General features: G+C 40.9%; 1 long non-coding RNA gene across 1 annotated transcript; it reads right to left on the bottom strand.

Moving 5' to 3' along the window:
• Positions 1 to 45190: 45190 nt before the first annotated feature.
• LOC145955274 (uncharacterized) lies at positions 45191 to 48528 on the bottom strand. Its single transcript, XR_014431905.1, has 3 exons — positions 46660 to 48528; positions 45885 to 46573; positions 45191 to 45789 (listed from the first exon to the last, which is right to left on the bottom strand). It is a non-coding gene; the product is annotated as an uncharacterized LOC145955274 (long non-coding RNA).
• Between the last annotated feature and the right edge of the window lie 23561 nt (positions 48529 to 72089).

Here is a 72089-nt window from a genome sequence, read left to right as displayed (position 1 = left end):
ACAGAGCATATTGAGTCAAATGTACCTTAGTGTATTTTTCTCTGTAGGAATAAGGTAGTGAAAACTTAGAGAGTGTAAATCATATATGTATCCTCTCTATAAGAGTAATCCAAACCCAAACACTCAAACCTGATTACACGTCTATCATATGTAAAGCCTGAAGAGGTTAGGTAAAGAATACTTGTAAAGGCTGGAGAGGCTAGTCAAAGAATACTCACTGCTAGCCAAAAGTGGCTAATAAGAATATACTAGCATCGACGAGTGAAGTCGACGGGCCAGGAGTGATGGTGTAGGTTAAAGAAGTGGATGAACTATCTTCCTTAGCCTTCACCGAACAACAAGGATCTCCTTCCTTGAGCTTGAACCGATTGAAAGAATGGAGATAAGGTACTTGAATCAAGAAGGGGATGATATTAAGCTACGGATGGAAGCATCCAAGCAAAAGAATCAAAGGATTGCTCACTCTCAAGTTTAGGAAAAGAAGAATTTCCTAGAACTAAGGCTAAGCAATTTCTGTGACTTTTGGGAGAGAATTTAGCTGAATTAAATACAGAATTCTCATATATGCAAAAGTGAATACAAGAATGAAGGGAACAAGCATATATAGGCTTGGCTAGCAAGCAAATTGGCGCCTAGGTCAAGCATCACATTTGGCGCCTACATTTGAATTCAAATTCAAAATTTGAATTCAAATCTCCACTCCCATGTGCATTATCGTGAACCTAGGTGCTAACATGCATCTAAATTCAATTTAAGAAGCATTGAGGGTTGATTTGAAGTAGCACATGTTCAGCCACAAGTGGCGCCATCCATGTGACTCAAATGCAACCTAAATGCATTCCAAATTAAATCTAGTTTATCCTAATTATCCTAGTTAAGTAATCCTCCAATATTCCTATTATAATGACCTAAATACAATGGTCAATCAAATACAATGGAAAGGAAAAATTACAAGAATGAAAATGAGCCCAATATTGGGTATCAAAAGCCCAAAGGCCCATGAAGCCCAAAACTAGGCCCAATAAGCCTAAAGCCCAAAAATCCTAAACTAAGGTCCATAATACAACACCAAAAAAATATGAATTCCTACACTACAAACATGCAATAAAGAGGTGGTCATCCATGTAAAGCCCAAGTGAAGAGTACCCTAGACCCACCAAGCCCATTGGGACCACTAAGCTCTAAAGCAGTCAAATCTTCAAGTACTCTTTTAGCCATAGCTCTAGTGGTTGGACCCTTGGTCCATGCTCTTCCATCATCCCGTCCCTCTTGAAAAGGATTCGTCCTCGAATCTAAAGGCTCATCCTCATCATCAGTAGCACCTACAATAGGTTTCAAATCACTCACATTAAAAGTAGGGCTAACTGATGGAGGACCATCCTTGAAGACACATGTGGGCCCCATCACTAGGTCCATGGCTAGGAGAGTTGAAGAGGAGGAGGGAGTTCACACACCAAGGGACACTCTCCTCATGATCATAGAGTATTAGTGCTCTCCTAAGCCTCATTAATTTAGGATTTATTTTATTTTCCATTTTTACCCTTGTATTTTGGGGTATTTTAGTCATAGGATTTATTTCTTTGTATTTCCCATTTTACCCTTGTATTATGGGGTGCTTTAGGTGATTAGGTTTTTAATTTGGGCTAGGGTATCACATTAGGAGGTGACGCCTATTTTTGGTGAAGCATTGGATGTATTTTTGGTGATAGAAAGGCTTAGGCCCAAGTGGAGGGCAAAGGTTGCATGGTCTTATCATGCACCTAGATATAGCCAATCTAAACCCATAGATTCCATCCTTGGCCACCAAGTTGCATCTAGGGTTTATTTACATTTCATTTGGAGTGCATTAGCCATATGAATTTCGGCCATGCACATCTCAAATGAAACCCTAGATGCCTCCCCTCCTATAAATACCCAACACCCCACCACTTGTAAATACTTTGGATTATATGAATTTGAGAGAGCATTTTCTTGCCTCAAATCCTATCCTTAGTCCCTAGGTTAGTTTCGGCTAGCTTCCTTCATTCTCCACCCTTGGAGAGTGAAACCCTAGAGTGGCCTCCACCTACACTTGGAGTGAGCCAACTTGAGCAACCATACACCACCACCCTAAAACACTTCCGCCACCCTAAACATACTTCACGCCTATCTTCCTTTTCCTATCATAAGTCACCTTTTGTCTACCCTTTGGTGAGCCTAGATCAAGGGCAAGCTCTTCCCCTTCATACTCTACATCAATCATGGAAGGAGGAAGCCATCAAGTGGTATCTAGAGCCAAGGATCATCAAGGGTAAAAACATTGTCTTCCTAGTCTTTTGTCATTTTTTCTTTGCATTCGGTTTTGCCTTGTTTTCTTTGCCTTTCTTTGTTTGGCCGAATGCTTTGGGTTCATATTCTTGCTCCTTGTGAACCTTCCTTGAACACTTTAAGTTTCCATTATTAGGTGTTGCCATGCTTTTCATTTTTCTTGAGTCTCACATGAACATGAAGAACATGCTATGAACATGCTTTTGATTTTTAAATCTACCTAAGTTTTGTCATCTTATGTTTCCTATATTTTGTCTACAAAAATTCCATGTATGTGCCAAACACTTTGCATGATTACATGAACAAAAAAATATGCCATATTGCATGACATAGTGGGCGTGACATATAGCTTTCTTTTTAGGAGTCATTCATGCATGCTACCTAGTCCTAGCATGTTCTATGTGATTTTTGTTTTCCATGTGTAAACATCTCCTTGCACATGCATAACCGCCCACTTTTTCCTTGCATTCTCACTTGATTTAGTCAATTTTCTATGCCTAAAGAAACCCTAAAATAATCTAAGAGGTGTGCTGAAAATTTTGTGCAAACAACTTGTACTAGATAGTACAAATCATTTTCCACTCAAAAGATACCCTAAACACCTCTAAAATCACGCCACTTATCTTCATCTCTTCTCCTAAAATTTGACCTAATTTTCACCACCCACAAGTGCAAAACCTAAGCAACAATGGGCTGAACATTAAAGAAAAGAAATTGGACCCAAGAAGCCTAAAAGAAATTGACGTGAAAAATAGAAAAAAAAAAGTATCAAAAAAAAAAATTGGACCAAAAAGGACTTGTTGCTAGACTTGTGGACTTGGACCCTTTACCTAAGCATTTGGGAGTTGGACTTGTGACATTTTGACCTTATTTTGGGACCTTAATATTGGCTGGACCTGTAGACCCCTAAAATTGTCCGGGTCGGTGTAGACCCCTAAAATTGTCCGGGTCGGAAATAAGACTCGAAGACTCTCAAAGATCGAAGGAAAGTCAGCCAGAAGGACTCCCAGAAGACCATAGGATGACTATCTTTAGGTTTAGAGGTCTTAGAGTAGCCAAAAATAAGAAAGTGGGAGGTTTGGAGCTCAATACGGCCTCCTTGGAGTTCAGTACGGCCGTACTGCACATTTCGAACTACAATACGGCCGCACTGAACTCAATACGGCCGTATTGAAGTTTCTGAACTTCAATACGGCTGCATTGAATTCAATACGGCTGCACTGAACTTCAATACGGCTGCATTGAATTCAATACGGCTGCACTGAACTTCAATACGACTGCACTGAACTTCAATACGGCCGTATTGAGGTTTTTTGAACTTCAATACGGCCGTATTGAATTTAATACGGCCGTATTGTAGTTCAAAACTTCAATACGGACCGTATTGACCCCCAGAGACCGTATTGAGCCTCATCCCTATAAATATGACGTCAATGGGACGTCATTCTACACTTTTGGACTGAGTTTTAACCCTCTTCTTGAGTATTCTGGGTTTTTTTGAGCAGTGCTCTGCCTAGAAATTACTCGGAGAGTTGATCCGACGAAGTTCTTGAGCCACGAGCCATTTGCTTGAGTCTCGAACCTAGTCGAAGGGAAATCCTCCGGATTTCCATAGTTAAAATTTTATAGGAGGGAGCGAGCGGTCTTGTAGAGGGAGGGAACGCCAAAACGCTTCCCAATTTCTGTCAAGATATATAAGAAAGCACGCTTCAAAGGTTTATCTCTTTAAAGTCCCTTCTTTTACCGCTTTCTGTGTGTACATATTTAAACTGTCATCATGTAGATAGTTAATTCATAATTGCTTAGAATAAATAGGGGTAATTTAGTAATTTCGCACTATTATTTTTAAATAATCTGTCATAGGGAACCCGAAAGGGGCGCTGTGGGGTGCTAACACCTTCCCCACGCGTAACCGACTCCCTTGCCCGACTCTGGTTGTAATGATCGAAGTCGATTTTTGAATCGATTGCCTTAAACCTCTTTTTCCAATGTTTTGAGTAAAACATTGGTGGCGACTCCATGAACCCTTCCTTTTTATGAAAACCGCTAATCCATGGAGGGTCCCGCTTGGGATTAACATGGATTGGTGAGCCTTTTAATAAAATTGCTCGTTTGACGAGGTCTCAGTTTGAGAATAAGTCATTCTAGCAATCCATATTTTTAAACAAATAAAAGAGTCCAACCATCCTTCGCGAATGCCGAAAGCCCGTTTCGGGCCGGTGGCGACAGATGGAGACTCCACTGGGGAAGCCTCGAGAGTCAGTCCCATTTAGTGACAGATTATTTTTAACAAATAATAGTTAAAATTACTTCATTACCCCTTGCTTGTATAATAACATGTTTTACCTATTTGGCTTTAAATAACTGTTGTGTGTTTAAATTTTCGCAATTGTTTGGAATACAAACTGCACACAAACCTTTGCACACAACAGTTCCCTCTATACCCGGGGGCATGAGTGGTAAACCATAGGGAGTGGATGTTAGTACGGCCGGTTGTCGAATGGGTCTATAGGTGCCCGTAGACCGTTGTCGGAAAAGCATCACTCAAGGTGATAACCATGAACTCAAGTCCGACAGTGCGTTGGAGCTTTCCATCGACTTACGACGAGAGGAATTGGGTCCCTATAATGGGGGCACCTTGGGGGCCTCAGACCGATGAGAACAGTTAGAACTACCTTGAATATGCACTTTTCTGGAGGATACCCCTACCTCGTGATTCGCTCGTGACTGTTCGTGGATGAGTGAATTGTTTGTGCATTTTTATGTGACATTGTATGAGCATACATTGCACCTTTTAAACATACAACATTCCTTTTTAAATAAAAAGAATAAATAGAAATAAAGATCTTCTAGTACATGGTGTTAACATCTACCTTCATTGCATTCATATAGGTAGTTTCCCTTTTCACCCAAAAAATACAAAAAGATACAAAATATCCAAAAGAAAAAATATGTATTTATCCAAACCAAGCAATATCATGCATCATCTTAGGAAAATCCCAAAACATGATAATGCTTAGTTGAATAAAAACTATGCATGCATATTCATCTCCATCATCTCATATCATGCATTGTATTGTAGAATATGGAGAGGTCTAAGGAGATGCATGGGCAGTTGAAGAAAGTAGACTTCTTGTTATACCATGCTGAGAGGTTGGATCACCTCTGTACTTTGATGCCAAGAGAGGCTCGCGTCAAGTTTGAGAAATCATATGGACGAGTCCTCGACTTGATGAAGATCTGTGTGGATCCAGCATTTCTGAGAGCACTGGTTCACTTCTGGAGTCTCGATTTGCACTGCTTCGAGTTCCCCCAGTTTGACCTAGTTCCTACTCTTGAGGAGTACGAGCTCATGTTACGATGGCCCAAATCAGCCGGGGTCTATATCTTTCATGACAACCATGTGGCCGTGGAGAGAGTTGCCACTCAGGTCAAATTACCATCACGATCAGCTGCCTTAGTGGGGAACGACAGTATTAAAGGTTGGAAGCTTGCTATGATTGAGGACCACCTTTCTTCCTTGGCTGGTGAGGGAGATTGGTTAGCTTTCAACAAGACTCTAGCGTTAGCTGTGTTTGGGATGATCCTATTCTCCTTTCACGCTAACACAGTGGACCATGCTGCGATGGACGCTTTCTTCGCTTGGGACGTACACATGAAGAGTCCCGTGCCTGCTATTCTTGCTGACACCTTGCTCTCTGTTCATCTGTCTCAACAGAAGCAAGGAAAAATCATCCGATGCTGCACCTCCTTACTGTATGTGTGGAGCATCACTCATTTCTATGCCTCTAGTCATATGGGGACCTTGCCCGACCCTTTGAGGAGTTTTTCGAAAATTCCCGTACGCCGTCGATATGCTTCTGAGTGGAAGGAAGAGATGGAACAGTGGAGTATCGAGCACTTCACGTGGGTTTGCCCTTGGTTCCGTCCAAGCCATGTATTGATGAGATGCGGCAGTTATCCAAGCATACCATTGATGGGCCTCAGAGGTTGCATAGCCTACTCACCTAGATTGGTTATGAGGCAACTGATGAGGACTCAGACCATTCCTACTATAGAGGAGCTTGGAGGGTTGTGTTTCTCCTTCGATTCCGAGCATCAGAAGGACATGCACGCTGTCATGAGAGCGTGGGAGAGACCAACCTATGAGGGAGATCTCGAGCTTGGAAAGCCTCGGGTATCCGTCTCCATTGATTATGAGGAATGGAGGAGCGAGAGGGGGGTGCCTCAACCATCCATTTCTTGTGCAACCACAGCAACAAGGAAGGTGTTGCAAGAGCAAGTCGACGCCTTGACCAAAAAACTGGAAATCATGGGAGCTCAGATGAGAGTTCTTGAAGAGAAAAATGAAGAATCCAGTTTTACTATTGATGGTCTTCAAAGGCAATGCAAGAAGAAAGACCACGAGATAGAGCGGCTCAAGGATGATTGTGCTAACCTCAATGAGGAGGCTACTCGGGCACCCAAAATGCCAAAGGTTGAACCGAGTAGTCAACTCCAAGAAGTCAACATGAAGATAGCACACCTTGAGGCCGAATATTCAAAACAGGCACAGTTGATCAAGGATATGCAAGACGATCTGCTTTTGACTCGATCCGATGCGCAACAATGGCGGGAAGTTGTTCAACGACAAGCCGCAAACCTTTCCGACTTCCGCAAAAAGGAAAGGGAAGGATTGGCACAAATGGCCAAACTCCAAGAGGAGAAGGATCGGGCCGAGGATGAGCTTAATGAGCTGCAGGCCATGATCAACTATCATATACAAAAAGCGAAAGATGCTCAGAAAATCAGTGATGATATGAGCCAAGCGGTCCATACTCAGATTGAAGCAATGGGCCGCCATGTGGAGGAAGCCGAAGATGAATGGCAAAGACATATGAACCCGCCTGTGGGTTTTTACCGGCTTTTCTCTTTTTGTAAAAAGTTGCTTCAAAGCATTGTATAAAAGTTGTACACTTTCTTCAATTAAAAAAAATTGTATTTTTGAGATTTATTGCCTTTGCATCTCATTAGTCATTCATTTGCATTTATCTCTCCCGGTAATTTAATAATAAATATTAATAAAAAGAAAGAATTAATCGATGCGTATGTTCAGAATGGATCGCACGCCATTGGTAATTAAATGCAAACCAACAACTGCACCAAGCAAGCACACGGCAACTCCGTTGTTGGTAATCAAGACAGACAAAAGGAAAGGTCCGACACCGTTAAGGATCATCGCTCCAAGGCCTTTCCCCTACGAATCAAATAAGGCTGTGCCATGGATATACGACATCCATTCTTCTGCCGACAGCGATATTTCCAACATCGCTGGACTTGGGGGCATGACTAGGAGTGGAAGGATCTACACTCCCGAAGATCTGCACGACAAAGCTCCCAAGAATAAAGGAAAAGAAAAGGAGAAAACCGAGGAAGATAGAGAATCCGAGGAGGAGACTGATGAGCTGTTAAAAATCATCAAACAAAGCGAGTATTCCATTGTGGATCAACTTCACAAGACACCAGCAAAGATCACTTTGTTGTCGTTGATCCTAAGCTCCGAACCGCATCGGCAAGCTCTGTTGAAAGTCTTGAACGAGGCATATGTGTCGCATACTATCTCCCAAGACAAATTTGAGGGGATTGTTAGTCACATCACGGCTAATGATCACCTCTCTTTCACCGATGAAGAGATCCCCGCTGAGGGACCGAACCACAACAAGCCCTTGCACATCTCTGTAAAGTGCAAGGAGTATCACATCGCAAAAGTCTTGGTGGATAATGGATCTTCCTTGAACGTAATGCCAAAGAGAACGTTCGACCAAATGACAATCAAGGGAGTCCAAATGCGCTCGAGCAACATGATTGTTCGAGCTTTCGACGGATCTAAAAGAGAAGTAGTGGGAGAAATCAATCTTCCAATCCAAATTGGGCCCACTATCTTTAATGTCGAATTCCAAGTAATGGATATTACTCCTGCATACAGCTGTCTCCTCGGCCGACCTTGGATTCATGATGCGAAAGCTGTACCCTCTACGCTCCACCAGAAAGTCAAGTTCATAGTGGGTGACAAACTGGTGACCGTACAAGCTGAAGATGACATACTCATCAGCAAGCCATCCACCATACCTTATGTGGATGCAGCAGAGGAAGCTTTGGAAACCGCCTTCCAAGCATTGGAAATTGCCAATGTTGAGACGTTTCCCCGAGAAATGAAGAAAGTAGCCCATATGCTCACTAAGAACGGATACTTGCCAGGACAAGGATTAGGCAAGGGCTCCCAAGGAATCCCGGAGCTACCCATCATCAAGGATAATCCGGGGAAACAAGGGTTAGGATACAACCCTGTTAAAGATCAAAGAACGAAGAGGAATCAAGATCCTTCTCGACGTTCTTTAAGCCAGATCTTTAGGAAGGCCGGTTCACAAGCATCAAGGCCGGTCGTCGTCATCAAGTGCTCTCCTCCTTCCGATAGGGATGTGTAAACCTGATGACTATTAGAGATTACTCCTCGGGGACAGCCCGACCCCCGAGCCTCGATAGGGCACATGTTTCCACTATGATTATAATAAAATCATTCATTATTATTTCTTATTGCTTCTTTTCTTGCTTGCAATAAAATTCTAAACCACATTATTTAACCCTGTTTGAATGAACATAAGTGAGGTTAAAATCGTCTTAATAATCAATAAACCCGCATCATTTTTATGTGGAAGTGTGTGTGACAACTTGGAGCACCTTTCCTTGGCCTCAATAAGTGCCGTCATGGATAAAAAGAAATCCATTCAGGACAAAAATCCTAAAAAACAAAAAGCTCGGCAGGAAACCCAAAAAGGGGACTGCGCAAAAATAAGAGCAAAAGACCCGCTAGGAATCCCACAAAAGGGTGACCTAGGCAAAAATTAGGGTTACAAAATAATGAACAAAAACAAAAGCCCGCTAAAACTCCACAAATGGGTGTTTTAGGCAAAAGTTAGGGCAATCGAAAAACAGAATAAATCCATGATGGTACCACCAACTGAATTCAACAAAGGGGCTCAAGAAAAGCTATCCAAGTTGTTAAATCACAAATGTTAATAACCAAGACGTGCTTAACTTCATAAGTGTTTAATCAAACAAGCCTAAACACTTAAGCCTACCATTGGCCAAACCATTCTTACAAAATCCATTTTTCAAAAAATAAATAATCCCTTCTAAAACACAAACTTTCGAAAAAAATATCCTTTCCTTCTTTTCTCTCTTGTCCCAAACGATTTTTGAATAATCTAGTGGAAACATGGAGATATAGTAGTCAATAGGAGGGTTGACACATCTTCTAAAGGAAAGGAAAATCATTTGGTTGATGACACCAAATCTCAATATAACATGCATCATTCCTCGGTTACAGAAATCGGCAGCACACAGCCCGTCTAGAGGAATGGCAAAATCCAAACAAAGAAACGCATCGGTTAATTCTTTTGAAAAGTGAATCAAATAGAATTAGGTGCATCATACTGCATACATGCATACAGATGATAGGTGTAATGGAAGATCACTTATTCTCTGTTTATTGAAAAAAAAAAAACAAACAAAAAAATATAAACTTCAGAAAAACAATACGCCCGTATCATGTTCAGTACGCCCGTACCAAAATTAGGGTTATGAACAAATTTTCAATTCAATACGGGCATGCTGAAATGGATACGGCCGTATTGGCCATAAAGAAATTTTCAAAGACCTCTTCATGAGGCAATTGCATAAAATAGAAAAATAGGAAAAATTGCTTGTGTATGGCAGCGGTCAACAGAAAAAGCCGCAAATCAACAGAAAAGGCAAAAATACAGAAAAAGCCAAAAAATGACAAAAAAGGCAAAAAATACAGAAAAAGCCAAAAACGACAAAAAAGGCAAAAGATTTAGAAAATCAATCGCCTCGTACAGAATAATTGAGCCTGGAGAGGCTTGCCGAAACAATACTCTCTCAGAATAACTGAGCCTGGAGAGGCTTGCCGAAATAATACTCTCTCAGAATAACTGAGCCTGGAGAGGCTTGCTGAAATAATACTCCCACAGAATAATTAAGCCTGGAGAGGCTTGCCGAAATAATACTCTCCAAAAGACGTCTCAGCTTGCATTCTCGGGCTGAACAAAAAACCAATTCATCATACAGAATAATTGAGCCTGGAGAGGCTTGCCGAAATAATACTCCCACAGAATAATTGAGCCTGGAGAGGCTTGCCGAAATAATACTCTCTCAAAATAATTGAGCCTGGAGAGGCTTGCCGAAATAATACTCATACAGAATAATTGAGCCTGGAGAGGCTTGCCGAAATAATACTCGTACAGAATAATTGAGCCTGGAGAGGCTCGCAGAAATAATACTCCCCAGAGAAACCCCAACTCAAGCACACGAAACAAATCCCCAGCGAGAGCTATCAAAGCAAGATCGACAAAATTCCCAATGGAAGCACGATCGCCCAAGCAGTATATCTAGTCAAAGGACTTAAAACTTCCTCAGTGGAAGATAGCTCTCCAACTCAGGCGTTGAGTGAGTCTAAGCCTGTAGAGGCTTCCTAAATAATACTCTGGGATACATAAGATCCCCAAATCCCCAGTCGCCTACTCAAGAGGCATTCCTACAAAAAGGAAAAAAATCAAAAGATCAATAATCATTCCCCAAGTGGAATCCGGCTCTTGGCCAAACATCAAGCGTCAAGATGATCTGCTTAACAGAAGAGGCTAATCACAATCAATGACAAAATCCCCCAGCGGATAACAGCCTACACAGAGGCAACAAAACCAGAAAAACAAAAAGAGTCACCCGAATAAGGATAACCGGGATACTCCACCAACGTCGAAAGGACGTCAGCCAATCATAAGGCACCGCTCATCTCAGAAAGAGCATCTTCGTGTCTACACCCCAAGGAAACAGAAAATCCTCAATGGGTACCAACTACACAATGGAAAGTTGGGACACAAGAACCTATGAGTAACTGCACATCCCCTAGACGGATCCCTGCGTTATCCAGCCCTCAGCGGCACCAAAATCAAAAACAAATCGTCAAAGCAGCATCGTGGACTGTGGAGACAAAACCATCATAGATCCCTGGAGAGGGCAAACTCACATTGCCAACGTCGTCAAGAACACGGAGGCAGACCCTGGGGAGGGCAAACCGCAGACCCTGGAGAGGGCAAACTCAACTGCCTAGGTTGTCAGAAACACCAAAGCAGAGCCTGGAGAGGCGGTACTCACGCTACCAAAGTGTACAGAAGCACGGAGGTATGCAGCTTCCGGCTCGGGCGGCGAGCGAAGCAAAGCCTGGAGAGGCGGTACTCACAACTTCCAGCTCGGGCGTCGAGTGAAGTTGAGCCTGGAGAGGCGGTACTCACAGCTTCCAGCTTGGGCGGCAAGCGAAGCTAACCCTGGAGAGGGCAAACTCAACTGCCTAGGATGTCAGAAGCACCGAAGCAGAGCCTGGAGAGGCGGTACTCACAGCTTCCAGCTTGGGCGGCAAGCGAAGCTAACCCTGGAGAGGGCAAACTCAACTGCCTAGGATGTCAGAAGCACCGAAGCAGAGCCTGGAGAGGCGGTACTCACAGCTTCCAGCTTGGGCGGTAAACGAAGCAAAGCCTGGAGAGGCGGTACTCACAACTTCCAGCTCGGGCGTCGAGTGAAGTTGAGCCTGGAGAGGCGGTACTCACGCTACCAGAGTGTTCAGAAGCACGGAGGTATGCAGCTTCCGGCTCGGGCGACGAGCGAAGCAAAACCTGGAGAGGCTACTCAGCAAATTTTCCACCGGAAGACACTACAAGTCCGAAGGATGGCCTTATTCCCCGGACAATTGGGTCAACTCCTTTACTTATCAACCGGTACACTAAAAGGCCGATTGACTAAGTAAAGGGGGGGGCAGCTGTAGACCCCTAAAATTGTCCGGGTCGGAAATAAGACTCGAAGACTCTCAAAGATCGAAGGAAAGTCAGCCAGAAGGACTCCCAGAAGACCATAGGATGACTATCTTTAGGTTTAGAGGTCTTAGAGTAGCCAAAAATAAGAAAGTGGGAGGTTTGGAGCTCAATACGGCCTCCTTGGAGTTCAGTACGGCCGTACTGCACATTTCGAACTACAATACGGCCGCACTGAACTCAATACGGCCGTATTGAAGTTTCTGAACTTCAATACGGCTGCACTGAACTTCAATACGGCTGCATTGAATTCAATACGGCTGCACTGAACTTCAATACGACTGCACTGAACTTCAATACGGCCGTATTGAGGTTTGTTGAACTTCAATACGGCTGTATTGTAGTTCAAAACTTCAATACGGACCGTATTGACCCCCAGAGACCGTATTGAGCCTCATCCCTATAAATATGGCGTCAATGGGACGTCATTCTACACTTTTGGACTGAGTTTTAACCCTCTTCTTGAGTATTCTGGGTTTTTTTGAGCAGTGCTCTGCCTAGAAATCACTCGGAGAGTTGATCCGACGAAGTTCTTGAGCCACGAGCCATTTGCTTGAGTCTCGAACCTAGTCGAAGGGAAATCCTCCGGATTTCCATAGTTAAAATTTTATAGGAGGGAGCGAGCGGTCTTGTAGAGGGAGGGAACGCCAAAACGCTTCCCAATTTCTGTCAAGATATATAAGAAAGCACGCTTCAAAGGTTTATCTCTTTAAAGTCCCTTCTTTTACCGCTTTCTGTGTGTACATATTTAAACTGTCATCATGTAGATAGTTAATTCATAATTGCTTAGAATAAATAGGGGTAATTTAGTAATTTTGCACTATTATTTTTAAATAATCTGTCATAGGGAACCCGAAAGGGGCGCTGTGGGGTGCTAACACCTTCCCCACGCGTAACCGACTCCCTTGCCCGACTCTGGTTGTAATGACCGAAGTCGATTTTTGAATCGATTGCCTTAAACCTCTTTTTCCAATGTTTTGAGTAAAACATTGGTGGCGACTCCATGAACCCTTCCTTTTTATGAAAACTGCTAATCCATGGAGGGTCCCGCTTGGGATTAACATGGTTTGGTGAGCCTTTTAATAAAATTGCTCGTTTGACGAGGTCTCAGTTTGAGAATAAGTCATTCTAGCAATCCATATTTTTAAACAAATAAAAGAGTCCAACCATCCTTCGCGAATGCCGAAAGCCCGTTTCGGGCCGGTGGCGACAGTCGGAAATAAGACTCGAAGACTCTCGAAGACCGAAGGAAAGTCAGCCGAAAGGACTCATGGAAGACCCTGGAAGACCCTAGGATGATTCTTCATAGGTTTAGAAGTCTTAGAGTAGCTTAAAATAAGGATGTGGGAGGATTGGAGCTCAATACCGCCTCCTAGAAGTTCAGTACGGCCGTACTGAACAATTTGAACTACAATACGGACGTACTGAAACCAATACGGCCGTACTGAAACCAATACGGCCGTACTGAAGTTTTTGAACTTCAGTACGGCCGTACTGAATTCAATTCGGCCGTACTGTAGTTCAAAACTTCAGTACGGGCCGTATTGATGTCAGAGGCCGTACTGCGCCTCACTCCTATATATAGGACGTCATTTGGACACATTTCCACACATTTGGACACCTTTTGGACTCTCTTGTTGAGTAATTCTGGGGTTTTTGAGCAGTGTTCTGCCCTAGAAGTCTCTCCGAGAGCCGATCCGACGAAGTTCTTGAGTTCTGAGCATTTTGCTTGAGGATTCGAACTAGTCGAAGGGAAATCTCTCTGATTTCCATAGTAAAAATTAATTTTTAGGGAAGGAGCGAGCAAGCGTGTAGTGGGAAGGAGTGCCAAAAAGCCTCCTATTATTTGAATATATAAAAGCACGCTTCAAAGGTTTCTTCTTCAAAATCCTTCCTTTTACTGCTTTCTGATTGTTGCATCGCATGTTTAAATTATTCATCATGTAGATATCTTGTTCATAGTTGTTTCTAATAAATAGGGGTAATTTAGTAATTTTACACTGTTATTTATGAAATAATCCGTCATAGGGAACCCGAAAGGGGCGTTGTGGGGTGCTAACACCTTCCCCGCACGTAACCGACTCCCTTACCCAACTCTGGTTGTAATGGCCAAGGTTGATTTGCGTAAATCAATTGCCTTATCCCTTTTTCCAATGTTTTGAGTAAAACATTGGTGGTGACTCCAAGAACCCTTCTTTTTGCGAAAACCACTAATCCATGGAGGGTCCCACTTGGGATTAACATGGATTGGTGAATCATTTAATAAAATTGTTAGTTCGATGAGGTCTCAGTTTGAGAATAAGTCGTTCTAACAATCCATCATTTTTCAAAACTTAAAAAGAGTCCAACCATCGTCGCAAATGCCAAGGTCCGTTTCGGCGGGTGGCGACAGATGGCGACTCCGCTGGGGAAGCCTCGAGAGTCAGTCCCATTTAGTGATGGATTATTTCTAAAATAATAGTTTTAAAATTACTTCATTACCCCTCGCTTGTATGATAATATATTTTATCTAATTGGCTTTAATAACTGTTGGATGTTTAAATTTTCGCAATTGTTTGAAATATAAACTGCACACAAACCTTTGCACACAACAGTTCCCTCTATACCCGGGGGCATGAGTGGAAAGCCATAGGGAGTGGATGTTAGTACGGCCGGTTGTCGAATGGGTCTAGGTGCCCGTAGACCGTTGTCGAAAAACATCACTCAATGTGATAACCATGAACTCGAGTCCGACAGTGCGTTGTAGCTTTCCATCGAATGGGGGCACCTTGGGGGCCTCAGACCGGTGAGAACAGTTAGAACCTCCTTGAATATGCACTTTTCTGCAGGATACCCCTACCTCGTGATTCGCTCGTGACTGTTCGCGGATGAGTGAATTGTTTATGCATTGTTTATGTGACATTGTTTGAGCATACATTGCATTCTTTAAACATACAACATTTCTTTTTAAAATAAGAATAAATAGGAATAAGAATCTTCCATTACATGGTGTTAACATCTACCTTCATCACATTCATATAGGTAGTTTCCCTTTTCACCAAAAAACCAAAAAAAAAAAAAAATATATATATATATATATATATATATATATATATATATATATATATACAAAACAAAATACCCAAAGAAAAAAGAAAAATGATATTTATCCGAAACCAAGCAATATCATGCATCATCTTAGGGACATCCCGAAAACATGATAATGCTTAGTTGAATAAACACAATGCATGCATATTCAACCCCATCATCTCATATCATGCATTTTTATTGTAGATCATGGAGGGATCTAGGGAGATGCAAGGGCATTTGAAGAAAGTGGATTTCTTATTATACCGTGCTGAGAGGTTGGATCACCTCTGTTCTTTGATGCCACGTGAGGCTCGGGTTGAATTTGAGAAATCTTATGGACGAGTCCTCGACTTGATGAAGATATGTGTGGATCCAGCTTTTCTGAGAGCATTGGTTCACTTCTGGAGTCTCGATCTGCATTGTTTCGAGTTCCCTCAGTTTGACTTAGTTCCTACTCTCGAGGAGTACGAGCTCATGCTACGATGGCCCAAATCAGCAGGGGTCTATGTCTTTCATGGCAATCATGTGGCCGTGGAGAGGGTCGCTACCCAAGTCAAACTGCCATCACGATCATCTGCCTTAGTGGGGAACGACAGTATCAAGGGTTGGAAGCTCGCCATGATTGAAGACCACCTTTCTTCCTTAGCTGGTGAGGGAGATTGGTTAACTTTCAACAAGACTCTAGCGTTAGCCGTGTTTGGGACGATCCTATTCCCCTTTCACGCTAACACAGTGGACCATGCTGCTATGGACGCTTTCTTCGCATGGGACGTACACATGAAGAGTCCCGTGCCTGCCATTCTTGCCGACACCTTGCTTTCTGTCCACCTATCTCAGCAGAAGCAAGGGAAGATTATCCGATGCTGCACCTCCTTGTTATATGTGTGGGGCATCACACATTTCTATGCCTCTAGTCACATGGGGACTTTGCCCGATCCGTTGAGGAGCTTTTCGAAGATCCCCGTACGCCGCCGCTATGCTTCCGAATGGAAGGAGGAGATGGAACAGTGGAGCATTGAGCACTTCACATGGGTTTGTCCTTGGTTCCGTCCGAGCAATATATTGATGAGATGCGGCAGCTATCCAAGCATACCTTTGATGGGCCTCAGAGGTTGCATAGCCTACTCACCTAGATTGGCTATGAGACAACTTATGAGGACTCAGATTGTTCCTACTAAAGAGGAGCTTGGAGGATTGTGTTTCTCTTTTGATTCCGAGCATCAGAGGGACATGCACGCTGTCATTAAAGCGTGGGAGAGACCAATCTATGAGGGAGATCGAGAGCTTGGAAAGCCTCGGGTATCCGTTTCCACCGACTATGAGATTTGGAGGAGCGAGAGGGGCGTACCCCAACCATCCACCTCTTGCGCAACCGCAGTCGCAAGGAAGTTGCAGCAAGAACAAGTCGACGCCTTGACCAAGAAACTGGAAATCATGGAAGCTCAGATGAGAGTTCTTGAAGAGAAAAATGAAGAATCCAGTTTCGTCATTGATGGTCTACAAAGGCAATGTAAGAAAAAAGACCACGAGATAGAACGGCTCAAGGATGAGTGTGCTAACCTCAATGAGAAGGCTATTCGGGCATCCAAAATGCCAAAGGTTGAACCGAGTAGTCAACTCCGAGATGTTGACGCAAAGATAGCACACCTTGAAGCCGAGTATGCAAGGCAGGCACAGTTGATCAAGGACATGCAAGACGATCTGCTCTTGACTCGATCCGATGCGCAGCAATGGCAGGAAGTTGCCCAACAACAAACCGCAAGCCTTTCCGATTTCCGCAAGAAGGAAAGGGAAGGACTAGCACACATGGCTAAACTCCGAGAGGAGAAGGATCGAGCCGAAGACGAGCTTAATGAGATGCAAGCCATGATCAACTACCACATTCAAAAGGCGAAGGACGCTCAAAAGACTAGCGATGATATGAGCCAAGCAGTCCATACGCAAGTCGAAGCAATGGCCCGCCATGTAGAGGAAGCCGAAGATGAATGGAGAAGAAACATGAACCCACCCGTGGGTTTCTATCGGCTTTTCTCATTTTGTAAAAAATTGCTTCAAAGCATTGTATAACAAGTTGTACACTTTCCTTGATTAAATAAATCGAATTTTTGAGATCTATGAAATCTTTCAATTGCCTTTGCATTTCATAGTCATTCATTCGCATACATCCCTCCTAGTAATTTATTAATAACATTAATAAAAAGAAAGGATTAATCGATGCGTCGCACGCCGTTCGTTATCAAATGTAAGACAACAACCGCGCCAAGCGAACGCACATCAACTCCATTGTTGGTAATCAAGACGAATAAAGGGGAAGGTCCGATACCATTGAGGATCACTACTCCAAGACCTTTTCCCTACGAATCGAATAAGGCTGTGCCATGGATATACGACATCCATTCTTCTGCCGACAGCGATATCTCTAACATCGCTGGACTTGGGGGCATGACTAGGAGTGGCAGGATCTACACTCCTGAAGATTTTCACGATAAAGCTCCCAAGGAAAAAGAAAAAAGAAAACCGAGGAAAATAAAGAATCCGAGGATAAAGATCAAAGGACGAAGAGGAACCAAGATCCTTCTCGACGTTCTTTAAGCCAGATCTTTAGGAAGGCCGGTTCACAAGCGTTAAGGCCGGTCGTCGTCATCAAGTGCTCTTCTCCTTCCGATAGGGATGTATAGACCTGATGACTATTAGAGATTACTCCTCGGGGACAGCCCGACCCCCGAGCCTCGATAGGGCACATGTTTCCACTATGATTATAATAAAATCATTCTTTATTATTTATTGCTTCTTTTCTTGCTTGCAATAAAATTCTAGACCACATTATTTTAACCCTGTTTGAATAAGCATAAATGAGGTTAAAATCGTCTTAATAACAATAAACCCGCATCATTTTTATGTGGAAGTGTGCGTGACAACTTGGAGCACCTTTCCTTGGCCTCGACAAGTGCCGTCATGGATAAAAAGAAATCCTTTAAAATAAAAGAAGCTCGGCAGGAAACCCAAAAAGGGGGCTGCGCAAAAATAAGAGCAAAGAACCCGCTAGGAATCCCACGAAAGGGTGACCTAGGCAAAAGTTAGGGTTGCAAAAATGAACAAAAACAAAGGTCCGCTGAGACGCCACAAAAGGGCGTTTTAGGCAAAAATAAGGACAATCAAAAAGCGAAAATAAATCCATGATGGTACCATGAGCCGAATTCAAAAAGAAAGGTTCAAGGGAAGCTATCTAAGTTGTCAAATCACAACGTCAATAACAAGATTTTATTAACTTCATAAGTGTTTAATCGAACAAGCCTAAACACGTAAGCCTACCTTGGCCAGCCATTCTTACAAAAACCATTTTTGAAAAAATAATCCCCTCTAAAACACAAACTTCAAAATAAAAAATATCTTTCCTTTCTTTTCTCTTGTCCCAAACGATTTTAGAGTAATCTAGCGGAAACATGGAGATATAGTGGTCAATAGGAGGGTTGACATGTCTTCTAAAGGAAGGGAAGGATCACTTGGTTGATGACACCAATCTCGATACAACACGCATCATTCCTCGGTTACAGAAATCGGCAACGCACAGCCCGTCTAGAGGAATGGCAAAATCCAAGCAAAGAAACGCATCGGTTAATTCTTTTGAAAAAATAAATCAAATAGAATTAGGTGCATCATACCGCATACATGCATACAGATGATAGGTGTACTGGAAGATCACTTATTCTCTGTTTATTGAAAAAACCAAAAATCAAAAAAATCAAACTTCAGAAAAAACAATGCGCCCGTACCATGTTCAGTACACCCGTACTAAAATCAGGGTTATGAACAAATTTTCAACTCAATACGGGCGTACCGAAATGAATACGGCAGCATTGGCCATAACGTCCACACCAATACGGGCGTATTGAATTCAATACGGCCCGTATTGGCCCATTCTCATTCATCACAACATCTTCATTCCTCTGCATACTTCATCTGTGAGTGTGTTTGAGATCCTTCCGTACAGAAAAAGCCAAAAATCAACAAAAAAGGCAAAAATACAGAAAAATCCGAAATCAACAAAAAAGGCAGAAATTCAGAAAAAACAATAAATCGTACAGAATAACTGAGCCTAGAGAGGCTTGCCGAAATAATACTCCCCAATCGTACAGAATAACTGAGCCTGGAGAGGCTTGCCGAAATAATACTCCCGCATCATACAGAATAACTGAGCCTGGAGAGGCTTGCCGAAATAATACTCCCTCATCATACAGAATAACTGAGCCTGGAGAGGCTTGCCGAAATAATACTCCCCAATCGTACAGAATAACTGAGCCTGGAGAGGCTTGCCGAAATAATACTCCCCAATCGTACAGAATAACTGAGCCTGGAGAGGCTTGCCGAAATAATACTCCCCAGAGACTTCTCAGCTCACACTCTTGGACCAAATCCCCAGTAAAAGCTATCAGCGCAAGATCAGCAAGATTCCCCAATGGAAGCATGATCATCCGAACAGAATATCCGAGTCAAAGGACTTTGACTTCCTCAGTGGAAGATAGCTTTCCAACTCGAACGACGAGTGAAGCTAAGCCTGAAGAGGCTTTCTAAATAATACTCTGGGATACATAAGATCTTCAATCCCCATTCGCCTACTCAGAGGCACTCCTTCAAAAAAAGAAAAAAATCAAAAAACATCAACAACCATTCCCCAAGCAGAATCCGACACTCAGCCGAACACCAAACATCAAGATAATTCGCCTACTCAGAGGCACTCCTTCAAAGAAAAAGAAAATCCAAAAAGATCAATAACCATTCCCCAAGCGGAATCCGGCACTTAGCCGAACACCAAACATCAAGATAATTCGCCTACTCAGAGGCACTCCTTCAAAAAGAGAAAATCAAAAAAAGATCAATAATCATTCCCCAAGCGGAATTCGGCATTGAGCCAATCATTGTACGTCAAGATGATCCGCCTAACAGAAGAGGCTAATCAAAATCACAATAGAATCCCCCAACGGATAACAGCCTACGCAGAGGCAATAAAACCAGAAAATCAAAAAGAGTCACCCGAATAAGGATAACCGGGATACTCCACCAACGTCGAAAGGACGTCAGCCAATCATAAGGCATCGCTCACCTCAAAAGGAGCATCTTTGTGTCTACACCCCCAAGGAATCAGAAATTCCCCAGTGGGCACCAACTACGCAATGGAAAGTTGGGACACAAGAACCTATGAGTAACTGCACATCCCCTAGACGGATCCCTGCGTTATCCAGCCCTCAGTGGCACAAAAATCAAAAACAATCGTCGAAGCAGCATCGTGGACTGTGGAGACAAAATCATCACAAATCCCTGGAGAGGGCAAATGATGGAACTAGGTGAGGAGAATGATGATCCTTCACTTAATTCCATGCAAGGACCGAATGCAACTTGAGGTTAATCCCTTGGATGAATCTTGAATCTCCATGAAAGAGGCTTCCATGAAGGAGAAGTCATGATAGGTGGTTCGGCCACTTCTAGTTAGGGTAGAAGATTGAGGAACCAAAACAAAGGTTGAAGAACCTTTGAGGGAAACCTAGAGTGGAGGTGCTCACGGTTTTGGTGACTCTTGTTTGAGAGAGAAAATTCAGAGTTTATTTCTCAAATTTGACAAAAGTGTTTTACAATCAAAGAATTACAAGTTTATAGGAGTAGGAAACTTAGAGAGCAAGCTAGTCTTGACCATGGTTCACTAGGAACCATGGTTGAGTCTAGATAAACCGTCCAAGGTCAAGAGGCTTGGAGAGCAAGCTTCTCACTTGGCTTGCTTGGTAAGCTAGCCAAGGAGAAGCTTGTGCTTCAAGCTTCCAAGCTTAAGAAACTCCATGAATTTCGTCCAAGTGTGAACACAAGTGTTCACACAAGTGTTCACACAAGTGTGAACACACTTCTAAGGTGGGTGGCTTCTTGGAATTAATTTACTCCTTTTGATTTGAAAATGGTTAATTTGGTTTAGTTAGGTTCATTCAATGGGAATGGAACCTAGCTAAATCAAATCTATGAAAAATTAGGAGTAAAATGAGTCCAATATGAAAAATTTAGCCTAGGACCACCTTTGGCTAAATTGCTAGGAGCACTCTCTAGCTTACTAAGGACACTCTCTAATTTGCTAATGCCACTCCTACTAGAAAACTAAGAAAAGAATGTATTTCTAGGTTAGGTTAAATGGAATCAAAGTGTCCAAGTAACCTACCCTAGAATCAATATACAATAGCTACTAAAAAGGGAAATACAGTGCCTTACAAATACAAAGGCAAAAATAACCTATACAAAAGAAACTATGTACAAAACATATGAAAAGGTCTTGAAGATCATCCCATTCCTCTTGGTTCTTTTATGATATCACCTCTTGGATTCCTTGGCCTTGGCCATAGTCTATCATCCCCTCCCTCTTGAAAAGGATTTGACCTCAAATCTCGAGGGTCCTCATGATTATTGGCCATACCTACAAATATATAATGAAATTCATCAGAAGTGATATTTTCAACAAATAAATGTGAAAGGAATATCCTAGAAGGAATCCTTTCATGAAACCTAAAGAAATCTATGATACTGGACCTACTAATATAATGAATAGGATCTTCTCCTAAACATAGACTAGGTATATTTCTAAATCCTAAAAATGTGCTAAAGCTAAAACTATAGCACACTAAAGACTTAATCCTAAAAACTAAAATATCTTGCCTAAAGTACCCTATGTGGTAAGCTAGGCTTTTCCTAAAAAATAAGGAAAATACTACTAAGAAATTCCCTAAACAATTTTGGATTATATTATTTGTTGGATAGTTATGAAAAGAATTTGTCACAAGGAACCTTGAAGGTTCAGATGTTATATCCAACAAATAATATATTCCATAAATTGGGTGCATTATTGACACAACTAAGGTAGGAAGACTATCTACCTTGGGCACCACCAAGGAAGTAGCATGAGAAGTAGAACTAAAAGAAGTCCACTTCTCCTTCACAAAATCTTGAAGTTGAGATTCTTTTTCTTTAAAAATAATGGATTTGTGAATCTCTTCTTCAAGACTAGTGGCAGCGTGAGGGTAAGAGTTAAGGTCTTTATGAATAAAGAGAATAGTTTTCATAGGTTCTTTATTGACAAAGTAATTCTCTTTAGACATAACTCCCTTAGAGGATATTTCTTCCTCTTTACTCTTCCCTACTTTCTCACTTTTTCTTTTTATTTTCATTTGTGTTTGATCCTCAGCCACTTGTTGAGGTGAGAGAGGATAAAACACAAATTTCTTTTCCTTATGAGTGAAGGTAATTTCATTAATAAGACCATCATGTACTGTTTTCTTTTCAAATTGCCATGGTCTTCCTAACAAAATATGACAAGCTTCCATTGGTACTATATCACATAAAACTTGGTCCTCATACTTCCCAATGGAAAACTTGACCTTCACTTGTTGGTTAACTACTATGTCACCATCCTTATTAAGCCATTGCAAATGATAAGGTTGAGGATGTGGCATAGTAATTAGACTCAACTTTTTAACCAACCTAGTGCTACAACAGTTGCACCATGAACCACTATCAACAATGAGAGAACAAGCATTATTTAAAACATTACATCTTGTATGAAAGATGTTCTCTCGTTGTGATAGGGTACCACTAGGTTGATTATGAAGGATTCTCCTAAGCATTAGGAGCTCTCCTTCATAAGGATAAATTGGCTCCACTTTGGACCTCTGAAGCTTTGTTTCAACCTCACTCTCACTAGAAGAGGAGGTAGTAGTCTCTTCTTGACTACTATAAGTGTCATGCCCCCTTAAGATCATAACTTTCTTTGTAGGACATTGAGAAGCAATGTGACCTCTCCCTAGACACTTGAAACATTTAATATCACTAGTCTTTGTGCTAGTGTGTGGAGTGATGAGATCTCTATCCTTATCTTTATTTTTCTCTTTCCTTTTAGCCAATTCCTTGGAGGGTTCTGAAATAATTTTCTTTTCAAAAGGTTTTTCTTCCTCCAAGTAGTCTTTCCTAAAAGATCTAGAGTGGGAGCTTTCTCTTTTAGAAGATTTTCTCAACATTTGTTGTTCTACCCTTACACAAAGTTGGACCAAGTCATTTAGGTCCCTGTAGGGTAGTAGCTCCACTTGGTCTCTAATCTCTAAGTTAAGACCACTTAAGAATCTGGCTACTGTAGTGGCTTCCTCTTCTCTTATGCATGCCCTCATCATTAAAAGCTCCATTTGTTGTCTATAGAGTTCTACAGACATATCTCTTTGTTGAAGCCTTTGGAGCTTATTCATAAGCTCCCTACCATAGTAAGAGGGAATGTGTCTCCTCCGCAATGCACTCCTAAGATCATTCCAATTTTGGATAGGTGGATCATTGTGGAGACGTCTTTCTCTTTCCAAAGAGGTCCACCAATACATTGCATGCCCTTGAAAGCTAAGGGTTGCAAGAGGGACTTTTCTTTCTTCACTTACCCTATGGCAAGCAAAGAGTTGTTCTACCTTCATCTCCCAATCAAGGTAGGTCTCCACATCATCCTTCCCAAAAAATTGAGGGAGATCCACCTTGGATTCCCTAGTTTTAATAGTTCTTCTTGGGGGAGGTTGATAATGGTTACCTACATTAAGGCTTTCATTAGGAGATGTGTATTGTGAATGTGAACTCCTACTCTTTTTCCCATGTTTTCTCATATCTTCTTTCAATTTTTCTTCCTCTTGCTTTAAAATTCTCAACTCTTCCTCAAGATAAGCAAGATGTCCTTCTCTTTCAATTCTTTCCTTCTCTCTTTCAATGGATTCTTGCTTTTTCCATAGTTTAAGTGATTTGAGCTCTTTAGTGATATAAGAAAGACTTTTTGGAGAGCCATCACTTTCACTATTGGAGGAATTTTGAGACATTTTAATTCAAGAGATATTTTTCACACAAAAATAGTTTTTATGAAAATAAGGTTTTGGAGTGCTTTAGACTTGGCACTTAGAGGTCTAAGAGTACAAATTGAACTTTGGAGGGAGGTGAGCTACTAAAGAGCCACTTAATAACCAAGCCTCTTCAAGTAAAAATCTCTAAACCCCCTTGTACTTTTGTCTTGCACAAAACAACTTTCACAAAGAACTTTTCTAAAGAAAATAACAAGCAAGTGCCTATGTGTACAATTTATAAAATGCTTGAAAACATAAAGAGCATGAAAACATAAATTGCTTGAAAACTTAAATGACTGAAAACATAAATTGCTTAAAACATAAAGTGCTTGAAAACTTAAAGACAAGAAAACTTAAACTAGACGTTTAAAGCAATAAAACCTAAGTGAGAGCTTGAGAGGTACCAAAGACCTTCAAGAACCGCTCTCACAAGCACTACACGTGATTTTACTATGGAAACTCTTAAGGAGAGATGGAGTTACACCAAAGGTACTCCAAGACACTCCTTAATAAAGGCCTTGTACAAAAGGTTGGAAATTAAAAATTACAAGACAAATGAAATTCAAATTTTCCTCAAATGAAATGCAAATTCACACTTCAAATGAAATGTAAATTCACATTCAAATGAAGTTAGTGGCTGCAATTAATTTCAAGAAAACAAATCAGCCACTAATTTAGAGACAAATTTAGTCACGGATTTGTAAGGAAAACTAGTTTAGAGACCAAAAAATTCCGTCACTAAATTAATCTCTAATTTTCACAAAAATTTTCACAATTTGCTTTGTTCTTCCTTGCTCCAATTCAGCCTCCAAACTGCAGCCTCACAAGGTATTTCACTCTTCTTAGAAGCAACCTTGGTGTGAGTCACTTCTAGGTGTTTCCAAGAGCCAAGCCACCAAGAGAGAACAAACTCCCTAAGCAACCACCAAAGCCTTCAAGTGGATGTCCTTTGCCTTGGCCTCCTACACCTTTCAAGAAGCACTCAACCACCTTCAAGACTGAATATTAGTGCTAAAACTGAAAATGAACAATTTAGAATGGCTACACCAATTGGTGGAAAACAAATGAGACAAGACTAGAAAGAATTCCACAAAAAGACAAGCAACAAATAAAGGAAAATTTTAGAAAGCTAGCACACAGATGAATAACCTATGAATGGCACTAGAATGGATTACAAAATTAAAAGCTAAGATTAGAAAACAAAATAAGACTCAAAGATGTGGCTGGAATAACAAAATATGTAGATAACAAATTACCAAAACCGAGAGCAAAGTTTGCTAAAATTTTCACTCCTTTGGCTTTTTCTTTTGCTTTTTCCTTCTTTTCTTTTTAGTAAAATATTTTTCTCTTATTTTTCTTCCAATGTTCAGGAGTTTTAAATGCCTTTTGATCACTTAGGAGTCTCGGTTTTAAGGTAGAAAAACTGCAGCAAAATTTGACACAAAACAAGAGGTGTTCACATGCAATTTTCAACTAGTGCTACACAATTTTGTACTATTTTTTTTGTCAAATTTTTAAGCACTCTTTCTCTTGTTTTTCTAATGCATTTAAGACACTCACACCTCTGTTTTGGTTCTGTTTTAATGTTCAAAAAATTTTAATAAGGTTCAGCCACTCAACAAGACACAAGAAACCTAATAGGAGTAGTGTTTAACAATTTTTTTTTGACAAACTTTTATCAAGACATAATAGCAACCTAACTCTAGGAAATTTGCTAGGGCTAATAGCAAATTAAGAACTCAATGATGTAAAACAAAAGCACATATGGTGAGGTACAGATTCAATAAGAAAATTCCACAAAAATTTCGGACTCAATCAACACAACACAAAAACTAGGTCAAAACAAGCTAGTCTAGGAATTAATGACATTCAAAGGACTACACATGACTCTAGACAAAACATATGATTCAAAAAAAACAAAATCTATGCCATATGAATGTTGTCCAATCACGGACACATGTTATAGGAATGGAGAAGACTCAAGCAAAAATAAAAGCACAAGCACAAGAATACCTAAAGCACAAAACCGAAAATGATTCAAAGGAATAGGAACAAGCAAACATGAATCATTTACTTCAAACTTGACATATAGGATCCATCAAAAATTTTATTAAAACTAGATCCATGCAGCAAACACAATTATAGACAAAATAAGGAAGGAACAACACGGATTCTATGAAGAAAAAATTTAGAAAACATAACCTCAAGAGCACTAGGCTCTAGATACCAAAAATGATGGAACTAGGTGAGGAGAATGATGATCCTTCACTTGATTCCATGCAAGGACCGAATGCAACTTGAGGTTAATCCCTTGGATGAATCTTGAATCTCCATGAAAGAGGCTTCCATGAAGGAGAAGTCATGATAGGTGGTTCGGCCACTTCTAGTTAGGGTAGAAGATTGAGGAACCAAAACAAAGGTTGAAGAACCTTTGAGGGAAACCTAGAGTGGAGGTGCTCACGGTTTTGGTGACTCTTGTTTGAGAGAGAAAATTCAGAGTTTATTTCTCAAATTTGACAAAAGTGTTTTACAATCAAAGAATTACAAGTTTATAGGAGTAGGAAACTTAGAGAGCAAGCTAGTCTTGACCATGGTTCACTAGGAACCATGGTTGAGTCTAGATAAACCGTCCAAGGTCAAGAGGCTTGGAGAGCAAGCTTCTCACTTGGCTTGCTTGGTAAGCTAGCCAAGGAGAAGCTTGTGCTTCAAGCTTCCAAGCTTAAGAAACTCCATGAATTTCGTCCAAGTGTGAACACAAGTGTTCACACAAGTGTGAACACAAGTGTGAACACACTTCTAAGGTGGGTGGCTTCTTGGAATTAATTTACTCCTTTTGATTTGAAAATGGTTAATTTGGTTTTGTTAGGTTCATTCAATGGGAATGGAACCTAGCTAAATCAAATCTATGAAAAATTAGGAGTAAAATGAGTCCAATATGAAAAATTTAGCCTAGGACCACCTTTGGCTAAATTGCTAGGAGCACTCTCTAGCTTACTAAGGACACTCTCTAATTTGCTAATGCCACTCCTACTAGAAAACTAAGAAAAGAATGTATTTCTAGGTTAGGTTAAATGGAATCAAAGTGTCCAAGTAACCTACCCTAGAATCAATATACAATAGCTACTAAAAAGGGAAATACAGTGCCTTACAAATACAAAGGCAAAAATAACCTATACAAAAGAAACTATGTACAAAACATATGAAAAGGTCTTGAAGATCATCCCATTCCTCTTGGTTCTTTTATGATATCACCTCTTGGATTCCTTGGCCTTGGCCATAGTCTATCATCCCCTCCCTCTTGAAAAGGATTTGACCTCAAATCTCGAGGGTCCTCATGATTATTGGCCATACCTACAAATATATAATGAAATTCATCAGAAGTGATATTTTCAACAAATAAATGTGAAAGGAATATCCTAGAAGGAATCCTTTCATGAAACCTAAAGAAATCTATGATACTGGACCTACTAATATAATGAATAGGATCTTCTCCTAAACATAGACTAGGTATATTTCTAAATCCTAAAAATGTGCTAAAGCTAAAACTATAGCACACTAAAGACTTAATCATAAAAACTAAAATATCTTGCCTAAAGTACCCTATGTGGTAAGCTAGGCTTTTCCTAAAAAATAAGGAAAATACTACTAAGAAATTCCCTAAACAATTTTGGATTATATTATTTGTTGGATAGTTATGAAAAGAATTTGTCACAAGGAACCTTGAAGGTTCAGATGTTATATCCAACAAATAATATATTCCATAAATTGGGTGCATTATTGACACAACTAAGGTAGGAAGACTATCTACCTTGGGCACCACCAAGGAAGTAGCATGAGAAGTAGAACTAAAAGAAGTCCACTTCTCCTTCACAAAATCTTGAAGTTGAGATTCTTTTTCTTTAAAAATAATGGATTTGTGAATCTCTTCTTCAAGACTAGTGGCAGCGTGAGGGTAAGAGTTAAGGTCTTTATGAATAAAGAGAATAGTTTTCATAGGTTCTTTATTGACAAAGTAATTCTCTTTAGACATAACTCCCTTAGAGGATATTTCTTCCTCTTTACTCTTCCCTACTTTCTCACTTTTTCTTTTTATTTTCATTTGTGTTTGATCCTCAGCCACTTGTTGAGGTGAGAGAGGATAAAACACAAATTTCTTTTCCTTATGAGTGAAGGTAATTTCATTAGTAAGACCATCATGTACTGTTTTCTTTTCAAATTGCCATGGTCTTCCTAACAAAATATGACAAGCTTCCATTGGTACTATATCACATAAAACTTGGTCCTCATACTTCCCAATGGAAAACTTGACCTTCACTTGTTGGTTAACTACTATGTCACCATCCTTATTAAGCCATTGCAAATGATAAGGTTGAGGATGTGGCATAGTAATTAGACTCAACTTTTTAACCAACCTAGTGCTACAACAGTTGCACCATGAACCACTATCAACAATGAGAGAACAAGCATTATTTAAAACATTACATCTTGTATGAAAGATGTTCTCTCGTTGTGATAGGGTACCACTAGGTTGATTATGAAGGATTCTCCTAAGCATTAGGAGCTCTCCTTCATAAGGATAAATTGGCTCCACTTTGGACCTCTGAAGCTTTGTTTCAACCTCACTCTCACTAGAAGAGGAGGTAGTAGTCTCTTCTTGACTACTATAAGTGTCATGCCCCCTTAAGATCATAACTTTCTTTGTAGGACATTGAGAAGCAATGTGACCTCTCCCTAGACACTTGAAACATTTAATATCACTAGTCTTTGTGCTAGTGTGTGGAGTGATGAGATCTCTATCCTTATCTTTATTTTTCTCTTTCCTTTTAGCCAATTCCTTGGAGGGTTCTGAAATAATTTTCTTTTCAAAAGGTTTTTCTTCCTCCAAGTAGTCTTTCCTAAAAGATCTAGAGTGGGAGCTTTCTCTTTTAGAAGATTTTCTCAACATTTGTTGTTCTACCCTTACACAAAGTTGGACCAAGTCATTTAGGTCCCTGTAGGGTAGTAGCTCCACTTGGTCTCTAATCTCTAAGTTAAGACCACTTAAGAATCTGGCTACTGTAGTGGCTTCCTCTTCTCTTATGCATGCCCTCATCATTAAAAGCTCCATTTGTTGTCTATAGAGTTCTACAGACATATCTCTTTGTTGAAGCCTTTGGAGCTTATTCATAAGCTCCCTACCATAGTAAGAGGGAATGTGTCTCCTCCGCAATGCACTCCTAAGATCATTCCAATTTTGGATAGGTGGATCATTGTGGAGACGTCTTTCTCTTTCCAAAGAGGTCCACCAATACATTGCATGCCCTTGAAAGCTAAGGGTTGCAAGAGGGACTTTTCTTTCTTCACTTACCCTATGGCAAGCAAAGAGTTGTTCTACCTTCATCTCCCAATCAAGGTAGGTCTCCACATCATCCTTCCCAAAAAATTGAGGGAGATCCACCTTGGATTCCCTAGTTTTAATAGTTCTTCTTGGGGGAGGTTGATAATGGTTACCTACATTAAGGCTTTCATTAGGAGATGTGTATTGTGAATGTGAACTCCTACTCTTTTTCCCATGTTTTCTCATATCTTCTTTCAATTTTTCTTCCTCTTGCTTTAAAATTCTCAACTCTTCCTCAAGATAAGCAAGATGTCCTTCTCTTTCAATTCTTTCCTTCTCTCTTTCAATGGATTCTTGCTTTTTCCATAGTTTAAGTGATTTGAGCTCTTTAGTGATATAAGAAAGACTTTTTGGAGAGCCATCACTTTCACTATTGGAGGAATTTTGAGACATTTTAATTCAAGAGATATTTTTCACACAAAAATAGTTTTTATGAAAATAAGGTTTTGGAGTGCTTTAGACTTGGCACTTAGAGGTCTAAGAGTACAAATTGAACTTTGGAGGGAGGTGAGCTACTAAAGAGCCACTTAATAACCAAGCCTCTTCAAGTAAAAATCTCTAAACCCCCTTGTACTTTTGTCTTGCACAAAACAACTTTCACAAAGAACTTTTCTAAAGAAAATAACAAGCAAGTGCCTATGTGTACAATTTATAAAATGCTTGAAAACATAAAGAGCATGAAAACATAAATTGCTTGAAAACTTAAATGACTGAAAACATAAATTGCTTAAAACATAAAGTGCTTGAAAACTTAAAGACAAGAAAACTTAAACTAGACGTTTAAAGCAATAAAACCTAAGTGAGAGCTTGAGAGGTACCAAAGACCTTCAAGAACCGCTCTCACAAGCACTACACGTGATTTTACTATGGAAACTCTTAAGGAGAGATGGAGTTACACCAAAGGTACTCCAAGACACTCCTTAATAAAGGCCTTGTACAAAAGGTTGGAAATTAAAAATTACAAGACAAATGAAATTCAAATTTTCCTCAAATGAAATGCAAATTCACACTTCAAATGAAATGTAAATTCACATTCAAATGAAGTTAGTGGCTGCAATTAATTTCAAGAAAACAAATCAGCCACTAATTTAGAGACAAATTTAGTCACGGATTTGTAAGGAAAACTAGTTTAGAGACCAAAAAATTCCGTCACTAAATTAATCTCTAATTTTCACAAAAATTTTCACAATTTGCTTTGTTCTTCCTTGCTCCAATTCAGCCTCCAAACTGCAGCCTCACAAGGTATTTCACTCTTCTTAGAAGCAACCTTGGTGTGAGTCACTTCTAGGTGTTTCCAAGAGCCAAGCCACCAAGAGAGAACAAACTCCCTAAGCAACCACCAAAGCCTTCAAGTGGATGTCCTTTGCCTTGGCCTCCTACACCTTTCAAGAAGCACTCAACCACCTTCAAGACTGAATATTAGTGCTAAAACTGAAAATGAACAATTTAGAATGGCTACACCAATTGGTGGAAAACAAATGAGACAAGACTAGAAAGAATTCCACAAAAAGACAAGCAACAAATAAAGGAAAATTTTAGAAAGCTAGCACACAAATGAATAACCTATGAATGGCACTAGAATGGATTACAAAATTAAAAGCTAAGATTAGAAAACAAAATAAGACTCAAAGATGTGGCTGGAATAACAAAATATGTAGATAACAAATTACCAAAACCGAGAGCAAAGTTTGCTAAAATTTTCACTCCTTTGGCTTTTTCTTTTGCTTTTTCCTTCTTTTCTTTTTAGTAAAATATTTTTCTCTTATTTTTCTTCCAATGTTCAGGAGTTTTAAATGCCTTTTGATCACTTAGGAGTCTCGGTTTTAAGGTAGAAAAACTGCAGCAAAATTTGACACAAAACAAGAGGTGTTCACATGCAATTTTCAACTAGTGCTACACAATTTTGTACTATTTTTTTTGTCAAATTTTTAAGCACTCTTTCTCTTGTTTTTCTAATGCATTTAAGACACTCACACCTCTGTTTTGGTTCTGTTTTAATGTTCAAAAAATTTTAATAAGGTTCAGCCACTCAACAAGACACAAGAAACCTAATAGGAGTAGTGTTTAACAATTTTTTTTTGACAAACTTTTATCAAGACATAATAGCAACCTAACTCTAGGAAATTTGCTAGGGCTAATAGCAAATTAAGAACTCAATGATGTAAAACAAAAGCACATATGGTGAGGTACAGATTCAATAAGAAAATTCCACAAAAATTTCGGACTCAATCAACACAACACAAAAACTAGGTCAAAACAAGCTAGTCTAGGAATTAATGACATTCAAAGGACTACACATGACTCTAGACAAAACATATGATTCAAAAAAAACAAAATCTATGCCATATGAATGTTGTCCAATCACGGACACATGTTATAGGAATGGAGAAGACTCAAGCAAAAATAAAAGCACAAGCACAAGAATACCTAAAGCACAAAACCGAAAATGATTCAAAGGAATAGGAACAAGCAAACATGAATCATTTACTTCAAACTTGACATATAGGATCCATCAAAAATTTTATTAAAACTAGATCCATGCAGCAAACACAATTATAGACAAAATAAGGAAGGAACAACACGGATTCTATGAAGAAAAAATTTAGAAAACATAACCTCAAGAGCACTAGGCTCTAGATACCAAAAATGATGGAACTAGGTGAGGAGAATGATGATCCTTCACTTGATTCCATGCAAGGACCGAATGCAACTTGAGGTTAATCCCTTGGATAAATCTTGAATCTCCATGAAAGAGGCTTCCATGAAGGAGAAGTCATGATAGGTGGTTCGGCCACTTCTAGTTAGGGTAGAAGATTGAGGAACCAAAACAAAGGTTGAAGAACCTTTGAGGGAAACCTAGAGTGGAGGTGCTCACGGTTTTGGTGACTCTTGTTTGAGAGAGAAAATTCAGAGTTTATTTCTCAAATTTGACAAAAGTGTTTTACAATCAAAGAATTACAAGTTTATAGGAGTAGGAAACTTAGAGAGCAAGCTAGTCTTGACCATGGTTCACTAGGAACCATGGTTGAGTCTAGATAAACCGTCCAAGGTCAAGAGGCTTGGAGAGCAAGCTTCTCACTTGGCTTGCTTGGTAAGCTAGCCAAGGAGAAGCTTGTGCTTCAAGCTTCCAAGCTTAAGAAACTCCATGAATTTCGTCCAAGTGTGAACACAAGTGTTCACACAAGTGTGAACACAAGTGTGAACACACTTCTAAGGTGGGTGGCTTCTTGGAATTAATTTACTCCTTTTGATTTGAAAATGGTTAATTTGGTTTAGTTAGGTTCATTCAATGGGAATGGAACCTAGCTAAATCAAATCTATGAAAAATTAGGAGTAAAATGAGTCCAATATGAAAAATTTAGCCTAGGACCACCTTTGGCTAAATTGCTAGGAGCACTCTCTAGCTTACTAAGGACACTCTCTAATTTGCTAATGCCACTCCTACTAGAAAACTAAGAAAAGAATGTATTTCTAGGTTAGGTTAAATGGAATCAAAGTGTCCAAGTAACCTACCCTAGAATCAATATACAATAGCTACTAAAAAGGGAAATACAGTGCCTTACAAATACAAAGGCAAAAATAACCTATACAAAAGAAACTATGTACAAAACATATGAAAAGGTCTTGAAGATCATCCCGTTCCTCTTGGTTCTTTTATGATATCACCTCTTGGATTCCTTGGCCTTGGCCATAGTCTATCAGCAAACTCACACTGCTAACGTCGTCAGAAACACGGAGGCAGACCCTGGGGAGGGCAAACCGCAGACCCTGGAGAGGGCAAACTCTCGCTACCAAAGTGACTAGAAGCACGGAGGTACGCGACCCTGGGGAGGGCAAACCGCAGACCCTGGAGAGGGCAAACTCACGCTACCAAAGTGATCAGAAACACGGAGGTATGCAACCCTGGGGAGGGCAAACCGCAGACCCTAGAGAGGGCAAACTCAGCTACCGAGGTTGTCAGAAACACCAAGGTAGAGCCTGGAGAGGCGGTACTCACGCTACCCCGTCGTCAGAAACACGGAGGTATGCAGCTTCCAGCTCGAGCGACGAGTGAAGCTAACCCTGGAGAGGGCAAACTCACGCTACCAAAGTGATCAGAAACACGGAGGTATGCAACCCTGGGGAGGGCAAACCGCAGACCCTGGAGAGGGCAAACTCAGCTACCGAGGTTGTCAGAAACATCAAGGTAGAGCCTGGAGAGGCGGTACTCACGCTACCCCGTCGTCAGAAACACGGAGGTATGCAGCTTCCAGCTCGAGCGACGAGTGAAGCTAAGCCTGGAGAGGCGGTACTCAGCTACCGAGGTTGTCAGAAACACCGAGGTATGCACGAGCCTGGAGAGGCGACGACTAATACTCAACCTGGAGAGGCTACTCAACAATTTTCCACCGGAAGACACTACAAGTCAGAAGGATGGCTCATTCCCCGGACAATTGGGTCAACTCCTTTACTTGTCAACCAGTACACCAAAAGGCCGTTTGACTAAGTAAAGGGGGGGCAGCTGTAGACCCCTAAAATTGTCCGGGTCGGAAATAAGACTCGAAGACTCTCGAAGACCGAAGGAAAGTCAGCCGAAAGGACTCCTGGAAGACCCTGGAAGACCCTAGGATGATTCTTCATAGGTTTAGAAGTCTTAGAGTAGCTTAAAATAAGGATGTGGGAGGATTGGAGCTCAATACGGCCTCCTAGAAGTTCAGTACGGCCGTACTGAAACCAATACGGCCGTACTGAAGTTTCAGCCGTACTGAATTCAATACGGCCGTACTGTAGTTCAAAACTTCAGTACGGGCCGTATTGATGTCAGAGGCCGTACTGCGCCTCACTCCTATATATAGGACGTCATTTGGACACATTTCCACACATTTGGACACCTTTTGGACTCTCTTGTTGAGTAATTCTGGGGTTTTTGAGCAGTGTTCTGCCCTAGAAGTCTCTCCGAGAGCCGATCCGACGAAGTTCTTGAGTTCTGAGCATTTTGCTTGAGGATTCGAACTAGTCGAAGGGAAATCTTTCTGATTTCCATAGTAAAAATTAATTTTTAGGGAAGGAGCAAGCAAGCGTGTAGTGGGAAGGAGTGCCAAAAAGCCTCCTATTATTTGAATATATAAAAGCACGCTTCAAAGGTTTCTTCTTCAAAATCCTTCCTTTTACTGCTTTCTGATTGTTGCATCGCATGTTTAAATTATTCATCATGTAGATATCTTGTTCATAGTCGTTTCTAATAAATAGGGGTAATTTAGTAATTTTACACTGTTATTTATGAAATAATCCGTCATAGGGAACCCGAAAGGGGCGTTGTGGGGTGCTAACACCTTCCCCGCACGTAACCGACTCCCTTACCCAACTCTGGTTGTAATGGCCAAGGTTGATTTGCGAAAATCAATTGCCTTATCCCTTTTTCCAATGTTTTGAGTAAAACATTGGTGGCGACTCCAAGAACCCTTCTTTTTGCGAAAACCACTAATCCATGGAGGGTCCCGCTTGGGATTAACATGGATTGGTGAATCATTTAATAAAATTGTTAGTTCGATGAGGTCTCAGTTTGAGAATAAGTCGTTCTAACAATCCATCATTTTTCAAAACTTAAAAAGAGTCCAACCATCGTCGCAAATGCCAAGGTCCGTTTCGGCGGGTGGCGACAGGACCGAATCTTTAAAAGACTTAATCAAGTGAGCTTAAACACTAATCTATTCTAGTGCCTTTCTAGGTTTAATCTTTTGTGTGCTTCCTTCTTTTGATTGAGTCTTAATTTTAGTTTGTCTTTCTTTGGCCTCTTTTGTTTTGTCTCCATCAATTCTCTTTGAGTTTAGCCTTCCTAATTGTGCCTTTTCAGTTTTATCTTTTTGGACTCTTGCTCTTGGGTTGGTTTCATTTTACTTGTAGGTGAAGAACTTCTCCTAGCAAACTAGCACACCTTTGGTGGATTTGAGTGGAGGAGTGAACCGAATCCAAACCTAGCCTTTGGAGGGATTTCACTACACTAAAAGGAGTGATCAAACACTTGGAGAGGACTAACAAGTTTGCTCTTTGTGAAGGAACCCAAGTGGAGGAGTTTGAAGACCTAAATTTTTTTGTTCTTCATAATTTTGCTTAATTTTTCTTCTTCTCGGCCTAGTGTGTTTTTGGGCCTTGGTTTCATTCTTTTTGGTTTGTAATTTGGCCATTCTTAAACCTCTTCATTTTGGTTTAGCTTCGTGTAGTTTGAAGGTGATTTGAAAACCTTCACCTAGGACCTCGACTAGAATATGTTTTAAGTGCTTTCCTTTTGCATGTTTTATATTTTTTGGTAGTATAATTGCTTAGGCTTTTATCTTTGTCTCCAAATCCGTTTAGAAGGCTTGCTTTGCCTACTAGGGGTAACGTGCACACACACACTTTATTATTGTGCCAAATTGTTTTGTAAGAAAAGTAGAAAAGGCTTAGTGATTTTTACTTGATAGGGCTTGGTTATTAAGTGATTCTTTGTAGTCCACCTCCCCTTGAAAGTTCACTTTGTACACTTAGGCCTTTTCCTACCTATCTTGCACCTTGAAAACCTTTTGTGAAAACTCTTTTATCACTCACTCTTTGTGAAAACCTTTTCAAACCTTTTTTGAAAACAATTTGTGAAAACCTTTTCTTGATCAAAGATGAGTGATCATTCTAGTGTCCATGGTCATAATTCTCGTAGTACTAGGTCTAGTGTTAGGGATGAACTTAGGGAATTGAAAGAGTACCTAAGAAAAAAAGAAGAGGAAAATATAAAAAGAGAGGAAGAATTGAGAAGAAAAGAAAAAGAGTTTGAAAGAAATAATGAAGAAATAAAAAGATTGCTTGCTAGACTAGTTGTGGGAGGAGAGGCTAGTGGTTCAAGACCAAGAGTCACTTCTCCTCAACCCTTAAGAGGTAAGGGGCATATGCATGTAAGTGTTCATGAGGAGGAAGGGCATCATACCCAACCTCCAAGTGAGACCTTCTTTAGTAGTCATCACAATGATGATTACTATCAAAGACCCCCAAGGCATCATAGAAATAGGGAGTCTTCCAATAGGGAACCCCACATCACTCTTCCCTCATTTCATGGCAAAGACAACGTTGAAACTTATTTGGATTGGGAAATGAAAGTAGAACAACTATTTTCTTGCCATGGAGTGAGTGAAGAGAGAAAGGTTTCTTTGGCAACCCTTAGCTTCCAAGGGCATGCCATGTATTGGTGGACCTCCTTAGAAAAAGAAAAAAGAATAAACCATGAGCCTCCAATTCAATATTGGAATGAGCTCCGTAGTGCCTTGAGAAGGAGGCATATTCCTCCATACTATGACCGTGAGCTTATGGATAAGCAAAAACATTGAAACAAGGGTCATCTAGTGTGGAAGAATATAAGCAATCTATGGAGTTACTCATGATTAGGGCTGGGATAAGGGAAGAAGAGAGGACCACCATCTCAAGATTCCAAAGTGGTCTTAACCTTGAAATAAGGGACAAAGTTGAGCTCTTACCATATAGAGATTTGAATGAGCTTGTTCAACTTTGTTCTAGAGTGGAGCACCAACTTAAAAGAAAAACTTTTAGAAAAGACTCCACTCCATCTTATTCCAAGAGTTTCAAGAAGGAGGGCCCCTCTTCCAATCCTTTTCCTAAAGAAAAAGAAAAAGAAACCTCTCAAAGGACATCTTCCAAAGACACTAAGACAAGTGACATCAAGTGCTTTAAGTGCCTTGGTCGAGGGCACATTGCCTCTCAATGCCCAACAAAGAAAATCATGATTTTAAAGGGCCAAGACCACTATAGTAGCCTTGATGAAACTACTTCTTCTTCTTCAAGTGATGAAGAAGAAAACTTAGAGTCCGAGGAAGAAATTTACCCTTGTGAAGGAGACTTGTTAATGGTTAGAAGGCTTCTTGGAAACCAATCTAGTAACCTAGACCAATCCCAAAGAGAGAACTTGTTTCATACAAGGTGCAAAGTTTTAGAAAACACTTGTTCTCTCATTGTGGATAGTGGATCTAGTTGCAATTGTTGTAGCACTAGATTAGTGGATAAGCTAGCCTTAACTACTATACCTCACCCAAAACCTTACAAATTACAATGGATCAATGAAGAGGGAGGTATTGTAGTTAATCAACAAGTAAATATACCTATCTTCATTGGCAAATACCAAGATGAAGTTTTATGTGATATAGTGCCATTGGATGTTAGTCATATTTTACTTGGAAGGCCTTGGCAATTTGACAAAAAAACTATTCATGATGGCCTAACCAACAAAATAAGTTTTCATCACTTAGGTAAAAGGATTGTGTTGTGTCCTCTATCACCCTCTCAAGTGTGTGAGGACCAACTCAAAATGAAGGACAAAAGAGAGGGAGAAGAAAAAAAAAGTAGAAAACCAAAGAAAGAAAAAAAAGACCTTTCCCTTAAAAATAAAGAAGGGGAAGAGGAGGTACCAAGTTTAGAGGCAAGTGTCCCCTCTAAAGAAGTTGTTCATAAAAGTGTTTTATCCCTTAAAAATGATATCAAAAACACACTTTTGATTGAACAACCTTTGTACCTTCTCTATTTCAAAGAGACACTTGCTGCCACTAGTCATGAGCTTGAGTCTCTACCTCATGAGGTTCAAAAACTTTTAAAGGAGTTTGATGATCTATTTCCTCAAGAAGTTCCAAGTGGACTTCCACCTTTAAGAGGAATAGAACATCAAATAGACCTCATACCGGGTTCTAGTCTTCCTAATAGGCCCGCCTATAGGACTAACCCACAAGAAACCAAAGAGATAAAAGCTCAAGTTGATGACTTGTTGAAGAAGGGTTGGGTTCAAAAGAGCCTTAGCCCTTGTGCCGTCCCCGTTCTCTTGGTGCCTAAGAAAGATGGCAAATGGAGGATGTGCACTGATTGTAGAGCCATCAATAACATAACAATAAAATATAGGCACCCAATCCCTAGGCTAGATGATATGTTAGATGAATTACATGGGGCCATCATCTTTTCCAAAATTGACCTTAAAAGTGGTTATCACCAAATTCGAATCAAAGAAGGTGATGAATGGAAAACCGCTTTTAAGACCAAATTTGGTTTATATGAGTGGTTAGTGATGCCTTTTGGCCTCACTAATGCCCCTAGTACTTTCATGCGCCTAATGAATCATATTCTTAGGGATTGCATAGGAAAATTTGTGGTTGTCTACTTTGATGACATCCTTGTGTATAGTAAGACCTTAGATGAACATCTTGGACATCTAAGGCAAGTCCTAATAATTCTTAGAGTCAACCACCTTTATGCCAACCTTGAAAAATGTACTTTTTGTCAAGAGCAAGTTAAATTTTTGGGCTTCATTGTTGGCAAAGAGGGAGTACAAGTTGACTCCGAGAAAATAAAGGCTATCCAAGAATGGCCCACCCCAAAAAGTGTTGGAGAAGTTAGAAGTTTTCATGGCTTAGCTAGCTTCTATAGAAGGTTTGTAAAAGACTTCTCCACACTTGCATCCCCTCTTAACGAGCTTGTTAAGAAGGATGTGCCCTTCCTTTGGGGTGAAGCTCAAGAAAAATCATTCAAAACCCTAAAAGAGAAACTCACCAATGCACCCATTCTAGCTCTACCAAATTTTGATCAAACCTTTGAGCTAGAATGTGATGCATCCGGTTTGGGCATAGGTGTTGTGTTACTTCAAGGAGGTCACCCCATTGCTTACTTTAGTGAAAAACATCATGGGGCCACCTTGAATTATCCCACCTATGACAAGGAACTCTATGCCCTCATAAGAGCTCTCCAAGTTTGGGAGAACTACTTGGTAACTAAAGAATTTGTTATTCACACTGACCATGAGTCACTCAAGTATCTTAGAGGGCAAGGGAAGTTGAATAAAAGGCATGCAAAGTGGGTGGAATATCTTGAACAATTCCCCTACATCATCAAATATAAGAAGGGAAAGAGCAATGTGGTAGCCGATGCTCTTTCAAGGAGGCACACCTTGCTCTCCACCTTAGGAACACAAATACTTGGCTTTGATGATGTAAAGGAATTGTATGAGCTTGATTTAGACTTCCAAGCCACTTATGCCAAATGTCTCCAAAAGCCTTTTGATGGATTCTATCTTCTTGAGGGGTATCTTTTTAGAATGGGCAAACTTTGCATACCCCAAGGATCCATTAGAAAACTTTTGGTCAAAGAGAGTCATGAAGGCGGTCTCATGGGCCATTTTGGGGTTGATAAAACCCTAAGTTTCTTGAAAGCTAAATTTTATTGGCCCCACATGAGAATAGATGTCCAAAGGCATTGCTCCAAATGCATTACTTGTTTGAAAGCTAAATCAAGAGTAATGCCTCATGGACTCTATACCCCCCTTCCTATAGCTAGCTCCCCTTAGGTAGATATTAGCATGGACTTTGTGCTTGGGCTTCCAAGGACTCAAAGGGGATTTGACTCCATCTTTGTGGTAGTGGACCGTTTTAGCAAAATGGCTCATTTTATACCATGCCACAAAGTGGATGATGCTAGCTATATAGCTAAACTTTTCTTTAGGGAAGTGGTCTGTTTGCATGGTCTACCCAAAACAATTGTGTCCGATAGGGATGCTAAGTTCCTTAGTCATTTTTGGAAAGTTTTATGGGAAAAACTAGGAACTAAGCTCCTCTATTCTACTACTTGTCATCCTCAAACCGATGGCCAAACCGAAGTAATAAATAGATCCCTATCCACTTTGTTGAGGGTACTCCTCAAAGGAAATAAGAAAACTTGGGATGATTGTCTCCCCCATTTAGAATTTTCATACAATAGGGTAGTCCATAAGACTACTAATCTTTCCCCCTTTGAAGTTGTCTATGGCTTTAACCCAATCACTCCTCTTGATCTTTTACCCCTCCCTAATACCCCTTCCTTGTTTCACAAAGAAGGAGTATCTAGGGCGGATTTCATTAAAAAATACCATGAAAAGATCAAGAGTCAAATTGAACAACAAACTCAAAAATATGCCAAATACAACAACAAAGGAAGAAAGAAACTTACTTTTGAAGTTGGGGATTGGGTTTGGCTTCATTTGAGGAAGGATAGATTTCCTACTCAAAGGATGTCAAAACTAAACCCTAGGGGAGATGGACCATTCCAAGTCCTTCACAAAATAAACGAGAATGCATATAAATTAGACCTTCCTTCTGATTATGGCACTAGCTCATCTTTTAATGTTTGTGATCTCACACCATTTTTAGGAGTTGAGGATTTGGATGAAGAATCTAATCTGAGGACAAATGTTTCTCAAGAAGGAGGGGATGATGGAGGACCATCCTTGAAGACACATGTGGGCCCCATCACTAGGTCCATGGCTAGGAGAGTTGAAGAGGAAGAGGGAGTTCACACACCAAGGGACACTCTCCTCATGATCATAGAGTATTAGTGCTCTCCTAAGCCTCATTAATTTAGGATTTATTTTATTTTTCATTTTTACCCTTGTATTTTGGGGTATTTTAGTCATAGGATTTATTTCTTTGTATTTCCCATTTTACCCTTGTATTATGGGGTGCTTTAGGTGATTAGGTTTTTAATTTGGGCTAGGGTATCACATTAGGAGGTGACGCCTATTTTTGGTGAAGCATTGGATGTATTTTTGGTGATAGAAAGGCTTAGGCCCAAGTGGAGGGCAAAGGTTGCATGGTCTTATCATGCACCTAGATATAGCCAATCTAAACCCATAGATTCCATCCTTGGCCACCAAGTTGCATCTAGGGTTTATTTACATTTCATTTGGAGTGCATTAGCCATATGAATTTCGGCCATGCACATCTCAAATGAAACCCTAGATGCCTCCCCTCCTATAAATACCCAACACCTCACCACTTGTAAATACTTTGGATTATATGAATTTGAGAGAGCATTTTCTTGCCTCAAATCCTATCCTTAGTCCCTAGGTTAGTTTCGGCTAGCTTCCTTCATTCTCCACCCTTGGAGAGTGAAACCCTAGAGTGGCCTCCACCTACACTTGGAGTGAGCCAACTTGAGCAACCATACACCACCACCCTAAAACACTTCTGCCACCCTAAACATACTTCACGCCTATCTTCCTTTTCCTATCATAAGTCACCTTTTGTCTACCCTTTGGTGAGCCTAGATCAAGGGCAAGCTCTTCCCCTTCATACTCTACATCAATCATGGAAGGAGGAAGCCATCACTAACACCATAGTTAGAGGGTAAATCAAGCCTATAAGCGTTATGATTGATACGCTATAGGACTTGAAAGGGTCCATCTCCTCAGGGACTAAGTTTTGACTTCCTTTGTTGTGGAAAACGTTCTTTTCGAAGATGAAGCCAAACCCAATCACCTTCCTCGAAGATCATTGTTCTCTTGCCTTTATTATTGGACTGAGCATATTTCTCATTTTGCATTTGTATATGATTTTTAATCCTTTCATGCAATTTTCAAACAAAATCATCCCTTGAAGCACCTTCCTTATGTATAAAATGATTAACATTAGGAAGAGGTATCAAGTCTAATGGAGTCAAAGGATTAAATCCATACACAGCCTCAAAAGGAGAAATATTAGTAGTCTTGTGGACTACCTTATTATAGGCAAACTCTATGTGGGGTAAATACTCATCCCAAGATTTGTGATTACCCTTCAAAAATGCTCTAAGCATAGTAGATAGAGACCTATTAACTACCTCAATTTGACCATCAGTTTGAGGATGACAAGTAGTAGAAAAGAGAAGCTTAGTTCTTAGTCTTGACCACAAGACACGCCAAAAATGATTGAGGAACTTGGTATCTCTATCAGATACTATGGACTTAGGAAGCCCATGAAGTTTAACCACATCTCTAAAGAAGAGTTTTGCAATGTTGCTTGCATCATCTAATTTGTGGCATGGAATAAAATGGGCCATTTTACTAAAGCGGTCCACCACCACAAAAATAGAATCCATGCCCCTTTAGGTCCTAGGTAAACCTAGCACAAAATCCATGCTAATATCCACCCAAGAGGATGAAGCAATAGACAAAGGTGTATATGTACCATGAGGCATAACGTTAGACTTGGCTTGTAAATAAGCCAAACACCTAAGGCAATGCCTTTGGACATCTTTTTGCATATGGGGCCAAGAAAATTTTTCTTTAAGCAAACTAAGAGTTTTGTTAACTCCAAAGTGCCCCATAAGCCCACCTTCATGGCTCTCTTTTATCAAAAGATTCCTTATGGAACCTTGGGGTATGCACAACTTTCTTTCTTTATACAAATACCCCTCAGCCATATAAAAACCATTGAAAGCTTTTTGTTGCATTTTTCATAAATATCACAAAAATCAAGATCTTTCTCATACAATTCCCTAATATTATTAAATCCAAGAATTTGAGTGCCTAAAGACACAACTAAAGTATGTCTTCTTGACAAAGCATTAGCTACAACATTAGCTTTGCCCTTCTTGAATTTAATAATATATGGAAATTGTTCAAGAAACACTAACCATTTGGCATTCCTTTTATTTAACTTACTTTGACCTCTTAAATACTTGAGTGACTCATGGTCACTATGGATTACAAACTCTTTGGACACTAGATAGTGTTCCCAAGTTCATAAAGCTCTAACCAATGCATACAACTCTTTGTCATAGGTAATTGACGGAGGCACCTTTTAGTTGTTCACTAAAATATGCAATAGGATGTCCTCCTTGTAATAACATAGCTCCTATACCAATTTCAGATGCATCACACTCTAGCTCAAAAGTCTTTTCAAAATTTGGAAGAGCTAGTATGGCTGCATTTGTGAGTTGGTCTTTTAAGATTTGAAATGAATGATCATGCTTATTGGTCCACTCAAAAGGTACATCTTTTTTTACAAGTTCATTCAAGGGTGACGCAATAGTAGAGAAGTCAGGCACACATCTTCTCTAAGATTTCCTGCATGATCATCTTGAGACCTACTATAGATTAAGCCAAAAGGCATTGGTTAAGCCAAAAGGCATAATTAACAAGCCAAAAGCCTCATAAATGTACTTGGTGCATTGGTTAAGCCAAAAGGCATAATTAACAAGCCACTCATATAATCCAAATTTAGTCTTGAAAGCATTTTTCCACTCATCATCCTCTTTGATCCTTATTTGGTGAGATCCACTTTTAAGATCTATCTTGGAAAATATGTTAACACCATGTAATTCATCAAGCATATCCTCAAGTCTAGGGATTGGGTGCCTGTACTTGATTGTGTTGTTAATAACCCTACAATCACAACACATTCTCCATTTCCCATCTTTCTTAGGGACTAACAACATAGGCACAGCACAGGGACTCAAACTCTTTTGTACCCAACCCTTGTCCAATAATTCTTGAACTTGGTTATGTATCTCCTTGGTTTCTTGTGGATTTGTCCTATAGGCAGGTCTATCGGGTAGACTTGCCCCAGGAACAAAATCAATTTGATGTTCTATACCCCTAAAAGGTGGAAGGCCTTTTGGACCCTCACTAAGGTACACATCATCAAATTCTTTTAATAATTGTGAAACACTAAGTGGTAGAGAACTAGGTTCAAGATTTAAATTATGACACTTAAGCATACTTCTACAAGGAAGATTATAATAAGGTTTTTCAACAAGTAATGATTGTTTCAAATTATCTTCTTGTTGAATTCTTTCTAATAGAAGAGGTTTCTCTTCCTTCTTCTTCTTTGAGGACTTATGCTTCTTTTCTTTTTCTCTTTTTTTTTCTTCCTCTCTTTTCAATTGCATTTGAACTTGATCCTCTATCACTTGCGAAGGAGATAAAGGATGAAGTATAAACTTCTTTTCTTTATGAGTGAAAGTTATTTCATTGGTGAGGCCATTATGCATGGTTTTATTGTCAAATTTCCATGGCCTTCCCAACAAAATATGGCAAGCCTCCATTGGAACTATGTCACATACCACATGATCTTCATAGTTACAAATGAAAAACTTGACTTTCTCTTGTTTATCTACAATGATATCCCCATCTTCATTTAGCCAATGAAGTTGATAAGGTTTGGGATGGGGAATTGTAGTGAGGTCTAGCTTCTCAACCAACCTTGTGCTACAACAGTTGCAACATGAACCACTATCCACAATGAGAGACTCATGTGGATAACTGATAATTATCCACGGATTATCAGAAAAATCAGCATTATCTACGAAAAAAATCCATAGATAATGATGAAAATCCGTAGATAACAGATAATTATCTACGGATTATCTACGAAAAAAAACCCGTAGATAATAATGTCGTAGATAACGTTATCTACGGAAAATTTTCCGTAGATAACGTTACCTACGGATTTTATCTACAGATACAGAATTTATTTACGGATGAGTTTATCTACGAAAATTTCCGTAGATAACTTACCTATGGAAATTTCCGTAGATAACTTACCCACGGAAATTTTCGTAGATAACTTATCTACGGAATTTTCCGTAGATAACTTATCTACAAAAATTTCCGTAGATAAGTTACTTACGAAAATTTCCGTGGGTAAGTTATCTACGGAAATTTCTGTAGATAACTGATTTCAACATAGCATAGATTGTTTTGTTTTACCTTTCCACACCAATCATTATAAATAGTTTTACATGGTCAGAAATATTAATAAAATCACTTCTCATATTTCTTTAAATATCCTATAACCACAATATGAAATCAAACATCTTGAAAATCTAAATACCCATAGCAATTATGCATAATTAGTTTCCATGTCATAGTGTAAAATAAAACTATTTTGCATAAAATTATACATAATAAAATATTAATAAAAATATTTAAATAGTTGTGGATCTATAATCTAAAAAAGAAAATCTAACTAATAGTCATCTCCATAGTGTTCAGTAGGTGGTGGTTGTTGGTCATCGTGGTTGTCATGAAATTGTTGATCCACTTGTTGTTGCAAAATATGTTGTGTATCAGAAGGTAGGAGAGGTAGAACAACATTGAACAGGGATTGAAACTGGCGTTGCAAGTGTTCATTTTGTTCCCTAGATTGACGAGCCTCCTCCCTAGTTTACGGACTTGCTCTTCCAATTGAATAATTTTGTCTGAATATTCAGTAGCACGAGCAAAAGATATATTTGTGAAGGTATCCACCAATGTCAATGGAGGAGTGACTTTTCCAACCCCATAAAGTCGTCTTTTGTCTGTAACCCCACCAGCAGCAACAATCCAACTCTTATTGTGGAGTCTTTCTTCCTGAACTGGGTCCATAGAAGACGTTTCAAAACCTCCCGTACAAGATGCAGCCTCATACCTAGCTTGATTAAATATAGTCTCAAATTGATCCTATTTCACAAATAAAGATGTTTAGAAGTGACATTTATCAAAGATGATTAAAATCGAAAAGAATAAAGCAATAATACGAAAAAAAAATAACTCACATATGTTCGCTTAGATCTTTGGTCAACAAAATCACCCGTAAGCTTCCGTACATGAGTTTGGTGGAACAACTCATCAACATGTGGAAGGCAACCCAACTCTTGTGACTATAATTATATAAATAGTTAATCATCATATTTATAAAATTATATTAAATAAAATATATTAGTTTAATGTAATTACCATCCGCATAGCATGCTCGTGATGGGTGATGGAGCCACCTGTGTGCATACTTCCACCTTTCTCAGATGCTCTATTTTTTTGAGCTTGAATACTCTTTATTTTAAATTCTGGGGCCATCTACTAGGCAATCAAACTCTGCCAAACTGTATCAAACATCCAATCAGGCTTCTTGTTTATTTGACGAGCTTTCTTGAACATTTCAGAAAGCCTATGAGATGCTTTTGTGTGAAAATTTTTTTTATCTTCTCTTCATGTTCAGGTCTCCATAAAACTTTTTCTGCATTAACAAAATAAGGAAGCAGTTAAATTATTCATGACTACAAACTTAGTGCATTTAACATAATCCCCTTAGAATAGAATGATAATAAACAAATTATGTACCTTAAAACGCTGAAAGAAGATATCTTTTTGTTCTTTCGTCATTGCACCCCAAGTCATCCATGGCTCAACAAATTGTTGCTTAATAGTCAATGTGATTGCCTTAGATGCTACTCTGCTTGGATAAAACCTAATTAATGAGGAGAAAAAAATTAAATCAGTTCAATGATGGGGAAGAAAAAATAGGATTTAGAAAGCAAAAATTATAAGTTTTACCCATCATTACAAGGCTCAATCATTGGAAGAACATACCTAGCTGGTGGATCTTCATTGTTGAATGGTGATGTATCATTGTTGGACACTTGCTCTTCATCTCCAGTAGGAATTTCAAAAAGTCTGGAGGGTACTGACATTGGTGATGCATTGCTACTAGGTTCACAATGTGAAGCTCTAGAAGAAGGTAACTGATTTTGTTTTTGGGAGCATGTGGTTCAACATTTTGGGTTTGGGGTAATGGGGGTGTAGCAATTTGGGTGTTAGGAGGTGGTTCTAGCATTTTGGGTTTGGGGAGGTGTGCTCGTAGCAACTTCTGTTTGGTGAGGCATGGGTGCAGGGATTTCAGAAGTGGCTGGGTTGTTTGTTTAGGTAGTCTAAGAACATACCTTGGTTTTTTCCCCTTTTTTCCTTTGTTGTCACCAAGTGAAGGACATTGGGGAAACTTATCAGCACCTCTTGATGCCATTATCTGCAAAAAAAAACAATTTAACAAATTGTGGTGATTCAATATTTAAACATTTCACAATATAGAATTAAACATGATTATGTTATTTTTAAAACATTATAATTAAATACTATGTAGCAATTAAAACAATGCAAATATCAAGTGATTACTACGAGAAACAATATATTGGTTTTATATAAATATTAATTAAACATTGATGTTACAATTGAACATGATATTTGCCTGTCGCCACCGGCCCGAAACGGGCTTTCGGCATTCGCGAAGGATGGTTGGACTCTTTTATTTGTTTAAAATATGGATTGCTAGGATGACTTATTCTCAAACTGAGACCTCGTCAAACGAGCAATTTTATTAAAATGATTCACCAATCCATGTTAATCCCAAGCGGGACCCTCCATGAATTAGTGGTTTTCGCAAAAGGAGGGTTCTTTGGAGTCGCCACCAATGTTTTACTCAAAACATTGGAAAAAGGGATAAGGCAATTGATTTTATAAATCAACTTTGGCCATTACAACCAGAGTTGGGTAAGGGAGTCGGTTACGTGCGGGGAAGGTGTTAGCACCCCACAACGCCCCTTTCGGGTTCCCTATGACAGATTATTTTATAAATAACAGTGTAAAATTACTAAATTACCCCTATTTATTATGAACGACTATACTTTAAATATCTACATGATGACAATTTTAAATATGCACACAGAAAGCAGTAAAAGGAAGGACTTAAGAAGAAACCTTTGAAGCGTGCTTTTATATATTTCGAGTAAAACTGGGAAGCTTTTTGGCTTTCCCTCGCTCTACAAGCCCGCTCGCTCCCTCCTATAAAATTTTAACTATGGAAATCCGGAGGATTTCCCTTCGACTAGGTTCGAACCTCAAGCAAAATGGCTCGTGGCTCAAGAACTTCGTCGGATCAACTCTCCGAGTGATTTCTAGGGCAGAACACTGCTCAAAAACCCCAGAATACTCAAGGAGAGGGTTAAAACTGCGTGCCAAAGTGTCCAATGACGTCAAAATGACGCCATATTTATAGGGAACAGGCGCAATACGGGCTATGGAATCAATACGGCCGTATTGAAATTTTTGAACTTCAATACGGCCGTATTGAGTTCAATACGGCCGTATTGAAATTCAGAAATTTCAATACGCCCGTATTGAGTTCACTGCGGCTGTATTGAAGCTTCAATACGGCCGTATTGATTTCAGTACGGCCGTATTGAAGTTTCAGAAACTTCAATACGCCGTATTGAGTTCACTGCGGCCGTATTGAAGCTTCAATACGGTCGTATTAAGTTTAGTACGGCCGTATTGGGCTTCATTCCCTCCACTTCCTTATTTTAAGCTACTCTAAGACCTCTAAACCTACAGATAGCCATCCTATGGTCTTCTAGGAGTCCTTCTGGCTGACTTTCCTTCGATCTTTGAGGGTCTTCGAGTTTTATTTCCGACTCGGACAATTTTAGGGGTCTACAGCTGCCCCCCCCTTTACTTAGTCAAACGGCCTTTTGGTGTACCGATTGACAAGTAAAGGAGTTGACCCAATTGTCCGGGTAATATGCCAACCTTCTGACTTGTAGCGTCTTCCGGTGGAAAATTGTTGAGTAGCCTCTCCAGGTTGTTGCATACCTCGGTGTTTCTGACAACCTCGGTAGCTGAGTTTTACCCTCTCCAGGGTCAACTTCACTCGACGCCCGAGCCGGAAGTTGAACATCGACGTGTCTCTGACGACGTTGATGGTTGAGTACCGCCTCTCCAGGCCTCGTTTGAGTACCGTCTCTCCAGACTTTGTTTGAGTACCGTCTCTCCAGACTTTGTTTGAGTACCGTCTCTCCAGACCTTGAGTACTGTCTCTCCAGACCTTGAGTACCGTCTTTCCAGACTTTGAGTACCGTCTCTCCAGACTTTGAGTACTGTCTCTCCAGACCTTGAGTACCGTCTCTCCAGACTTTGATTGAGTACCGTCTCTCCAGACTTTGTTTGAGTACCGTCTCTCCAGACTTTGTTTGAGTACCGTCTCTCCAGACCTTGTTTGAGTACCGTCTCTCCAGACCTTGTTTGAGTACCGTCTCTCCAGACTTGTTTGAGTACCGTCCCTCCAGACTTTGTTTGAGTACCGTCTCTCCAGACTTTGTTTGAGTACCGTCTCTCCAGGCTTTGTTTGAGTACCGTCTCTCCAGACTTTGTTTGAGTACCGTCTCTCCAGACCTTGTTTGAGTACCGTCTCTCCAGACTTTGTTTGAGTATCGTCTCTCCAGACCTTGTTTGAGTATCGTCTCTCCAGACCTTGTTTGAGTACCGTCTCTCCAGACTTTCTTTGAGTACCGTCTCTCCAGACTTTGCTTGAGTACCGTCTCTCCAGACTTTCTTTGAGTACCGTCTCTCCAGACTTTGCTTTGTCTTTGACGACCTAGGCAACTGAGTTTGCCCTCTCCAGGGTCTGCGTCCGTGTCTTCTGATCACTTCGGCAATGCGAGTTTACCCTCTCCAGGGATCTGAGATGATTTTTTTGTCTCCACAGTCCACTATGCTGCTTCGACGTTTTTCTGATTTTGTGCCACTGAGGGCTGGATAACGCAGGGATCCGTCTAGGGGATGTGCAGTCATTCATAGGTTTTTTGTGCCCCAACTTGCATTGCTTAGTTGGTACCCATGGGAGATTTCTGACTCCTTGGGGTGTAGACACAGATGCTCTTCTTGAATTGAGCGATGCCTTATGTTTGGCTGACGTCCTTTTGACGTTGGTGGAATATCCCGGTTATCTTTATTCGGGTATCTCTTTTGGATTTTCTGATTTTGTAGCCTCTGTGTAGGCTATTATCTACTGGGGGTTCTGGATGTTGATTGTGATTAGCCTCTTCTGTTAGGCAGATCATCTTGACGCTTGATGTTTGGCCAAGAGCCGGATTCCACTTGGGGAATGATTATTGATCTTTTGATTTTTTTTTTTTTTTTTTTTTTTTTTTTTTTTTTTTTTTAGGAATGCCTCTTGAGTAGGCGACTGGGGATTTGGGGATCTTATGTATCCCATAGTATTATTTAGGAAGCCTCTACAGGCTTAGACTCACTCAACGCCTGAGTTGGAGAGCTATTTTCCACTGAGGAAGTTTTAAGTCCTTTGACTAGATATACTGCTTGGGTGATCGTGCTTCCATTGGGAATTTTGTCGATCTTGCTTTGATAGCTCTCGCTGGGGATTTGTTCCGTGAGCTTGAGTTGGGGTTTCTCTGGGGAGTATTATTTTTGCGAGCCTCTCCAGGCTCAATTATTCTGATGAGAGTATTATTTCGGCAAGCCTCTCCAGGCTCATTTATTCCGAATAGTATTATTTCGGCGAGCCTCTCCAGGCTCAGTTATTCTGCATGGTGAGAGAGTATTGTTTCTGCAAGCCTCTCCAGGCTTAATTATTCTGAGGAAGTATTTTTTCAGCAAGCCTCTCCAGGCTCAATTATTCTGTACAAACTGAGGAGTATTGTTTGTATCCTTGCCCTTTTTCATTTTCGGCTTTTGTTGACTGCTGTCATACACAAGCAATTTTCCTATTTTTCTATTTTATGCAATTGCCTCATGAAGAGGTCTTTGAAAATTTCTTTATGGCCAATACGGCCGTATCCATTTCAGTATGCCAGTATTGAATTGAAAATTTGTTCATAACCCTAATTTTGGTACGGGCGTACTGAACATGATACGGGCGTATTGTTTTTCTGAAGTTTATATTTTTTTGTTTTTTTTCAATAAACAGAGAATAAGTGATCTTCCATTACACCTATCATCTGTATGCATGTATGCAGTATGATGCACCTAATTCTATTTGATTCACTTTTCAAAAGAATTAACCGATGCGTTTCTCTGTTTGGATTTTTGCCATTCCTCTAGACGGGCTGTGTGCTGTCGATTTCTGTAACCGAGGAATGATGCATGTTATATTGAGATTTGGTGTCATCAACCAAATGATTTTCCTTTCCTTTAGAAGATGTGTCAACCCTCCTATTGACTACTATATCTCCATGTTTCCACTAGATTATTCAAAAATCGTTTGGGACAAGAGAGAAAAGAAGGAAAGGATATATTTTTTTCGAAAGTTTGTGTTTTAGAGGGGATTATTTATTTTTTGAAAAATGGATTTTGTAAGAATGGCTTGGCCAATGGTAGGCTTAAGTGTTTAGGCTTGTTTGATTAAACACTTATGAAGTTAAGCACGTCTTGGTTATTAACATTTGTGATTTGACAACTTGGATAGCTTTTCTTGAGCCCCTTGAGCCCCTTTGTTGAATTCAGTTGGTGGTACCATCATGGATTTATTCTATTTTTTGATTGCCCTAACTTTTGCCTAAAACACCCATTTGTGGTGTCTTAGCGGGCTTTTGTTTTTGTTCATTATTTTGTAACCCTAATTTTTGCCTAGGTCACCCTTTTGTGGGATTCCTAGCGGGTCTTTTGCTCTTATTTTTGCGCAGGCCCCTTTTTGGGTTTCCTGCCGAGCTTTTTGTTTTTTAGGATTTTTGTCCTGAATGGATTTCTTTTTATCCATGACGGCACTTATTGAGGCCAAGGAAAGGTGCTCCAAGTTGTCACACACTTCCACACAAAATGATGTGGGTTTATTGATTATTAAGACGATTTTAACCTCACTTATGTTCATTCAAACAGGGTTAAATAATGCGGTCTAGAATTTTATTGCAAGCAAGAAAAGAAGCAATAAAGAATTAATAAAGAATGATTTTATTATAATCATAATGGAAACATGTGCCCTATCGAGGCTCGGGGGTCGGGCTGTCCCCGAGGAGTAATCTCTAATAGTCATCAGGTTTACACATCCCTATCGGAAGGAGGAGAACACTTGATGACGACGACCGGCCTTGACGCTTATGAACCGGCTTTCCTAAAGATCTGGCTTAAAGAACGTCGAGAAGGATCTTGATTCCTCTTCGTTCTTTGATCTTTGTTAGGGTTGTATCCTAACCCTTGTTTCCCCGGATTATCCTTGATGATGGGTAGCTCCGGGATTCCTTGGGAGTCCTTGCCTAATCCTTGTCCTGGCAAGTATCCGTTCTTGGTGAGCACATGGGCTACCTTCTTCATTTATCGGGGAAACGTTTCAACATTGGCGATCTCCAATGCTTGGAAGGCGGTTTCTAAAGCTTCCTCTGTTGCATCCACATAAGGTATGGTGGATGGCTTACTGATGAGTATATCATCTTCAGCTTGTACAGTCACCAGTTTGTCACCCATTATGAACTTGACTTTCTGGTGGAGCGTAGAGGGTACAGCTTTCGCATCATGAATCCAAGGTCGGCCGAGGAGACAGCTGTATGCGGGAGTAATGTCCATCACTTGAAATTCGACGTTGAAGATAGTGGGTCCATATTGGAATGGAAGATTGATTTCTCCCACTACTTCTCTTTTAGAACCATCGAAGGCTCGAACGATCATGTTGCTCGGGTGCATTTGGACTCCCTTGATTGCCAATTGCTTGAGCGTTCTTTTTGGCATCACATTCAAGGAAGATCCATTATCTACCAAGACCTTTGCGATGTGATACTCCTTGCACTTTACAGAGATGTGCAAGGGCTTGTTGTGGTTCGGTCCCTCAGCGGGGATCTCTTCATCGGTGAAAGTGAGGTGATCATTAGCCGTGATGTGACTAACAATCCCCTCAAACTTGTCTTGGGAGATGGTATGCGACACATATGCCTCGTTCAAAACTTTCAACAGAGCTTGCCGATGCGGTTCGGAGCTTAGGATCAATGACAACAGCGTAATCTTTGCTGGCGTCCTATGAAGTTGATCCACGATGGAGTACTCGCTTTGTCGGATAAACTTTAACAGCTCGTCTGTCTCCTCCTCGGATTCTTTTTCCTCGGTTTTCTTTTCTTCTTTTTCTTTATTCTTGGGGGCTTTATCATGAAGATCTTCGGGAGTGTAGATCCTGCCACTCCTAGTCATGCCCCCAAGTCCAGCGATGTTAGAGATATCGCTGTCGGCAGAAAAATGGATGTCGTATATCCACGGCACAGCCTTATTCGATTCGTAGGGAAAAGGCCTTGGAGTAGTGATCCTTAACGGTGTCGGACCTTCCCCTTTATTCGTCTTAATTACCAACAACGGAGTTGACGTGTGTTCGCTTGGCGCGGTTGTTGGCTTACACTTGATAACGAACGGCGTGCGATCCATTCTTTGAACATACGCATCGATTATTTCTTTCTTTTTATTAATGTTTATTAATGATTTATTGGGAGGGATGTATGAAATGCAAACCTAGATCCCTCCATGATCTTTGATAAGAATGCATGATATGAGATGATGGCGATGAATATGCATGCATTGTGTTTATTCAACTAAGCATTATCATGTTTTTAGGATGTCCCTAAGATGATGCATGATATTGCTTGGTTTGGATAAATAACCCTTTTTTCCTTTTTTTGGGTATTTTGTTTTTTGTATTTTTTTTGGGTGAAAAGGGAAACTACCTACATGAATGCAATGATGGTAGATGTTAACACCATGTAATGGAAGATTCTTATTTCTATTCATTCTTATTTTAAAAGAATAGGAATGTTGTATGTTTAAAGAAATGCAATGTATGCTCATACAATGTCACATAATCAATGCACAAACAATTCACTCATCCACGAACAGTCACGAGCGAATCACGAGGTAGGGGTATCCTGCAGAAAAGTGCATATTCAAGGTGGTTCTAACTGTTCTCACCGGTCCAAGGCCCCCAAGGTGCCCCCATTATAGGGGCCCAATTCCTCTCGTCGTGGGTCGATGGAAAGTTCCAACGCACCGTCGGACTTAAGTTCATGGTTATCACCTTGAGTGATGCTTTCCGACAACGGTCTACGGGCACCTATAGACCCATTCGACAACCGGCCGTACTAACATCCACTCCCTATGGCTTATCACTCATGCCCCCGGGTATAGAGGGAACTGTTGTGTGCAAAGGTTTGTGTGCAGTTTTTATTTCAAACAATTGCAAAAATTTAAACATTCAACAGTTATTAAAAGCCACATAGATAAACATGTTATCATACAAGTGAGGGGTAATGAAGTAATTTTAACTATTATTTGTTAAAAATAATCTGTCACTAAATGGGACTGACTCTCTAGACTTCCCCAGCGGAGTCGCCATCTGTCGCCACCGGCCCGAAACGGGCTTTCGGCATTCGCGAAGGATGGTTGGACTCTTTTATTTGTTTAAAATATGGATTGCTAGGATGACTTATTCTCAAACTGAGACCTCGTCAAACGAGCAATTTTATTAAAATGATTCACCAATCCATGTTAATCCCAAGCGGGACCCTCCATGAATTAGTGGTTTTCGCAAAAGGAGGGTTCTTTGGAGTCGCCACCAATGTTTTACTCAAAACATTGGAAAAAGGGATAAGGCAATTGATTTTATAAATCAACTTTGGCCATTACAACCAGAGTTGGGTAAGGGAGTCGGTTACGTGCGGGGAAGGTGTTAGCACCCCACAACGCCCCTTTCGGGTTCCCTATGACAGATTATTTTATAAATAACAGTGTAAAATTACTAAATTACCCCTATTTATTATAAACGACTATACTTTAAATATCTACATGATGACAATTTTAAATATGCACACAGAAAGCAGTAAAAGGAAGGACTTAAGAAGAAACCTTTGAAGCGTGCTTTTATCTATTTCGAGTAAAACTGGGAAGCTTTTTGGCTTTCCCTCGCTCTACAAGCCCGCTCGCTCCCTCCTATAAAATTTTAACTATGGAAATCCGGAGGATTTCCCTTCGACTAGGTTCGAACCTCAAGCAAAATGGCTCGTGGCTCAAGAACTTCGTCGGATCAACTCTCCGAGTGATTTCTAGGGCAGAACACTGCTCAAAAACCCCAGAATACTCAAGGAGAGGGTTAAAACTACGTGCCAAAGTGTCCAATGACGTCAAAATGACGCCATATTTATAGGGAACAGGCGCAATACGGGCTATGGAATCAATACGGCCGTATTGAAATTTTTGAACTTCAATACGGCCGTATTGAGTTCAATACGGCCGTATTGAAATTCAGAAATTTCAATACGCCCGTATTGAGTTCACTGCGGCTGTATTGAAGCTTCAATACGGCCGTATTGATTTCAGTACGGCCGTATTGAAGTTTCAGAAACTTCAATACGCCGTATTGAGTTCACTGCGGCCGTATTGAAGCTTCAATACGGCCGTATTAAGTTTAGTACGGCCGTATTGGGCTTCATTCCCTCCACTTCCTTATTTTAAGCTACTCTAAGACCTCTAAACCTACAGATAGCCATCCTATGGTCTTCTAGGAGTCCTTCTGGCTGACTTTCCTTCGATCATTGAGGGTCTTCGAGTTTTATTTCCGACCCGGACAATTTTAGGGGTCTACATTGCCTACTCATAATTTCTATAATAGTTATAATCCTAGTCAGACGAATCATAATTCTCATTATCCATCTCCATTGCTTCATTGTCCTCTTCTGAATCATAGTCTTCAAATTCTCCTTGTCGAATATGTTCTTCCAAATGAACTGGTTGTATCTCGGATGGTTCATCTTCTTCTTCAACAAGAATTTGTGAATCTTGGAAGCCTAAAATAGGTTCTACTTCTATGACTTCATTGACGTGTGACACTTGGTCTACTTGGTACGGTACATCGTCCTCCACATGACATTCTATACGACCTCTAAGCTTTGTTTTAATTGGCACACACCAACCGCGTTTATCTATTCGTGATGTTGGATATGGGACATAATAAACTTGCCTTACATTATGAGTGTAGACCCCTAAAATTGTCCGGGTAGGAAATAAAGCTTGAAGACTCTTGAGGACTGAAGGAAAGTCAGCCAGAAGGACTCATGGAAGGCCCTAGGAGGATTCTCTGTAGGTCTAGAGGTCTTGTAATAGCTCAAAATAAGAAAGTGGAGGGAATGAAGCCCAATACGGCCTCCCAAAAGTTCAGTACGACCGTATTGAACATTTTAAACTACAATACGGCCGCACTGAACTCAATACGGCCGTATTGAAGTTTCTGAACTTCAATACGGCTGCACTGAACTCAATACGGCCGTATTGAGGTTTTTTGAACTTCAATACGGCCGTACTGAATTCAATACGGCCGTATTGTAGTTCAAAACTTCAATACGGACCGTATTGACTCCAGGGCCCGTATTGCGCCTGTTCCCTATAAATAAGACGTCATTTGGACGTCATTCCACACTTTTACACACAGTTTTGACTCCTTCCTTGAGTATTCTGGGGTTTTTGAGCAGTGTTCTGCCCTAGAAATCTCTCTGGGAGTCGATCCGACGAAGTTCTGGAATTCCGAGCATTTAGCTTGGAGATTCGAACTTAGTCGAAGGGAAATCTCCGGATTTCCATAGTTAAAATTTTCTAGGAGGGAGCGAGCGGGCTTGTAGAGCGAGGGAACGCCAAAAAGCTTCCCAGTTTTACTTGAATATAAAAGCACGCTTCAAAGGTTTCTTCTTAAGACCTTCCTTTTACTGCTTTCTGTGTGTATATTTAACTGTCATCATGTAGATAGTTAAGTTATAATTGTTTAGAATAAATAGGGGTAATTTAGTTATTTCGCACTATTATTTTTAGAAATAATCTGTCATAGGGAACCCGAAAGGGGCGCTGTGGGGTGCTAACACCTTCCCCACGCGTAACCGACTCCCTTACCCGACTCTGGTTGTCATGGCCGAAGTCGATTTTTGAATCGATTGCCTTAAACTTCTTTTTCCAATGTTTTGAGTAAAACATTGGTGGCGACTCCATGAACCCTTCCTTTTTAAGAAAACCGCTAATCCATGGAGGGTCCCGCTTGGGATTAACATGGATTGGTGAGCCTTTTAATAAAATTGCTCGTTTGACAAGGTCTCAGTTTGAGAATAAGTCATTCTAGCAATCCATATTTTTAAACAAATAAAAGAGTCCAACCATCCTTCGCGAATGCCGAAAGCCCGTTTCGGGCCGGTGGCGACAGATGGCGACTCCGCTGGGGAAGCCTCGAGAGTTAGTCCCATTTAGTGACAGATTATTTTTAACAAATAATAGTTAAAATTACTTTATTACCCCTTGTTTGTATGATAACATGCTTTATTTATATGGCTTTAATAACTGTTGTATGTTTAAATTTCCGCAATTGTTTGAAATATAAACTGCACACAAACCTTTGCACACAACAGTTCCCTCTATACCCGGGGGCATGAGTGGTAAGCCATAGGGAGTGGATGTTAGTACGGCCGGTTGTCGAATGGGTCTATAGGTGCCCGTAGACCGTTGTCAGAAAGCATCACTCAAGGTGATAACCATGAACTCGAGTCCGACAGTGCGTTGGAGCTTTCCATCGACTTACGACGAGAGGAATTGGGTCCCTATAATGGGGGCACCTTGGGGGCCTCAAACCAGTGAGAACAGTTAGAACCTCCTTGAATATGCACTTTTCTGCAGGATACCCCTACCTCGTGATTCGCTCGTGACTGTTCGTGGATGAGTGAATTGTTTGTGCATTGATTATGTGACATTGTATGAGCATACATTGCATTTCTTTAAACATACAACATTCCTATTCTTTTAAAATAAGAATAAATAGAAATAAGAATCTTCCATTACATGGTGTTAACATCTACCTTCATCACATTCATATAGGTAGTTTCCCTTTTCACCCAAAAATACAAAAAAAAAATAAAAAATAAAAAATAAAAAATAAAAAATAAAATAATAATAAATAAAAATACCCAAAAAAGAAAAAAGGGTTATTTATCCAAACCAAGCAATATCATGCATCATCTTAGGAACATCCCGAAAACATGATAATGCTTAGTTGAATAAACACAATGCATGCATATTCAACGTCATCATCTCATGTCATGCATTCTTATCAAAGATCATGGAGGGATCTAGGTTTGCATTTCATACATCCCTCCCAATAAATCATTAATAAACATTAATAAAAAGAAAGAAATAATCGATGCGTATGTTCAAGATGGATCGCACGCCATTTGTTATTAAGTGTAAGCCAACAACCGCGCCAAGCGAGCGCACATCAACTCCGTTGTTGGTAATCAAGACGAATAAAGGGGAAGGTCCAACACCATTAAGGATCACTGCTCCAAGACCTTTCCCCTACGAATCAAATAAGGCTGTGCCGTGGATATACGACATCCATTCTTCTGCCTACAGCGATATCTCTAACATCGCTGGACTTGGGGGCATGACTAGGAGTGGCAGGATCTACACTCCCGATGATCTTCATGATAAAGCTCCCAAGAATAAAGAAAAGGAAAAAGAAAAAGAAAAAAACCGAGGAAAATAAAGAATCTGAGGAGGAGACTGATGAGCTATTAAAATATATCCGACAGAGCGAGTACTCCATCGTGGATCAACTTCACAAGACACCAGCAAAGATCACTTTGTTGTCGTTGATCCTAAGCTCCGAACCGCATCGGCAAGCTCTGTTGAAAGTCTTGAACGAGGCATATGTGTCGCATACTATCTCCCAAGACAAATTTGAGGGGATTGTTAGTCACATCACGGCTAATGATCACCTCTCTTTCACCGATGAAGAGATCCCCGCTGAGGGACCGAACCACAACAAGCCCTTGCACATCTCTGTAAAGTGCAAGGAGTATCACATCGCAAAGGTCTTGGTGGATAATGGATCTTCCTTGAACGTAATGCCAAAGAGAACGTTCGACCAAATGACAATCAAGGGAGTCCAAATGCGCCCGAGCAACATGATCGTTCGAGCTTTCGACGGCTCTAAAAGAGAAGTGGTGGGAGAAATCAGTCTTCCAATCCAAATTGGGCCCACTATCTTTAATGTCGAATTCCAAGTAATGGATATTACTCCTGCATACAGCTGTCTCCTCGGCCGACCTTGGATTCGTGATGTGAAAGCTGTACCCTCTACGCTCCACCAGAAAGTCAAGTTCATAGTGGGTGACAAACTGGTGACCGTACAAGCTGAAGATGACATACTCATCAGCAAGCCATCCACCATACCTTATGTGGATGCAGCAGAGGAAGCTTTGGAAACCGCCTTCCAAGCATTGGAAATTGCCAATGTTGAAACGTTTCCCCGAGAAATGAAGAAGGTAGCCCATATGCTCACCAAGAATGGATACTTGCCGGGACAAGGACTTGGCAAGGACTCCCAAGGAATTCCGGAGCTACCCGTTATCAAAGATAATCCGGGGAAACAAGGGTTAGGATACAACCCTAACAAAGATCAAAGAACAAAGAGGAACAAAGATCCTTCTCGACGTTCTTTAAGCCAGATCTTCAGGAAGGCCGGTTCACAAGCGTCAAGGCTGGTTGTCGTCATCAAGTGCTCTTCTCCTTCCGATAGAGATGTATAGACCTGATGACTATTAGAGATTACTCCTCGGGGACAGCCCGACCCCCGAGCCTCGATAGGGCACATGTTTTCCACTATGATTATAATAAAATCATTCATCATTATTTCTTATTTCTTCTTTTCTTGCTTGCAATAAAATTCTAAACCACATTATTTAACCCTGTTTGAATGAACATAAGTGAGGTTAAAATCGTCTTAATAATCAATAAACCCACATCATTTTGTGTGGAAGTGTGCACGACAACTTGGAGCACCTTTCCTTGGCCTCGACAAGTGCCATCATGGATAAAAATAAATCCTTTAAAATAAAAGAAGCTCGGCAGGAAACCCAAAAAGGGGGCTGCGCAAAAATAAGAGCAAAAGACCCGCTAGGAATCCCACAAAAGGGTGTGTCGCCACCGGCCCGAAACGGGCTTTCGGCATTCGCGAAGGATGGTTGGACTCTTTTATTTGTTTAAAAATATGGATTGCTAGAATGATTTATTCTCAAACTGAGACCTCGTCAAACGAGCAATTTTATTAAAAGGCTCACCAATCCATGTTAATCCCAAGCGGGACCCTCCATGGATTAGCGGTTTTCATAAAAAGGAAGGGTTCATGGAGTCGCCACCAATGTTTTACTCAAAACATTGGAAAAAGAGGTTTAAGGCAATCGATTCAAAAATCGACTTCGGCCATTACAACCAGAGTCGGGTAAGGGAGTCGGTTACGCGTGGGGAAGGTGTTAGCACCCCACAGTGCCCCTTTCGGGTTCCCTATGACAGATTATTTAAAAATAATAGTGCGAAATTACTAAATTACCCCTATTTATTCTAAGCAATTATAAATTAACTATCTACATGATGACAGTTTAAATATGTACACACAGAAAGCGGTAAAAGAAGGGACTTTAAAGAGATAAACCTTTGAAGCGTGCTTTCTTATATATCTTGACAGAAATTGGGAAGCGTTTTGGCGTTCCCTCCCTCTACAAGACCGCTCGCTCCCTCCTATAAAATTTTAACTATGGAAATCCGGAGGATTTCCCTTCGACTAGGTTCGAGACTCAAGCAAATGGCTCGTGACTCAAGAACTTCGTCGGATCAACTCTCCGAGTGATTTCTAGGCAGAGCACTGCTCAAAAAAACCCAGAATACTCAAGAAGAGGGTTAAAACTCAGTCCAAAAGTGTAGAATGACGTCCAATTGACGTCATATTTATAGGGATGAGGCGCAATACGGCCTCTGGGGGTCAATACGGTCCGTATTGAAGTTTTGAACTACAATACGGCCGTATTGAATTCAATACGGCCGTATTGAAGTTCAAAAAACCTCAATACGGCCGTATTGAAGTTCAGTGCAGCCGTATTGAAGTTCAGTGCAGCCGTATTGAGTTCAGTGCAGCCGTATTGAAGTTCAAAAACTTCAATACGGCCGTATTGAGTTCGGTGCGGCCGTATTGTAGTTTAAAATGTTCAATACGACCGTACTGAACTTTTGGGAGGCCGTATTGGGCTTCATTCCCTCCACTTTCTTATTTTTTGCTACTCTAAGACCTCTAAACCTACAGATTGTCATTCTAGGGTCTTCCAGGGTCTTCCAGGAGTCCTTCCGGCTGACTTTCCTTTGGTCTTCAAGAGTCTTCAAGCTTTATTTCCTACCCGGACAATTTCAGGGGTCTACAGCTGCCCCCCCTTTACTTAGTCAAACGGCCTTTTGGTGTACCGTTTGATAAGTAAAGGAGTTGACCCAATTGTCCGGGGAATAAGCCATCCTTCCGACTTGTAGTGTCTTCAGGTGGGAAAATTGTTGAGTAGCCTCTCCAGGTTGAGTTTGCCCTCCCCAGGGTGAGTATTAGTCGTCGCCTCTCCAGGCTCATGCATACCTCCGTGTTCTTGACAACCTCGGGGTAGCTGAGTACCGCCTCTCCAGGCTATACCAACGTGTTCTTGACAACCTCGTGGTAGTTGCATACCTCCGTGTTCTTGACAACCTCGGGGTAGCCGAGTACCGCCTCTCCAGGCTATACCAACGTGTTCTTGACAACCTCGTGGTAGTTGCATACCTCCGTGTTCTTGACAACCTCGGGGTAGCGTGAGTTTTCCCTCTCCAGGCTATACCAACGTGTTCTTGACAACCTCGTGGTAGTTGCATACCTCCGTGTTCTTGACAACCTCGGGGTAGCGTGAGTTTTCCCTCTCCAGGGTATACCAACGTGTTCTTGACAACCTCGTGGTAGTTGCATACCTCTGTGTTCTTGACAACCTCGGGGTAGCGTGAGTTTTCCCTCTCCAGGGTATACCAACGTGTTCTTGACAACCTCGTGGTAGTTGCATACCTCCGTGTTCTTGACAACCTCGGGGTAGCGTGAGTTTTCCCTCTCCAGGGTATACCAACGTGTTCTTGACAACCTCGTGGTAGTTGCATACCTCCGTGTTCTTGACAACCTCGGGGTAGCATGAGTTTTCCCTCTCCAGGGTATACCAACGTGTTCTTGACAACCTCGTGGTAGTTGCATACCTCCGTGTTCTTGACAACCTCGGGGTAGCGTGAGTTTTCCTTCTCCAGGGATTTGTGATGATTTTGTCTCCACAGTCCACGATGCTGTTTCGACGATTGTTTTTTTTTATTTTTGTGCCACTGAGGGCTGGATAACGCAGGGATTCGTCTAGGGGATGTGCAGTTACTCATAGGTTCTTGTGTCCCAACTTTCCATTGCGTAGTTGGTACCCATTGAGGAATTTCTGTTTCCTTGGGGTGTAGACACGAAGATGCTCTTTCTAAATGTGAGCGATGCCTTATGATTGGCTGACGTCCTTTTGACGGTGGTGGAGTATCCCGGTTATCCTTATTCGGGTGACTCTTTTTGATTTTCTGATTCTTGCTGCCTCTGTGTAGGCTGTTATCCGCTGGGGATTCTGGATGTTGATTTTTGATTGACCTCTTCTGTTAGGCAAATCATCTTGATGTTTAATGGTCTGGCTAGATGCCGAATTCCGCTTGGGGAATATTTATTTTTTATTTTTCTCCTTTTGTAAGGGTGCCTCTTGAGTAGGCGACTGGGGATTTGGGGATCTTATGTATCCCAGAGTATTATTTAGAAAGCCTCTTCAGGCTTAGCTTCACTCTTTGTTTTGAGTTGGAAAGCTATCCTCCACTAAAGAAGTTTAAGTCCTTTCGACTTGGATATTCTGTTTAGATGATCAAGCCTCCCTTGGGGAATTTTGCTGATCTTGGTTTGATAGCTTTCACTGGGGAATTTGGTCCAAGGGTGAAAGCTGAGATATCTCTGGGGAGTATTATTTCGGCGAGCCTCTCCAGGCTCAGTTATTCTGTACAATTTGTTGAGTATTATTTCGGCGAGCCTCTCCAGGCTCAATTATTCTGAGGAAGTATTTTTTCAGCAAGCCTCTCCAGGCTCAGTTATTCTGTATGATGAGAGAGTATTGTTTCTGCAAGCCTCTCCAGGCTTAGTTATTCTGTACAATTTTGCTGGATTTTCTGTATTTTGCCTTTTTTTGTCGTTTTTGGCTTTTTTTGTATTTTTGCCTTTTCTGTTGATTTGCGGCCCTTTCTGTTGACCGCTGCCATACACAAGCAATTTTTTTATTTTATGCAATTACCTTATGATAAGGTCTTTGAATATGCAACTAATATGTGTGTGATGCACGGAATGTAAGTTTTATTATTTTGTTAATATTTTCAGAAAAATGAATGGCTCTCCCTATCCTCCTTTTCTTGGAGCAACTTCTGTCATTGACGTGAGGGAATATTTTTGTGAGCCTTTTTACGCAGGAGATTACAGATTTTATAGGAACCCCTCCCATTTTCTTTTATTGACCGATTATTAAGGAATTTCATACAATTTTTTAGAAATACCAATTTAGAGGCATAATCACATGGTCAAGAGAGAAAAGAAATGAATAGATATTTTATTAATATTCACAAGTGCTTTTACAGAAAGATATACAGAAGGAAATTTCTGAAGAATGGCTGGCCTGGGTAGGCTATTTACATTGGGCTTAACAATTATATCTGTAATTGTTGCTCCGTACATTCTCCTAGTTGTTTCGGGTGATATGCCTGAGTCAGGAGTGTAGACACTGCAAGACGCTTGCTTCTAGAAGATAATCACATGAATCGCCTTTCGGTTTTCGATTCAAGTGATCGTTGCTTGCTTTATTTTTATGTCTTATTCTTTTGCCCCTAACTTTTGCCTAGGACGTATCCTAGCGGGGGTGATTTTGCCTTTGTTTTGCCTAGCACCCTTGTACTGGCGGGCTTTTTATTTTGCCCTAACTTTTGCCTAGGACGCCCTTTTCGGGTTTTCATCCTAGCGGGCCTGTGCAAGCAACGTCTTCAAGCGTAGTACTTCTTTACCACGTCAGCGTTGACTGGGTATCGAAGTTCTTCTCCATCCATGTCCGTGAGGATCAGTGCTCCTCCTGAGAAGGCTCGCCTTACCACATATGGTCCTTCGTAATTTGGGGCCCACTTTCCGATTTTGTCCTTTTGAGCTGGTAGCAACTTCTTCATTACCAGTTCTCCCTCATGATAGACTCGAGGGTGGACTTTCTTGTCAAAAGCCTTTTTGATCTTTCTCTGATAGGCTTGACCATGGCATATGGCGTTCAGCCGTTTTTCTTCAATAAGGTTTAACTGGTCATACCGGCTTTGAACCCATTCTGCTTCGGAAAGTTTTGCTTCCATGATCACCCTCAGAGAGGGTATTTCGACTTCGACGGGTAGAACTGCCTCCATCCCATAGACAAGGGAGAATGGAGTAGCTCCGGTAGATGTGCGTATGGAAGTCCTATAACCATGGAGAGCGAAGGGTAACACCTCGTGCCAATCTTTAAATGAGACAACCATCTTTTGCACTATTTTCTTGATGTTTTTATTGGCTGCCTCGACTGCCCCATTCATCTTTGGCCGATATGGGGAAGAGTTGTGGTGTTGGATCTTGAATTCTTGGCACAGTTCTCCCACCATTTTGTTATTCAAATTGGATCCATTATCAGTGATGATCTTATCAGGAATACCGTATCTGCATATCATATTCTTTTTTATGAAGGATGTTACCACCTTTCGGGTCACATGAGCATACGATGCCGCTTCTACCCATTTGGTGAAATAGTCAATGGCCACAAGAATGAATCTGTGCCCGTTGGATGCTTTCGGCTCAATGGGTCCAATAACATCCATGCCCCACATTGAGAATGGCCAAGGCGAAGCCAATACGTTGAGTGGGGTTGGTGGGATATGAATATTGTCGGCGTATGCTTGACATTTATGGCATTTTCGCACATATTGGTAACAATCCTTTTCCATGGTCGACCAATAATATCCCGCCCTGAGGATCTTTTTAGCCATTGCGGGCCCGGGAATGTGGGTACCGAAAACCCCCTCATGAACTTCTTTGATCATGTTTTGAGCTTCGACTTGGTCTACACATCTCAACAAGACCGAGTCATAATTTTTCTTGTAGAGGGTTTCGCCGACTAGCAAAAATCCCATGGCCCTTCTTCGGATATGCTTCTTGTCATTATCACTGGCCATATCAGGATATTCCCCTTTTGTCAAATATTGCTTGATGTCATGGAACCATGGATGATCATCAACCACTTCATCTATCAGAAGGCAAAACGCTTGCTTATCATGCCTCCGGATATTGATGATGGGCATTTCATGCTCAGTATCCAAGGCGAACATTGATGATAGTGTAGCAAGAGCGTCAGCAAACTGATTTTCCTCCCTTGGAATGTATTCAAAGACGACACTTTGGAAGAGTTGTGTCAAATCTTTGATGTGCTCAACATATGGTATCAATTTGGGATTTCGGACTTCCCATTCACCTCGTAATTGGTAGATGACTAGGGCCGAATCACCAAACACTTTGAGCTTTAGGATACCATTGTTGATGGCTGCTTGGATTCCCAACGCGCAAGCCTCGTATTCTGCCATATTGTTTGTACAATCGAAGTTGAGTCTTGCCGTTATGGGAATGTGTTTTCCTTGTGGAGAGATTAGCACTGTGCCAATCCCTCGTCCAAGCATGTTGGAGGCTCCATCAAAATACATGGTCCATGCATCATCTTTAAGCTCTTCATGTTGTAGATGCATTATATGCTCATCGGGGAAATCATCCTGAAGGGATTGGTAGTCGTTGGTCGGCCCGTGTGCTAGGTAATCAGCTAGGGTACTACCCTTGATGGCCTTTTGAGTGACATGTATGATGTCAAATTCTGATAATTGTACTTGCCATCGGGCGATCTTCCCAGTGATTATGGGTTTGTCGAACACGTACTTAATTGGATCCATTTTGGAAACCAACCAAGTAGTATGCCTAATCATGTACTGCCTGAGCCTTTGCGTTGCCCATGCTAACGCGCAGCACGTTTTTTCTAGCGGCGTATAGCGGGTTTCATAATCAAGAAATTTCTTGCTCAGGTAGTAGATGGCTTGTTCTTTCTTTCCTGTTTCATCTTGTTGTCCCAGCACAGCCCCCATAGACTCATCAAGCACCGTCAAGTAGAGGATTAATGGTCTTCCCTCGACAGGTGGCACCAATACCGGTGGATTGGCCAAGCACTGTTTGATCTTATCAAAAGCTTGTTGACAATTTTCATCCCAAACTTCGGAATGATTCTTGCGCAACAGCTTGAATATTGGCTTGCACGTGTCAGTCAACTGTGCGATGAACCTTGCGACGTAGTTCACCCTGCCGAGGAATCCTCTAATTTCTTTCTCAGTTTTAGGAGTAGGCATTTCCATTATTGCCTCTACTTTATCGGGGTCCACCTCTATGCCTTTTTCACTGACGATGAACCCGAGAAGTTTACCCGACCGGACTCCGAAAGTACACTTAGCCGGATTTAGCTTAAGCTGATACTTGCGAAGCCGATTGAATAATTTTCTCAAATATTGGACATGGTCCATCTCATCTTTTGACTTTGCGATCATGTCATCCACATATACTTCAATTTCTTTGTGGATCATATCGTGGAATAACGTCACCATCGCTCGTTGATAGGTGGCACCCGCATTCTTGAGTCCAAAAGGCATTACCCTGTAGCAAAAAGTACCCCAGGGTGTAATGAAGGAAGTCTTCTCGCGGTCTTCCACATTCATCTTGATTTGGTTGTACCCAGAGTACCCATCCATGAAGGAATAGAGTGTGTTTGTGGCTGTATGATCCACCAATGTATCGATGTGTGGTAAGGGAAAATCGTCCTTTGGACTAGCACGATTAAGATCCCTATAGTCAACACAAACTCTAACCTTTCCATTCTTTTTAATGACCGGCACTATGTTAGCCAGCCATTCGGGATACTGGGATACAATCAGGAACCCCGCGTCTAATTGTTTTTCTACCTCCTCCTTGATCTTTAAAGACCATTCGGGCTTGACTCGTCGGAGCTTTTGTTTGACGGGTCGAAACCCTTCTTTCAGTGGTAATTTGTGCTCGACGATATTAGAGTCCAAACCGGGCATATCATGGTACGACCATGCAAATACATCTTTGTATTCCTTTAACAACTGGATCAATTGCTCCCTTATTTCATCACTGATATGGGTTCCAATATTGACCTCTTTTATTTCTTGGCCTTGCCCCAAATTCACGGTCTCCAATTTTTCTTGATGCGGTTGGAGTAGACGAGCCTCTTGATCTAGCAGTCTTTGCAAGTCCGGAGAAATGGTCTCCTCATCACTGTCCGACTCAACCCATTCATCCTCAACTTTCGGATCCCGGTCGGAGCGAACAATCACAGACATAATTGTTTTATTGGTTCTGTTTAGGTTTAGAATTTATTAATATTAATGAGAGAAAGAGAGAAAAGAACAAAGGAGAGAATAATGTGTGGAAAATGCCTCTTTATTGATATGTATTAAAATTGTACAATGTCGCCACCCGCCGAAACGGACCTTGGCAATCGCGACGATGGTTGGACTCTTTTTAAAGTTTTGAAAAGTGATGGATTGATAGAACGGCTTATTCTCAAACTGAGACCTTGTCGAGCTACCAATTTTATTAAATGATTCACCAATCCATATTAATCCCAAGCGGGACCCTCTATGGATTAGTGGTTTTCGCAAAAATTAGGGTTCTTGGAGTCGCCACCAATATTTTACTCAAAACATTGGAAAAAGATTTAAGGCAATTGATTTTATAAATCAACTTTGGCCATTACAACCAGAGTTGGGTAAGGGAGTCGGTTACGTGTGGGGAAGGTGTTAGCACCCCCACAGCGCCCCATTAGGGTTCCCTATGACGGATTATTTATTAAATAATAGCGCAAAATTACTAAATTACCCCTATTTATTATAAGCGATTGTAAATTAAATATCTACATGATGATAAATTTAAATATGCAACAATCAGAAAGCGGTAAAAGAAGGGATTTTTAGAAAAGAAACCTCTTGAAGCGTGCTTTTTATATATCAATGAAGTCTAGGAGGCTTTTTGGCACTCCCTCCCTCTACAAGCTCGCTCGCTCCTTCCTAAAAAATAATTTTTGACTATGGAAATCCAAAAGATTTCCCTTCGACTAAGTTCGAATCTCCAAGCTAAATGCTCGGAATTCCAGAACTCCGTCGGATCGACTCCCAGAGAGATTTCTAGGGCAGAACACTGCTCAAAAACCCCAGAATACTCAAGGAGGGAGTCAAAACTGTGTAAAAAAGTGTGGAATGACGTCCAAATGACGTCCTATTTATAGGGATGAGGCGCAGTACGGCCCCTGGGTTCAATACGGCCCTTATTGAGTTTTTGTACTTCAATACGGCCGTATTGAATTCAGTACGGCCGTATTGAAATACAGAAACTTCAATACGGCCGTATTGGTTTCAGTACGGCCGTATTGTAGTACAAAATGTGCAGTACGGCCGTACTGAACTCCAAGGAGGCCGTATTGAGCTCCAAACCTCCCACTTTCTTATTTTTTGCTACTCTAAGACCTCTAAACCTACGAATAATCATCCTAGGGTCTTCCAGGGTCTTCCAGGAGTCCTTCCGACTGACTTTCCTTTGGTCTTCGAGAGTCTTCGAGTCTTATTTCCGACCCGGACAATTTTAGGGGTCTACAGCTGCCCCCCCTTTACTTAGTCAAACGGCCTTTTGGTGTACCGTTTGATAAGTAAAGGAGTTGACCCAATTGTCCGGGGAATAAGCCATCCTTTCGACTTGTAGTGTCTTCAGGTGGGAAAATTGTTGAGTAGCCTCTCCAGGTTGAGTTTGCCCTCTCCAGGGTGAGTATTAGTCGTCGCCTCTCCAGGCTCATGCATACCTCGGTGCTCTCGACAACTGGGTAGCTGAGTACCGCCTCTCCAGGCTTGTGCATACCTCGGTGCTCTCGACAACTGGGTAGCTGAGTATTGCCTCTCCAGGCTTGTGCATACCTCGGTGCTCTCGACAACTGGGTAGCTGAGTACCGCCTCTCCAGGCTTGTGCATACCTCGGTGCTCTCGACAACTGGGTAGCTGAGTATTGCCTCTCCAGGCTTGTGCATACCTCGGTGCTCTCGACAACTGGGTAGCTGAGTATTGCCTCTCCAGGCTTGTGCATACCTCGGTGCTCTCGACAACTGGGTAGCTGAGTAGCGCCTCTTAGGCTTTGAGATGATTTTGTCTCCACAGTCCACGATGCTGCTTCGACGATTGTTTTTGATTTTTGTGCCACTGAGGGCTGGATAACGCAGGGATCCGTCTAGGGGATGTGCAGTTACTCATAGGTTCTTGTGCCCCAACTTGCATTGCTTAGTTGGTACCCATGGGGAATTTCTGACTCCTTGGGGTGTAGACACAGATGCTCTTCTTGAATTGAGCGATGCCTTATGTTTGGCTGACGTCCTTTGACGTTGGTGGAGTATCCCGGTTATCCTTATTCGGGTATCTCTTTTGGGTTTTCTGATTTTTGTCGCCTCTGTGTAGGCTATTATCCGCTGGGGGATTTTGTCGTGATGATTTTGTCTCCACAGTCCACGATGCTGCTTTGACGATTGTTTTTTATTTTTGTGCCACTGAGGGCTGGATAACGCAGGGATCCGTCTAGGGGATGTGCAGTTACTCATAGGTTCTTGTGTCCCAACTTTCCTTTGCATAGTTGGTGCCCATTGAGGAATTTCTGTTTCCCTGGGGTGTAGACACGAAGATGCTCTTTCTGAGATGAGCGGTGCCTTATGATTGGCTGACGTCCTTTCGACGTTGGTGGAGTACCCCAGTTATCCTTATTCGGGTGACTCTTTTTGATTTTTTTTTTGATTTTTGTTGCCTCTGTGTAGGCTGTTATCCGCTGGGGGATTTTGTCGTTGATTTTGATTAGCCTCTTCTGTTAGGCAAATCATCTTGATGTTCGGTGTTTGGCTGGATGCCGAATTCCGCTTGGGGAATGATTATTTGTCTTTTGTGATTTTTCTTGAGGGGGTGCCCCTGAGTAGGCGAGTGGGGATTTAAAGTTTATTTATCCCAGAGTATTATTTAGAAAGCCTCTTCAGGCTTAGCTTCACTCATCGCTTGAGTTGGAAAGCTACCTTCCACTGAGGAAGTTTAAGTCCTTTCGACTTGGATATTCTGTTTAGATGATCAAGCCTCCCTTGGGGAATTTTGCTGATCTTGGTTTGATAGCTTTCACTGGGGAATTTGGCCCGTGAGTGGAAGTTGAGGTTTCTCTGGGGAGTATTATTTCTGCGAGCCTCTCCAGGCTCAGTTATTCTGAGAGAGTATTATTTCGGCGAGCCTCTCCAGGCTCAATTATTCTGTGAGAGTATTATTTCGGCGAGCCTCTCCAGGCTCAGTTATTTATGAGAGAGTATTATTTTGGCAAGCCTCTCCAGGCTCGGTTATTCTGTATGGTGAGAGAGTATTGTTTCTGCAAGCCTCTCCAGGCTTAATTATTCTGAGGAAGTATTTTTTCAGCAAGCCTCTCCAGGCTCAATTATTCTGTACAAACTGAGGAGTATTGTTTGTATCCTTGCCTTTTTTCGTTTTCGGCTTTTGTTGACTGCTGTCATACACAAGCAATTTTCTATTTTTTCTATTTTATGCAATTGCCTCATGATAAGGTCTTTGAATGTGCAACTAATGTGTGTGATGCACAAATGCAAGTTTTATTATTTAATGTTTTTAGAAAAATGAATGGCTCTCCCTATCCTCCTTTTCTTGGAGGAATTTCTGTCATCGACGTGAGGGAATACTTTTGTGAGCCTTTTATGCAGGAGATTATGGATTTTATAGGAACCCCTCCAATTTTCTTTATTGACCGATTATTAAGGAATTTCATACAATTTTTTTAGAAATACCAATTTTAGAGGCATAATCACATGGTCAAGAGAGAAGAGAAAATGAATAGATATTTTATTGATATTCACAAGTGTTTTTACAGAAAGATATACAGAAGGATTTTCTGAAGAATGGCTGGCCAGGGTAGGCTATATACATTGGGCTTAACAATTATATCTGTAATTGTTGCTCTTTACATTCCCCTAGTTGCTTCGGGTGAGATGCCTGAGCCAGGAGCGTAGATGCTGCAAGACGCTTGCTTCTAGAAGATAATCACTTGAACCGCCTTTCGGTTTTCGATTCAAGTGACCGTTGCTTGCTTTGCTTTTACATCTTATTCTTTTGCCCCTAACTTTTGCCTAGGACGTATCCTAGCGGGGATAATTTTGCCTTTGTTTTGCCTAGTACCCTTGTACTGGCGGGCTTTTTGTTTTGCCCTAACTTTTGCCTAGGACGCCCTTTTTGGGTTTTCATCCTAGCGGGCCTATGCAAGCAACGTCTTCAAGCATAGTACTTCTTTACCACGTCAGCGTTGACTGGGTATCGAAGTTCTTTTCCATCCATGTCTGTGAGGATCAATGCTCCTCCTGAGAAGGCTCGTTTTACCACGTATGGTCCTCCGTGATTTGGGGCCCACTTTCCGGTTTTGTCCTTTCGAGTTGGTAGCAATTTCTTCATTACCAACTCTCCCTCATGGTAGACTCGAGGGTGGACTTTCTTGTCAAAAGCCTTTTTGATCTTCCTCTGATAGGCTTGACCATGGCATATGGCGTTCAGCCGTTTTTCTTCAATGAGGTTCAACTGGTCATACCGGCTTTGAACCCGTTCTGCTTCGGAAAGTTTTGCTTCCATGATTACCCTTAGGGAAGGTATTTCGACTTCGACGGGTAGCACTGCCTCCATCCCATAGACGAGGGAGAATGGAGTAGCTCTTGTAGATGTGCGTACAGAAGTCCTATAACCATGGAAAGCGAAGGGTAACATCTCGTGCCAGTCTTTAAATGAGACAACCATCTTTTGCACTATTTTCTTGATGTTCTTATTGGTTGCCTCGACTGCCCCATTCATCTTTGGCCGATATGGGGAAGAGTTATGGTGTTGGATCTTTAATTCTTAGCACAGTTCTTCCACCATTTTGTTGTTCAGATTAGATCCATTATCAGTGATGATTTATTTCTCCATGCTTCCACTAGATTATTCTAAAATCGTTTGGGACAAGAGAGAAAAGAAAGGAAAGATATTTTTTGTTCTGAAGTTTGTGTTTTAGAGGGGATTTATTTTTCAAAAATGGTTTTTATAAGAATGGATGGCCAAGGTAGGCTTATGTGTTTAGGCTTTGTTTGATTAAACACTTATGAAGT

The sequence above is a fragment of the Cajanus cajan genome, chromosome 2 (genome assembly GCF_000230855.2).
Source record: "Cajanus cajan strain Asha chromosome 2, NIPB_CcT2T_4, whole genome shotgun sequence".
Lineage (NCBI taxonomy): Eukaryota > Viridiplantae > Streptophyta > Magnoliopsida > Fabales > Fabaceae > Cajanus > Cajanus cajan.
This window is presented reverse-complemented; position numbering and strand designations above follow the sequence as displayed.